This window comes from Triticum aestivum, chromosome 6D (genome assembly GCF_018294505.1).
Source record: "Triticum aestivum cultivar Chinese Spring chromosome 6D, IWGSC CS RefSeq v2.1, whole genome shotgun sequence".
Lineage (NCBI taxonomy): Eukaryota > Viridiplantae > Streptophyta > Magnoliopsida > Poales > Poaceae > Triticum > Triticum aestivum.
In genome coordinates, this window is record NC_057811.1 from 17,582,121 (window position 1) to 17,654,209 (window position 72,089).

General features: G+C 43.2%; 4 protein-coding genes across 6 annotated transcripts; 2 read left to right on the forward strand and 2 right to left on the reverse strand.

Annotated features, from left to right (window-relative positions):
- The first annotated feature begins 25,404 nt into the window (after window positions 1-25,404).
- Window positions 25,405-34,094, forward strand: LOC123143134 (histone H2A.1-like). Of its 3 annotated transcripts, none has more exons than XM_044561969.1 (2): window positions 25,405-25,677; window positions 25,772-26,219. In XM_044561969.1, exons 1-2 carry the CDS (start codon window positions 25,501-25,503, stop codon window positions 26,033-26,035), a joined length of 441 nt encoding a protein of 146 aa, XP_044417904.1. In that variant the 5' UTR covers window positions 25,405-25,500; the 3' UTR covers window positions 26,036-26,219. The 3 variants fall into 3 exon arrangements, with proteins under 3 accessions (XP_044417904.1, XP_044417903.1, XP_044417902.1); XM_044561968.1 differs by lacking the exon at window positions 25,772-26,219 and adding an exon at window positions 33,627-34,094 and having other exon boundaries at window positions 25,406-25,677; XM_044561967.1 differs by lacking the exons at window positions 25,405-25,677; window positions 25,772-26,219 and adding exons at window positions 33,261-33,524; window positions 33,627-34,094.
- Window positions 34,095-37,123: 3,029 nt separating this feature from the next.
- On the forward strand, window positions 37,124-37,792 carry LOC123143136 (histone H2B.2-like). Its single transcript, XM_044561970.1, has one exon. The coding sequence runs from the start codon at window positions 37,210-37,212 to the stop codon at window positions 37,645-37,647; it is 438 nt and encodes a 145-aa protein (XP_044417905.1). The 5' UTR covers window positions 37,124-37,209; the 3' UTR covers window positions 37,648-37,792.
- A 7,326-nt stretch (window positions 37,793-45,118) lies between these two features.
- LOC123143138 (histone H2A.1) lies at window positions 45,119-45,939 on the reverse strand. Its single transcript, XM_044561973.1, has 2 exons — window positions 45,667-45,939; window positions 45,119-45,570 (listed from the first exon to the last, which is right to left on the reverse strand). The coding sequence occupies exons 1-2, from the start codon at window positions 45,841-45,843 to the stop codon at window positions 45,307-45,309; spliced, it is 441 nt and encodes a 146-aa protein (XP_044417908.1). The 5' UTR covers window positions 45,844-45,939; the 3' UTR covers window positions 45,119-45,306.
- A 5,529-nt stretch (window positions 45,940-51,468) lies between these two features.
- Window positions 51,469-52,265, reverse strand: LOC123143137 (histone H2A.1-like). Its single transcript, XM_044561972.1, has 2 exons — window positions 52,004-52,265; window positions 51,469-51,910 (listed from the first exon to the last, which is right to left on the reverse strand). The coding sequence occupies exons 1-2, from the start codon at window positions 52,178-52,180 to the stop codon at window positions 51,644-51,646; spliced, it is 444 nt and encodes a 147-aa protein (XP_044417907.1). The 5' UTR covers window positions 52,181-52,265; the 3' UTR covers window positions 51,469-51,643.
- Between the last annotated feature and the right edge of the window lie 19,824 nt (window positions 52,266-72,089).

A 72,089-nucleotide genomic window follows, 5' to 3' on the forward strand; every position in this document is an offset into this window, starting at 1 on the left:
AGCTGCTATTGGATATACTCTTGATGATTTAAAGGGCATTAGTCCCACTCTATGTCAGCACAAAATTAATATGGAACCTGATGCTAAACCAGTTGTTGATCACCAACGTCGGTTAAATCCAAAAATGAAAGAGGTGGTAAGAACGGAAATATTAGAACTTCTGGAAGCAGGTATAATCTATCCTATAGCTGATAGTAGATGGGTAAGTCCAGTTCGTTGTGTCCCTAAGAAAGGAGGTATTACTGTTGTTCCTAATGATAAGAATGAACTTATTCCACAAAGAATTGTTACAGGCTATAGAATGGTTATTGATTTTAGAAAATTAAATAAAGCTACTAGAAAAGATCATTACCATTTGCCTTTTATTGACCAAATGCTTGAAAGATTATCTAAGCACACACATTTTTGCTTCCTTGATGGATATTCTCGCTTCTCACAAATGCCTGTTTCTCAACCTGATCAAGAAAAGACCACTTTTACTTGTCCTTTTGGAACTTATGCTTATAGACGTATGCCTTTTGGTTTATGTAATGCACCCTCTACCTTTCAAAGATGCATGATGGCTATATTCTCAGACTTTTGTGAAAATATTGTTGAGGTTTTCATGGATGACTTCTTTGTTTATGGGAAGTCTTTTGATGATTGTTTAAGCAATCTTGATCGAGTTTTGCAGAGATGTGAACAAACAAATCTTGTCTTGAATTGGGAGAAGTGCCACTTTATGGTGAATGAAGGCATTGTCTTGGGTCATAAAATCTCTGAAAAAGGTATTGAAGTGGACCAAGATAAGGTTGATGCTATTGAGAAAATGCCATGTCCCAAGGATATAAAAGGTATTCGTAGTTTCCTAGGCCATGCTGGTTTCTATAGGAGATTTATCAAAGATTTTTCTAAAATTTCTAGACCCCTCACTAATCTTTTGCAAAAGGATATCCCTTTTGTCTTTGATGATGATTGTCTTGAAGCCTTTGAAACACTCAAGAAAGCTTTAATCTCTGCACCTATTGTTCAACCACCTGATTAGAACTTGCCTTTTGAAATTATGTGTGATGCTAGTGATTATGCTGTTGGTGATGTTCTAGGGCAAAGAGTTGATAAGAAATTGAATGTTATTCATTATGCTAGTAAAACTCTAGACAGTGCTCAAAGAAATTATGCTACAACTGAAAAAGAATTCTTAGCAGTGGTGTTTGCTTGTGATAAATTTAGACCTTATATTGTTGATTCCAAAGTAACTGTTCACACAGACTATGCTGCTATTAAATATCTTATGGAAAAGAAAGATGCTAAACCTAGACTTATTCGTTGGGTTCTCTTGTTACAAGAATTTGATTTGCATATTATTGATAGAAAGGGAGATGAGAACCCTGTAGCTGATAACTTGTCTAGGCTTGAAAATGTGCTTGATGACCCACTTCCTATTGATGATAGTTTTCCTGATGAGCAGTTAGCTGCAATAAATGTTGCTAATAGCACTCCTTGGTATGCTGACTATGCTAATTACATTGTTGCTAAATATTTACCACCTAGCTTTACATATCAACAAAAGAAAAAAAATCTTATATGATTTAAGACATTACTTTTGGGATGACCCACATCTTTATAAAGAAGGAGTAGATGGTATTATTAGACGTTGTGTACCTGAGCATGAACAGGGACAAATCCTACGGAAATTTCACTCCGAAGCTTATGGAGGGCATCATGCTGGAGATAGAACTGCTCATAAGGTATTGCAGTCTGGATTTTATTGGCCTACTCTCTTCAAGGATGCTCGTAAGTTTGTCTCATCTTGTGATGAATGCTAAAGAATAGGTAATATTGGTAAGCGTCAAGAAATGCCTATGAACTATTCACTTGTTGTTGAACCATTTGATGTATGGGGACTTGATTACATGGGACTTTTTCCTTCCTCTAATGGGTATACACATATTTTGGTTGTTGTTGATTATGTTCCTAAATGGGTAGAAGCTATTCCAACTAGCAGTGCTGATCACAACACCTCTATTAAAATGCTTAAGGAAGTTATTTTCCCAAGGTTTGGAGTCCCTAGATATTTAATGACTGATGGTGGTTCACACTTTATTCATGGTGCTTTCCGTAAAATGCTTGCTAAGTATGATGTTAACCATAGAATTGCATCACCTTATCATCCTCAGTCTAGTGGTCAAGTTGAGCTTAGCAACAGAGAAATAAAATTAATTTTGCAAAAGACTGTCAATAGGTCCAGGAAGAATTGGTCTAAGAAGTTAGATGACGCACTTTGGGCTTATAGAACAGCTTATAAAAATCCTATGGGTATGTCTCCTTATAAAATGGTTTATGGAAAAGCTTGTCATTTACCTCTTGAGTTAGAACATAAAGCATATTGGGCAGTTAAAGAACTCAACTATGATTTCAAACTTGCTGGTGAAAAGAGGTTATTTGATATTAGCTCACTAGATGAATGGAGAACCCAAGCATATGAAATGCAAAGTTATTCAAAGAAAAAGTTAAAAGATGGCATGACAAAATAATCCAAAAGCCCATATGTCATTTTTTGCAGGGAAACTCCTCTCAAAATGGGAAGGCCCATATGTCATTGAGGAGGTTTACCGGTCCGGTGCCATCAAAATAAATAATTCCGATGGTACTAACCCGAAGGTTGTCAATGGACAACGAATAAAGCATTATATCTCAGGTACGCCTATAATGTTGAAAGCAATACTATCCAAACTTTGACACCGGAAGAATACATAAAAGAGTCCTTCCGGAACACTCCAGAATCATCAAAATAAGGAGGTGCGCGGTACGGTAAGCAAACGGACTTCAAAAAATCTGCAAAAATATTTTTTACCAGTTTTGTAATATTTCATTTTTTGGAAATAAAGAAACTTCCAGGGAGTGTCCCCTAGTGGGCACAATACACCAGGGCGCGCCAGGCTTGTCTGGCGCGCCCAGGTGGGTTAAACCCACCTGGGACACCTCCCGTACTCCGTTTTTCTTCTATATGCTTGCCTTGCAATATAAAAATTCTATATATACTTCCCTAACTTGTTAACTACCGTATCGTGGAGAAAATCCTCGCCCAGGTGGCTTGTGCCAACCTAGGACACCTCCTGTACTCTGTTTTTCTTCTATATGCTTTCCTTGCAAGATAGAAATTCTATATATACTTCCCTAACTTGTTAACTATCGTATCGCGGAGAAAATCCTCTGTTCTCTTTTCTTGCTATTCCGGTCAGATTTATCAAGCTAGGCATCATGTCTTCCTGCTCCTCCAACCACATGGAAGAAGATGCTTGGTTAATGAAGATCGAGACGAAGAGGGAGGATCCTATGGACACCACCAGAGGAGAACTGAGTATCGGGTATGGGCATCCCCCTTGGCTTTCGCCAAGCTTGGGGGAGGTGCCCCGGTATCGTATCATCCCACTATCTTTTTGTTGTTACTTACCTTAGTTTGATATTTTGCTTAGATGAATAAAGTTTGGTTCGATATTTTCTTCTTTGAGAGGTTGCTTAGTGATCTATCATTATTATCGTGTGTAAGTTATATAATAACGTTTAGTTGGAGTTTTTGCTTTCTTTACTTTCATGTTGCAAATAACGAAAAGAAATAAGAAAGAAAGAAAAAGAGAAAGGAAAAATGAATCAATAAGATCATATACTAATCCTATGGTAGGTGATAGCACTACATAAGGAAAAGTATAAGTAAGAAAATTTTATTAGAGATTGATAAACATAGCATTGGTCAATGATGCAACTCATGAAAGAATTAATAAGGGAAGAGAAGATTCACATATAAATATACTATCCTAGAAATCTTTTGTGATTGTGAACCCTCACCAAATATTATATGCCAAAATTGTTGACGTTGGACAAGGAAGACAACTTAATGGTTTATGTTTGTTTATATTCACATAGAAGTCATATTGTCATAGATCCTTCAACATGTGGTGCTTGCCCCTATCTTTGCTAGCCAAAAATTCCGCACTAAGTAGAGATACTACTTGTGCATCCAAAAACCCTTAAACCCAAATCTTTTTCAAGTGTCCACCTATGGATTGAGAAAGATCCCTCAAGTAAGTTGTCATCGGTGCAAAAGGGCAATAAAAATTGCTTCTAAAAGTGTGAGATCATTTAGTATTAGAGAAAACTAAGCGTTGTACGAACTTGGATGACAAAGAATAAAAGCGACAGACTGCATAATAAAGGTTGTCATCTTAAGGGGCAATACAACGTGATGTTCTCTTGCACAAAGGGATTGAGCATGCAAACAAATAAGCACATGGCAACCTCTGCTTCCCTCTGCGAAGGGCCTATCTTTTACTTTTATGTATTTACCTTTATGCAAAGAGTCAAAAGTTTTCCTTCTATTCCTTTTTATTTTCGCTTTTGGCAAGCATCATGTGGTGAGGAAAGATCTAGTCACATATGTCCAGTTGAATATAGATAGCATGAGTTATTATTGTTGACATCACCCTTGAGGTGAGTATGTTGGGAGGCGAAACTATAAGCCCCTATCTTTCTATGTGTCCGGTTGAAACGTTTTGCTCATGGATACGAGGTGAGTGTTAGCAATGATAGAAGACTATATGATGGTTGAGTATGTGGACTTGCTTTAAAGGCTCTGATACGTGACTCTTCCTGAAAAGATGATGAATTGTAGTTGCAAAGTTGACTGAGAACATAGTTTGTTGGTTTCTAATAGAGTTTTTGCTTTATACTTTGATTGTATGGTGAACTGTTACTTATTCATGGGAAGTATATGATGTAAGTCTATGATAGAAGTCCTATGTTAAAATTTTGTTGCTGTTATAATAATCAACATGATGCTTCTATGTCTGTATTCTATTTTTATCGAGACCTCTCTCTCAAAGCATGTGGACATGTTTTTCGATTTCGGTTTTCGCTTGAGGACAAGCAAGGCCTAAGCTTGGGGGAGTTGATACGTCCATTTTGCATCATGTTTTCTTGCTGTTATTTATAATGTTTTTATCCATAATAATGTTTTTTAGAGTAATTCTAATGCCTTTCTCTCACAATTTTCAAGGAACACACTAAGAGGGAGAATTCCGGCAGCTGGAAATCTAGACCTGGAAAAGCTACGTCAGGTCACCTATTCTACACAACTCCAAATGAGCTGAAACTCCACGAGGATTTTTTATGGAATATTTAAGAAATAATGGAGCCAATAAACACCAGTGGAGGCCCACCAGGTGGGCACAACCCACCTGGGCGCGCCAGGCCCCCCTTGCGCGCCCTGGTGGGTTGTGGCCTCCTCGGCTCACCTCCGGTGCCCATCTTCTGGTATATAAGTGATTTTGACCTAAAAAATCACGGGAAGGCTTTCGGGACGAATCGCCGCCGTCTCGAGGCGAAACTTGGGCAGGAACACTTTTGCCCTCCGGCAGAGCGATTCTGCCGGGGGAAATCATTTTCATCATCATCAACAACAACTCTCCCATCTTGGGGAGGGCAATATCCATCAACATCTTCACCAGCACCATCTCATCTCAAACCCTAGTTCATCTCTTGTATTCAATCTTGTTACCGGAACTATAGATTGTTGCTAGGGGTGGCTAGTAGTGTTGATTACATCTTGTAGTTGATTACTATATGGTTTATTTGGTGGAAGATTATATGTTCAGATCCATTATGCATATTAATACCCCTCTGATGATGAGCATGTTCGTTGTTTGTGAGTAGTTACCTTTGTTCTTGAGGTCACGGGATAAATCATGTTGCAAGTAATCATCTAAACTCGATATGTGTTCGATATTTTGATAGTATGTGTGTTGTGATTCCCCTAGTGGTGTCATGTGAACGTCGACTACATGACACTTCACCATATTTGGGCCTAAGGGAATGCACTGTGGAGTAGTAAATAGATGGTGGGTTGCGAGAGTGACAGAAATTTAAACCCCAGTTTATGCACTATTTCGTAAGGGACCGATTGGATCCTAGAGTTTAATGCTATGGTTAGGATTTATCCTTAATACTTTTCTCGTATTTGTCGATGCTTGCGGGAGGGTTAATCATAAGTAGGAGGTTTGTTCAAGTAAGAACAACACCTAAGCACCGGTCCACCCACATATCAAATTATCAAAGTAGCGAACACAAATCGAACCAACATGATGAAAGTGACTAGATGAAATTCCCGTGTACCCTCAAGAACGCTTTGCTTATCATAAGAGACCGCTTTGGCCTGTCCTTTGCCTCAAAAAGATTGGGCTACCTTGCTGCATACTTGTTACAATTATCATTACTTGCTCGTTACAAATTATCTTGCTATCAAACTACTCGCTACTTACAGTTTCAGCACTTGCAGACATTACCTTACTGAAAATTGTTGGAAATATGCCCTAGAGGCAATAATAAATAGGTTATTATTATATTTCCTTGTTCATGATAATCGTTTATTATCCATGCTAGAATTGTATTGATAGGAAACTCAGATACATGTGTGGATACATAGACAACACCATGTCCCTAGTAAGCCTCTAGTTGACTAGCTCGTTGATCAATAGATGGTTACGCTTTCCTGACCATGGACATTGGATGTCGTTGATAACAGGATCACATCATTAGGAGAATGATGTGATGGACAAGACCCAATCCTAAGCCTAGCACAAGATCGTGTAGTTCGTTTGCTCAGAGCTTTTCTAATGTCAAGTATCATTTCCTTAGACCATGAGATTGTGCAACTCCCGGATACCGTAGGAATGCTTTGGGTGCACCAAACGTCACAACGTAACTGGGTGGCTATAAAGGTGCACTACAGGTATCTCCGAAAGTGTCTGTTGGGTTGGCACGAATCGAGACTGGGATTTGTCACTCCGTGTAAACGGAGAGGTATCTCTGGGCCCACTCGGTAGAACATCATCATAATGTGCACAATGTGACCAAGGAGTTGATCACGGGATGATGTGAGTTACGTAACGAGTAAAGAGACTTGCCGGTAACGAGATTGAACAAGGTATCGGGATACCGACGATCGAATCTCGGGCAAGTAACATACCAATAGACAAAGGGAATTGTATACGGGATTGATTGAATCCTCAACATCGTGGTTCATCCGATGAGATCATCGAGGAGCATGTGGGAGCCAACATGGGTATCCAGATCCCGCTGTTGGTTATTGACCGGAGAGTCGTCTCGGTCATGTCTGCCTGTCTCCCGAACCCGTAGGGTCTACACACTTAAGGTTTGGTGACGCTAGGGTTATAGAGATATTAGTATGTGGTAACCCGAAAGTTGTTCGGAGTCCCGGATGAGATCCCGGACGTCACGAGGAGTTCCGGAATGGTCCGGAGGTAAAGATTTATATATGGGAAGTCTTATTTTGGTCGCCGGAAAAGTTTCGCGCATTATCGGTATTGTACCGGGAGTGCCGAAAGGGGTCCGGGGGTCCACCAAGGGGGTCCACCAGCCCCGGGGGGCCACATGGGCTGTAGGGGGTGCGCCTTGGCCTATATGGGCCAAGGGCACCAGCCCCAAGAGGCCCATGCGCCAAGAGATAAGAAAACCGGAGAATCCTAAAGGGGGAAGGCACCTCCGAGGTGCCTTGGGGAGGAAGGACTCCTCCCTGGCCGCACCCTTCCTTGGAGGAAGGGCCAAGGCTGCGCCCCCCCCCCTCTCCCTTGGCCCTATATATAGTGGGGGGAAGGGAGGGCAGCAACATCTAAGCCCTGGCGCCTCCCTCTCCCTCCCGTGACACCTCTTCCTCCCCGCTTGCGCTTGGCGAAGCCCTACCGGGATCCCGCTACTTCCACCACCACGCCGTCGTGCTGCTGGATCTCCAGCAACCTCTCCTCCCCCCCTTGCTGGATCAAGAAGGAGGAGACGTCGCTGCTCCGTACGTGTGTTGAACGCGGAGGTGCCGTCTGTTCGGCGCTAGATCATCGGTGATTTGGATCACGACGAGTACGACTCCATCAACCCCGTTCTCTTGAAAGCTTCCGCTCGCGATCTACAAGGGTATGTAGATGCACTCCTTCCCTCTCGTTGCTAGTAAACTCCATAGATTGATCTTGGTGATGCGTAGAAAATTTTGAATTTCTGCTACATAACCCAACAGTGGCATCATGAGCTAGGTCTATGCGTAGTTTCTATGCACGAGTAGAACACAAAGTAGTTGTGGGCGTAGATGTTGCAAATTCTTCTTGCCGCTACTAGTCTTATCTTGTTTCGGCAGCATTGTGGGATGAAGCGGCCCGGACCGACCTTACACGTACTCTTACGTGAGACAGGTTCCACCGACTGACATGCACTAGTTGCATAAGGTGGCTAGCGGGTGTCTGTCTCTCCCACTTTAGTCGGAACGGATTCGATGAAAAGGGTCCTTATGAAGGGTAAATAGAAATTGGCATATCACGTTGTGGTCTTACGTAGGTAAGAAACGTTCTTGCTAGAAACCTATACAAGCCACGTAAAAACTTGCAACAACAATTAGAGGACGTCTAACTTGTTTTTGCAGCATGTGCTATGTGATGTGATATGGCCAGAAGATGTGATGAATGATATATGTGATGTATGAGATTGATCATATTCTTGTAATAGGAATCACGACTTGCATGTCGATGAGTATGACAACCGGCAGGAGCCATAGGAGTTGTCTTTATTTTTTGTATGACCTGCGTGTCATTGAATAACGCCATGTAAATTACTTTACTTTATTGCTAAGCGCGTTAGCCATAGAAGTAGAAGTAATCGTTGGCGTGACAACTTCATGAAGACACAATGATGGAGATCATGGTGTCATGCCGGTGACAAAGATGATCATGGTGCCCCGAAGATGGAGATCAAAGGAGCAAAATGATATTGGCCATATCATGTCACTATTTGATTGCATGTGATGTTTATCATGTTATGCATCTTATTTGCTTAGAACGACGGTAGCATAAATAAGATGATCCCTCACTAAAATTTCAAGAGAAGTGTTCCCCCTAACTGTGCACCGTTGCGAAGGTTCGTTGTTTCGAAGCACCACGTGATGATCGGGTGTGATAGATTCTAACGTTCGAATACAACGGGTGTTGTCGAGCCTAGCATGTACAGACATGGCCTCGGAACACATGTGAAACACTTAGGTTGACTTGACGAGCCTAGCATGTACAGACATGGCCTCGGAACACAAGAGACCAAAAGGTCGAACATGAGTCGTATAGTAGATGCGATCAACATGGAGGTGTTCACCGATGATAACTAGTCCGTCTCACGTGATGATCGGACACGGCCTAGTTTGACTCGGATCATGTATCACTTAGATGACTAGAGGGATGTCTATCTGAGTGGGAGTTCAATAATCAGATGAACTTCATTATCATGAACATAGTCAAAAGGTGTTTGCAAATTATGTCATACGCTTTAGTTCTACTGTTTAAGATATGTTCCTAGAGAAGAATTTAGTTGAAAGTTGGTAGTAGCAATTATGCGGACTGGGTCCGTAAACTGAGGATTGTCCTCATTGCTGCACAGAAGGCTTATGTCCTTAATGCACCGCTCGGTGTGCTGAACCTCAGCGTCGTCTGTAGATGTTGCGGAACATCTGACATACACGTTTTGATAACTACGTGATAGTTCAGTGCGTAATGCTAACGGTTTAGAATTGTGGCACCGAAGACGGTTTTGAAACATCGCAGAACATATGAGATGTTCCGAAGATTGAAATTGGGATTTCAGACTAGTGCCCACGTCAAGAGGTATGAGACCTCTGACAAGTTTCTTAAGCCTGCAAACTAAGGGAGAAAGGCTCAATCGTTGAGCATGTGCTCAGATTGTCTGAGTACCACAATCGCTTGAATCGAGTAGGAGTTAATCTCCCAGATGAGATAGTGATAGTTCTCCATAGTCACTGCCACCAAGCTAGTAGAGCTTCGTGATGAACTATAACATATCAGGGATAGTTATGATGATCCTTGAGCTATTCGCGATGTTTGACACCGCGAGAGTAGAAATCAAGAAGGAGCATCAATTGTTGATGGTTAGTAAAACCACTAGTTTAAGAAGGGCAAGGGAAAAAGGGATACTTCATGAAACAGCAAGTCGTTTGCTGCTCTAGTGAAGAATCCCAAGGTTGAACCCAAACCCGAGACTAAGTGCTTCTGTAATGAGGGGAACGGTCACTGAAGCAGGACTACCCTAGATACTTGGTAGATGAGAAGGCAGGCAAGATCGACAGAAGTATATTGGATATACATTATATGAATGTGTACTTTACTAGTACTCCTAGCAGCACCAGGGTATTGGATACCGGTTCAGTTGCTAAGTGTTAGTAACTCGAAATAAAAGCTGCGGAATAAACGGAGACTAGCTAAAGGCGAGATGACGATATGTGTTGGAAGTGTTTCCAAGGTTGATGTGATCAAGCATCGCATGCTCCCTCTACCATCGAGATTTGGTGTTTGCGTTGAGCATGATTGGATTATGTTTATCGCAATACGGTTATTCATTTAAGGAGAATAATGGTTACTCTTTTATTTGAATAATACCTTCAATGGTCTTGCACCTAAAATGAATCTCGATCACAGTGATACACATGTTCATGCCAAAAGATATAAAATAGTAATGATAGTACCACATACTTGTGGCACTGCAATTTGAGTCATATTGGTATAGAACGCATGAAGAAGCTCCATGTAGATGGATCTTTGGACTCAGTCGTTTTTGAAAAGATTGAGACATGCGAACCATGTCTATTGGTATATATGCATGAAGAAACTCCATGCAGATGGATCGTTTGGACTCACTTGATTTTGAATCACTTGAGACATGCAAATCATACCACATGGGCAAGATGACTGAAAGGCCTCGTTTTCAGTAAGATGGAACAAGAGAGCAACTTATTGGAAGTAATACATTTTGATGTATGCAGTCCAATGAGTGCTGAGGCATGCAGTGGATATCGTTATGTTCTTACTTCACAGATGATTTGAGTAGATGCTGAGTGTATTTACTTGATAAACACAAGTCTGAATTATTGAAAGGTTCAAGTAATTTCAGAGTGAAGTTGAAGATCGTCGTGACAAGAGGATAAAATGTCTGTGATATGATCATAGAGATGAGTATCTGAGTTACGAGTTTGGCACACAATTAAGACATTGTGGAAAGTGTTTCACAATTAATACCGCCTGGAACACCATAGTGTGATGGTGTGTCCGAACATCATAACTTCACCCTATTGGATATGGTGCATACCATGATGTCTCTTATCGAATTACCACTATCGTTTATGGGTTAGGCATTAGAGATAACCGCATTCACTTTTAAAGGGGCACCACGCAATTCCGTTGAGACGACACCGTTTAGAGAAACCTAAGTTGTCGTTTCTTAAAAGTTTGGGGCTGCGAAGCTTATGTGAAGAAGTTTCAGGCTGATAAGCTCGAACCCAAAGCGGATAAATACATCTTCATAAGAATACCCAAAACTGTTGGGTATACCTCCTATTTCAGATCTGGAAGCAAAAGTAATTGCTTCTAGAAACGAGTCCTTTCTCGAGGAAAAGTTTCTCTCGAAAGAATTGAGTGGGAGGATGGTGGAGACTTGATAAGGTTATTGAACCGTCACTTCAACTAGTGTGTAGCAGGGCACAGGAAGTTGTTCCTGTGGCACCTACACCAATTGAAGTGGAAGCTTATGATAGTGATCATGAAACTTCGGATCAAGTCACTACCAAACCTCGTAGGACGACGAGGATGCGTAATACTTCAGAGTAGTACGTGATCCTGTCTTGGAAGTCATGTTGTTGGACAACGATGAACCTATGAGCTATGGAGAAGCGAGGGTGGGCCCATATTCCGACAAATGGTTAGAAGCCATGAAATCCGAGATAGGATCCATGTATCAGAACAAAGCATGGACTTTGGTGAACTTGCCCGATGATCGGCAAGCCATTGAGATAAATGGATCTTTAAGAAGAAGACGGACATGGACGGTAATGTTACCGTCTATGAAGCTCGACTTGTGGCAAAGAGTATTTTCACAAGTTCAAGGAGTTGACTACGATTTTCTCATCCGTAGCGATGCTTAAGTCCGTCAGAATCATGTTAGCATTAGCTGCATTTATGAAATCTGGCAGATGGATGTCAAAACAAGTTTCCTTACCAGTTTTCGTAAGGAAAGGTTGTATGTGATACAATCAGAAAGGTTTTGTCGATCCTAAGGATGCTAAAAGGTATGCTAGCTCCAGTGATCCTTCCATGGACTAGAGCAAGCATCTCGGAGTCAGAATATACGCTTTGATGGAGTGATCAAAGTTTTTGGGTTTATACAAAGTTTGTTAGAAACTTGTATTTACAATAAAGTGAGTGGGAGCGCTACAACATTTTTGATAAGTATATGTGAATGACATATTGTTGATCCGAAATGATGTAAAATTTCTGGAAAGCATAAAGGGTTGTTTGAAAGGAGTTTTTCAAAGGAAGACCTGGACAAAAGCTGCTTACATATTGGGCATCAAGATCTATAGAGATAGATCAAGACGCCCGATGATACTTTCGAAGAACGCACACCTTAACATGATTTTGAAAGAGTTCAAAATAGATCAGCAAAGAAGGAGTTCTTGGCTGTGTTACAAGATGTGAGTATTGAGTAAGACTCAAGGCCTGACCACAGCAGAAGAGAGAGAAAGGATGAAGGTCGTCCCCTATGCTTTAGACGTAGGCTCTACAGTATGCCATGTTGTGTACCGCACATGAAGTGTGCCTTGCCATGAGTTGGTCAAGGGGTACGATAGTGATCCGGGAATGGATCACATGACAGCAATCGAACTTATCCTTAGTATCTAGTGGACTAAGGAATTTTCTCGATTATGGAGGTGAAAAGGAGTTCGTCGTAAAGGGTTACGTCGATGCGAACTTTGACACTAATCCGGATGACTCTGAGTAGTCAACCGGATTCGTATAGTAGAGCAATTATTTGAAATGGCTCCAAGTAGCGCGTGGTAGCATCCACAAGATGACATAGATATTCGTAAAGCACACACGGATCTGAAAGGTTCAGACCCGTTGACTAATAACCTCTCTCACAAGCATAACATGATCAAACCAGAACTCATTGAGTGTTAATCACATAGTGATGTGAACTAGATTGTTGACTCTAGTAAACTCTTTGGATGTTGGTCACATGGTGATGTGACCTGTCAGTGTTAATCACATGGTGATGTGAACTAGATTATTGACTCTAGTGCAATTGGGAGACTGTTGGAAATATGCCCTAGAGGCAATAATAAATAGGTTATTATTATATTTCCTTGTTCATGATAATCGTTTATTATCCATGCTAGAATTGTATTGATAGGAAACTCAGATACATGTGTGGATACATGGACAACACCATGTCCCTAGTAAGCCTCTAGTTGACTAGCTCGTTGATCAATAGATGGTTACGGTTTCCTGACCATGGACATTGGATGTCGTTGATAACAGGACCACATCATTAGGAGAATGATGTGATGGACAAGACCCAATCCTAAGCCTAGCACAAGATCGTGTAGTTCGTTTGCTCAGAGCTTTTCTAATGTCAAGTATCATTTCCTTAGACCATGAGATTGTGCAACTCCCGGATACCGTAGGAATGCTTTGGGTGCACCAAACGTCACAACGTAACTGGGTGGCTATAAAGGTGCACTACAGGTATCTCCGAAAGTGTCTGTTGGGTTGGCACGAATCGAGACTGGGATTTGTCACTCCGTGTAAACGGAGAGGTATCTCTGGGCCCACTCGGTAGGACATCATCATAATGTGCACAATGTGACCAAGGAGTTGATCACGGGATGATGTGAGTTACGGAACGAGTAAAGAGACTTGCCGGTAACGAGATTGAACAAGGTATCGGGATACCGACGATCGAATCTCGGGCAAGTAACATACCGATAGACAAAGGGAATTGTATACGGGATTGATTGAATCCTCAAAATCGTGGTTCATCCGATGAGATCATCGAGGAGCATGTGGGAGCCAACATGGGTATCCAGATCCCGCTGTTGGTTATTGACCGGAGAGTCGTCTCGGTCATGTCTGCCTGTCTCCCGAACCCGTAGGGTCTACACACTTAAGGTTCGGTGACGCTAGGGTTATAGAGATATTAGTATGTGGTAACCCGAAAGTTGTTCGGAGTCCCGGATGAGATCCCGGACGTCACGAGGAGTTCTGGAATGGTCCGAAGGTAAAGATTTATATATGGGAAGTCTTATTTTGGTCGCCGGAAAAGTTTCGCACTTTATCGGTATTGTACCGGGAGTGCCGAAAGGGGTCCGGGGGTCCACCAAGGGGTCCACCAGCCCCGGGGGGCCACATGGGCTGTAGGGGGTGCGCCTTGGCCTATATGGGCCAAGGGCACCAGCCCCAAGAGGCCCATGCGCCAAGAGATAAGAAAACGGAGAGTCCTAAAGGGGGAAGGCACCTCCGAGGTGCCTTGGGGAGGAAGGACTCCTCCCTGGCCGCACCCTTCCTTGGAGGAAGGGCCAAGGCTGCGCCCCCCCCCCTCTCCCTTGGCCCTATATATAGTGGGGGGAAGGGAGGGCAGCAACATCTAAGCCCTGGCGCCTCCCTCTCCCTCCCGTGACACCTCTCCCTCCCCGCTTGCGCTTGGCGAAGCCCTGCCGGGATCCCGCTACTTCCACCACCACGCCGTCGTGCTGCTAGATCTCCATCAACCTCTCCTCCCCCCCTTGCTGGATCAAGAAGGAGGAGACGTCGCTGCTCCGTACGTGTGTTGAACGCGGAGGTGCCGTCTGTTCGGCGCTAGATCATCGGTGATTTGGATCACGACGAGTACGACTCCATCAACCCCGTTCTTTTGAACGCTTCCGCTCGCGATCTACAAGGGTATGTAGATGCACTCCTTCCCTCTCGTTGCTAGTAAACTCCATAGATTGATCTTGGTGATGCGTAGAAAATTTTGAATTTCTGCTACATAACCCAACAAAAACTACCTGTCATTTCCTTCTGCTCCTCGTTGGGTTCGACACTCTTACTTATCGAAAAGAGCTACAATTGATCCCCTATACTTGTGGGTCATCATGCCCCGAGGGGGGCACGACCCACCTGGGCGCGCCTAGGGGCCCAGGCGCACCCTGGTGGGTTGTGCCCACCTCGGTGTCCTCCTGATACGTCTCCAACGTATCTATAATTTTTGATTGTTCCATGTTATTATATTATCTGTTTTGGATGTTTTGGGCTTTAATATGCTCTTTTATATTATTTTGGGACTAACCTATTAACCGGAGGCCCAGTGACAATTTCTGTTTTTTTGCCTATTTTAGAGTTTCGCAGAAAAGGAATACCAAAGAGAGTGCAAACGGAATGAAACCTTCGCGATGATCTTTCTTGGACCGAAAGCAAACCAGAAGACTTGGAGATGAAGTCAGAGACATAACGAGGCGGCCACGAGGCAGGAGGGCGCGCCCCCACCCTCGTGGGCCCCTCGTAGCTCCACCGACGTACTTCTTTCGCCTATATATACTCTTATACCCTAGAAACATCAGGGGGAGACACGAAACCACTTTTCCAAAGCTGCAACCTTCTGTACCCGTCAGATCCCATCTTGGGGCCTTTTCCGGTGATCTGCCGGAGGGGGGATCAATCACGGAGGGCTTCTACATCAACACCATAGCCTCTCCGATGAAGCGTGAGTAGTTTACCACAGACCTTCGGGTCCATAGTTATTAGCTAGATGGCTTCTTCTCTCTCTTTTATTCTCAATACAAAGTTCTCCTCGATGTTCTTGGAGATCTATTTGATGTAATACTCTTTTGCGGTGTGTTTGCCGAGATCCGATGAATTGTGGATTTATGAACTTGATTATCTATGAATATTATTTGGTTCTCTGAATTCTTATATGCATGATTTGATATCTTTGCAAGTCTCTTCGACTTATCAGTTTAGTTTGGCCTACTAGAATGATCTTTCTTGCAATGGGAGAAGTGCTTAGCTTTGGGTTCAATCATGCGGTGTCCTTTCCCAGTGACAGTAGGGGCAGCAAGGCATGTATTGTATTGTTGCCATCGAGGATAAAAAGATGGGGTTTATATCATATTGCTTGAGTTTATCCCTCTACATCATGTCATCTTGCTTAATGCGTTACTCCGTTCTTATGAACTTAATACTCTAGATGCATGCTGGATAGTGGTCGATGTGTGGAATAATAGTAGTAGATGCAGAATCGTTTCGGTCTACTTGACACGGACGTGATGCCTATATTCATGATCATTGCCTTAGATATCTTCATAACTATGCGCTTTTCTATCAATTGCTCGGCAGTAATTTGTTCACCCACCGTAATACATGCTATCTTGAGAGAAGCCACTAGTGAAACCTATGGCCCCCGGGTCTCTTTCTTATTATATTGCATCTCTTTTATTTACATCGCATCTCGTTTACTATTTTATAATCTTTACTTTCCAATCTATACAACAAAAATACAAAAAATATTACTTTACTATCTCTATGAGATCTCACTTTTGCGAGTGACCGTGAAGGGATTGACAACCCCTTTATCACGTTGGTTGCAAGGTTCTTGATTGTTTGTGCAGGTACTAGGTGACTTGTGTGTTGTCTCCTACTGGATTGATACCTTGGTTCTCAAAAACTAAGGGAAATACTTACGCTACTTTGATGCATCACCCTTTCCTCTTCAAGGAAAAACCAACGCATGCTCAAGAGGTAGCACCTCCCGCACCGCCTCTTCGCCCTATAAATTGTCAATATTCCAAAAGCCCTGGGGGTAACCCTAGATCAGAAGTTCCGCCGTCGCAAGCCTCTGTAGCCACGAAAAACCAATCTAGACCCCGTTCCGGCACTCCGCCGGAGGGGGAAATCATCACCGGTGGCCATCTTCATCATCCCGGCGGCCACTGATACGTCTCCAACGTATCTATAAAGAGGACTTGATGCTTTAATGCTATGGTTGGGTTTTACCTTAATGATCTTTAGTAGTTGTGGATGCTTGCTAGAGTTCCAATCATAAGTGCATATGATCCAAGAAGAGAAAGTATGTTAGCTTATGCCTCTCCCTCATATGAAATTGCAATAGTGACTACCGGTCTTGTTAACAATTGCCTAGGACAATTCCGCACACCGATCCACCATTATTCCACACTCGCTATTTATAATATTTAGTAATATATTCCATACGAAGTTATCCTCTTCATACCCACAACGTAGTTTTATTTCTCGTTGCTAATTGGAAGCAAACGTTCGGTGTACGTAGAGTCGTATCAGTGGCAGATAGGGCTTGAGAGAATATTGATCTTACTTTTAGCTCCTTGTGGGTTCGACACTCCATACTTATCACTTCCACCTTTGGAAATTGCTACGATGATTCCCTGCACTTGGGGATTATCAAGCTCTTTTCTGGCGCCGTTGCCGGGGAGCAATAGCGTGGGGTTGATATTCTCGTGTGTGCTTGTTTGCTTTCTTCACTAAGTAGATTTCATTTTCCTTTTTGTTTCTGTTTAGTTGTGGGTGAAACATACAAAAAAAATAAAGAATGAAAATACCAAAAAAATTACTTGCCTCTCATGCCTAAAAAGTTTTTCAAAGAGAGAAGTGATTGGAAAGTTATGCATTGAAGAAGTGAGGGTCGACCTTGAGCACTTGTGTTCATGCTCACGGAAACAATGTAGAATTTTTCATGGAACTTTCTCTGTAAATAATTATCCCCTTGTATATATCCATTGTATTATAAAAATAATGTGCCAAGATTTGGTTTTAGGATGATTAGATTGCTTGTTTACTATGTGCAGAACAAAAACAGAAACTTTGGCTGTAGTGCATGAATTTACATTTTTTACTGGAAGGTCAAATGGGTGTGGAAATTTTTGCACATTACTTCTGTACAAAATTTTCAAATTGTCAAATTTATTTCATAATTTTAGGAGTTACAGAAGTTTACCAAACTTCCAGATTACTTCAGACTGTTCTGTTTTTAACAGATTCTGTTTTGCGTGTGTTGTTTGCTTATTTCGATGAATCTATGGCTAGTATCGGGGGGTATGAACCATAGAGAAGTTGGAATACAGTAGGTTTTAAAACCAATATAAATAAATAATGAGTTCATTACAGTACCTAAAGGTAGTGATTTGCCCTAGAGGCAATAATAAATGGTTATTATTATATTTCTTTGTTCATGATAATTGTCTATTGTTCATGCTATAATTGTGTTATCCGGAAATCGTAATACATGTGTGAATACATAGACCACAACGTGTCCCTAGTAAGCCTCTAGTTGACTAGCTCGTTGATCAACAGATAGTCATGGTTTCCTGACTATGGACATTGGATGTCATTGATAACGGGATCACATCATTAGGAGAATGATGTGATGGACAAGACCCAATCCTAAGCATAGCATAAAAGATCGTGTAGTTTCGTTTGCTAGAGCTTTTCCAATGTCAAGTATCTTTTCCTTAGACCATGAGATCGTGCAACTCCCGGATACCGTAGGAGTGCTTTGGGTGCACCAAACGTCACAACGTAACTGGGTGACTATAAAGGTACACTACGGGTATCTCTGAAAGTGTGTGTTGGGTTGGCACGGATCGAGACTGGGATTTGTCACTCCGTGTGACGGAGAGGTATCTCTGGGCCCACTCGGTAATGCATCATCATAATGAGGTCAATGTGACTAAGGCGTTAGTCACGGGATCATGCATTGCGGTACGAGTAAAGAGACTTGCCGGTAACGAGATTGAACAAGGTATTGGGATACCGACGATCGAATCTCGGGCAAGTAACATACCGATTGACAAAGGGAATTGTATACGGGATTGATTGAATCCTCGACATCGTGGTTCATCCGATGAGATCATCGTGGAACATGTGGGAGCCAACATGGGTATCCAGATCCCGCTGTTGGTTATTGACCGGAGAGGCGTCTCGGTCATGTCTGCATGTCTCCCGAACCCGTAGGGTCTACACACTTAAGGTTCGGTGACGCTAGGGTTGTAGAGATGTGTGTATGCGGAAACCCGAAAGTTGTTCGGAGTCCCGGATGAGATCCCAGACGTCACGAGGAGCTCCGGAATGGTCCGGAGGTGAAGAATTATATATAGGAAGTCATGTTTCGGCCACCGGGAAAGTTTCGGGGGTTACCGGGACCACCGGAAGGGTCCCGGGGGTCCACCGGGTGGGGCCACCTATCCCGGAGGGCCCCGTGGGCTGAAGTGGGAAGGGAACCAGCCCCTAGTGGGCTGGGCGCCCCCCCCCCATGGGCCTCCCCCCTGCGCCTAGGGTTGGAAACCCTAGGGTGGGGGGGCGCCCCACTTGCCTTGGGGGCAAGCCACCCCCCTTGGCCGCCCCCCCCCCTCCAGATGGATCTTGGCCGGCGCCCCCCCCCTCCCAGGGGGCCTGTATAAGGGGGGAGGGAGGGCAGCATTAATACAGCCTTGGGCGCCTCCCTCCTCCCCTGCTACACCTCTCCCTCTCGCAGACGCTCGGCGAAGCCCTGCCGAGATCCCGCTACATCCACCACCACGCCGTCGTGCTGCTGGATCTCCATCAACCTCTCCTTCCCCCTTGCTGGATCAAGAAGGAGGAGACGTCGCTGCACCGTACGTGTGTTGAACGCGGAGGTGCCGTCCGTTCGGCACTCGGTCATCGGTGATTTGAATCACGGCGAGTACGACTCCGTCATCCACGTTCATTGGAACGCTTCCGCTCGCGATCTACAAGGGTATGTAGATGCACTCCTTTCCCCTCGTTGCTAGTATACTCCATAGATGGATCTTGGTGAGTGTAGGAAAATTTTAAAATTACGCTATGATTCCCAATAGTGGCATCATGAGCCAGGCCTATGCGTAGTTACTATGCACGAGTAGAACACAAAGTAGTTGTGGGCGTTGATGTTGCCAATTCTTCTTGCCGCTACTAGTCTTATCTTGTTTCGGCGGTATTGTAGGATGAAGCGGCCCATACCGACCTTACACATACGCTTACGTGAGACAGGTTCCACCGACTGACATGCACTAGTTGCATAAGGTGGCTAGCACGTGTCTGTCTCTCCTACTTTAGTCGGAACGGATTCGATGAAAAGGGTCCTTATGAAGGGTAAATAGAAATTGGCAAATCACGTTGTGGTCATACGTAGGTAAGAAACGTTCTTGCTAGAAACCTACAAACCACGTAAAAACTTGCAACAACAATTAGAGGACGTCTAACTTGTTTTTGCAGCATGTGCTATGTGATGTGATATGGCCAGAAGATGTGATGAATGATATATGTGATGTATGAGACTGATCATATTCTTGTAATAGGAATCACGACTTGCATGTCGATGAGTATGACAACCGGCAGGAGCCATAGGAGTTGTCTTTATTATTTTGTATGACCTGCGTGTCATTGAATAACGCCATGTAAATTACTTTACTTTATTGCTAAACGCGTTAGCCATAGAAGTAGAAGTAACCGTTGGCATGACAACTTCATGAAGACACAATGATGGAGATCATGATGATGGAGATCGTGGTGTCATGCCGGTGACGAAGATGATCATGGTGCCCCGAAGATGGAGATCAAAGGAGCAAAATGATATTGGCCATATCATGTCACTATTTGATTGCATGTGATGTTTATCATGTTTCTGCATCTTATTTGCTTAGAACGACGGTAGTAAGTAAGATGATCCCTTATGATAATTTCAAGAAAGTGTTCCCCCTAACTGTGCACCGTTGCGAAGGTTCGTTGTTTCGAAGCACCACGTGATGATCAGGTGTGATAGATTCTAACGTTCGCATACAACGGGTGTTGACGAGCCTAGCATGTACAGACATGGCCTCAGAACACACGCAATACACTTAGGTTGACTTGACGAGCCTAGCATGTACAGACATGGCCTCGGAACACGGAGGACCGAAAGGTCGAGCATGAGTCGTATAGAAGATACGATCAACATGGAGATGTTCACCGATCTTGACTAGTCCGTCTCACGTGATGATCGGACACGGCCTAGTTAACTCGGATCATGTTTCACTTAGATGACTAGAGGGATGTCTATCTGAGTGGGAGTTCATTAAATAATTTGATTATATGAACTTAATTATCATGAACTTAGTCTAAAATCTTTACACTATGTCTTGTAGATCAAATGGCCCACGTTGTCCTCAATTTCAACGCGTTCCTAGAGAAAACCAAGCTGAAAGATGATGGCAGTAACTATACGGACTGGGTCCGGAACCTGAGGATCATCCTCATAGCTGCCAAGAAAGATTATGTCTTAGAAGCACCGCTAGGTGAAGCACCAATCCCAGAGAACCAAGACGTTATGAACGCTTGGCAATCACGTGCAGATGATTACTCCCTCGTTCAGTGCGGCATGCTTTACAGCTTAGAACCGGGTCTCCAAAAGCGTTTTGAGAAACATGGAGCATATGAGATGTTCGAGGAGCTGAAAATGGTTTTCCAAGCTCATGCCCGGGTCGAGAGATATGAAGTCTCCGACAAGTTCTTCAGCTGTAAAATGGAGGAGAATAGTTCTGTTAGTGAGCACATACTCAGAATGTCTGGCTTGCACAACCGCTTGTCTCAGCTGGGAGTTAATCTCCCGGATGACGCGGTCATTGACAGAATCCTTCAGTCGCTTCCACCAAGCTACAAGAGCTTTGTGATGAACTTCAATATGCAAGGGATGGAAAAGACCATTCCTGAGGTATATTCAATAGGGCTTGAGAGAATATTGATCTTACTTTTAGCTCCTTGTGGGTTCGACACTCCATACTTATCACTTCCACCTTTGGAAATTGCTACGATGATTCCCTGCACTTGGGGATTATCAAGCTCTTTTCTGGCGCCGTTGCCGGGGAGCAATAGCGTGGGGTTGATATTCTCGTGTGTGCTTGTTTGCTTTCTTCACTAAGTAGATTTCATTTTCCTTTTTGTTTCTGTTTAGTTGTGGGTGAAACATAGAAAAAAAATAAAGAATGAAAATACCAAAAAAATTACTTGCCTCTCATGCCTAAAAAGTTTTTCAAAGAGAGAAGTGATTGGAAAGTTATGCATTGAAGAAGTGAGGGTCGACCTTGAGCACTTGTGTTCATGCTCACGGAAACAATGTAGAATTTTTCATGGAACTTTCTCTGTAAATAATTATCCCCTTGTATATATCCATTGTATTATAAAAATAATGTGCCAAGATTTGGTTTTAGGATGATTAGATTGCTTGTTTACTATGTGCAGAACAAAAACAGAAACTTTGGCTGTAGTGCATGAATTTACATTTTTTACTGGAAGGTCAAATGGGTGTGGAAATTTTTGCACATTACTTCTGTACAAAATTTTCAAATTTTCAAATTTATTTCATAATTTTAGGAGTTACAGAAGTTTACCAAACTTCCAGATTACTTCAGACTGTTCTGTTTTTAACAGATTCTGTTTTGCGTGTGTTGTTTGCTTATTTCGATGAATCTATGGCTAGTATCGGGGGGTATGAACCATAGAGAAGTTGGAATACAGTAGGTTTAAAACCAATATAAATAAATAATGAGTTCATTACAGTACCTAAAGGTAGTGATTTGCCCTAGAGGCAATAATAAATGGTTATTATTATATTTCTTTGTTCATGATAATTGTCTATTGTTCATGCTATAATTGTGTTATCCGGAAATCGTAATACATGTGTGAATACATAGACCACAACGTGTCCCTAGTAAGCCTCTAGTTGACTAGCTCGTTGATCAACAGATAGTCATGGTTTCCTGACTATGGACATTGGATGTCATTGATAACGGGATCACATCATTAGGAGAATGATGTGATGGACAAGACCCAATCCTAAGCATAGCATAAAAGATCGTGTAGTTTCGTTTGCTAGAGCTTTTCCAATGTCAAGTATCTTTTCCTTAGACCATGAGATCGTGCAACTCCCGGATACCGTAGGAGTGCTTTGGGTGCACCAAACGTCACAACGTAACTGGGTGACTATAAAGGTACACTACGGGTATCTCTGAAAGTGTCTGTTGGGTTGGCACGGATCGAGACTGGGATTTGTCACTCCGTGTGACGGAGAGGTATCTCTGGGCCCACTCGGTAATGCATCATCATAATGAGGTCAATGTGACTAAGGCGTTAGTCACGGGATCATGCATTGCGGTACGAGTAAAGAGACTTGCCGGTAACGAGATTGAACAAGGTATTGGGATACCGACGATCGAATCTCGGGCAAGTAACATACCGATTGACAAAGGGAATTGTATACGGGATTGATTGAATCCTCGACATCGTGGTTCATCCGATGAGATCATCGTGGAACATGTGGGAGCCAACATGGGTATCCAGATCCCGCTGTTGGTTATTGACCGGAGAGGCGTCTCGGTCATGTCTGCATGTCTCCCGAACCCGTAGGGTCTACACACTTAAGGTTCGGTGATGCTAGGGTTGTAGAGATGTGTGTATGCGGAAACCCGAAAGTTGTTTGGAGTCCCGGATGAGATCCCGGACGTCACGAGGAGTTCCGGAATGGTCCGGAGGTGAAGAATTATATATAGGAAGTCAAGTTTCGGCCACCGGGAAAGTTTCGGGGGTTACCGGTATTGTACCGGTATTCATGCATGCATGGGTTTCATTGTAAGCAGCATAATTTGGAGATTGTAGTCTCCTTATCTATTCTTGATTAAAAAGATCTCCTCTATATGAGGGATACCACAATTTATATTGTAATGGGCATATATTTCACGTGCTTCTTTCATAATATGCCCAAATTCATAAGCTAGAAATATAGTGGTAACACGCTTAACGTAAGGGTCATGAAATATTAGAGAATTCTAGAAGGATCCTTTGTATGGAATGATACATGTGAACAAATTGTCTTTCATGTTCAACTATAAGCAAATATATTACATCTGCAAGACTAGAAGTTTTATTAAGGATTTACCCTCCTAGCATAGGTAACATACTGGAACAAATAAAGAAATCATGAATAACACCTTTTCCAATAATATTACCGCTACCTACAAATAAAGAATGATGATTTTATCTAAATTATACTCCTAAGAGAAGGTCTAAAGTACTCTTATGGTCCCAAGCTCAAATGAGCTCGGGATGAACAGTAGCACGGTCGTACAGGAAAAATCCCCACCCCTGCTAAGGATGCTAGCGAGGGTCGCCTTGATTGAGAAAATCATCTGCAGAAACACCACCATACATCAATATCAGCATACAACAATAACACGGCCATACATCATGTGGAAGTGAAATTACCTTCAGTAGAAAGAGATCAGAGGGAGGGGACACAAGAGATGGAGCCCATCGTCTAGAGATGGACGACGAAGGCTCGATTTATCTAGAGGTGGTTGAAACAGCAAATCCTGGGTCAGCTGTAGGTTGAGTTGTTGATGGCTGGACACTGAGTTAGGAATGGTGGAGCTCGGGACCCGGCGCGCGCGGGGGGGGGGGGGGGGTCGTACACGGACTAGCGAGTTTGGAGGCGGCTGAGGAACCGTGAGGCTCGAGGATCTACGGTGTCTTAGGAGCTCGGGTGTGGCAATGTAACTTGGGGACTATGTCAAAGGATAATGCACAATCTGCTCCATTTTCATCTCACAAAGTCACATGAATCACACTAATCATTAAAAAGATAACAAAATACAAAAGTAACATTAAACACAAAGTTCAACAGATAATAGTAACATGTCATGCGTAAGAGTGAAAAACAGACAAATGGCCAGAGTAATGAAAATAGGCGAAAAACAAACAAATGAACAGAGTAATGAAAAGGCTCGTTAATAACAAGGGTTAACAAAAAATCCACACACAAAAGTGTCATATACATGTTCACACAGCTCTTTTTAAACATACCATTGACATTTTTTAGATGCCATAGAAACATTTCACGCACCCAAGCAAAGAACCTTCTATATTACTCGCATGATTCATGATTGTTTTCCCAATGTGAAACAACTTGCGACGACATTGACAATGGCCATACAGTTCTTATCCTTACCCATCCTTATATTTTTCACTCCACAGGCTGTACAACGCATATACCTTCCATTTCTTAAACTTCAAGTTTCTAATCAAAATTTGCCAAATTGAACATTTTAGTCTATGGAGTGATGAAAATGAATATGGCCAATACCCGATGCTAAATTGTTGATCCACACATGATGAATGGGCTTACAACCAAAAATAAAATGTGATTAACTAGAACAACAAACAATGTTATACATATAAGCAGATTCGTCTCAGTGAAAAATCAATTGGCTGCAAGATAAGAGTGGAATTTTTTGTACAAATGATGCACAAAGACAATCATCAAGTGGTAACAAAAAATCCCTGCTCTCTGATTGGCCGATTAGACCCTCCCACGGATCGTGCCCCCAAACTGATCTCCGCCGCCCGCTCCACACAGATCCAACGGCTGGCGCACCGCATCACGCGGATCGCCCCCCCCGCCAGCGACGCTCCCGCCTCCCAATAAAACCCCCGCCCTCGCCGCCGTCCAAACACACAAGCTCGGAGCATTCCGATCCAGACCAGCCGCCCCCGCATCTCGAGTAGTTTCCAGCTCGCCGGAGAAGCAGCAAGCAGGATGGCCGGAAGGAAGGGCGGCGACAGGAAGAAGTCGGTGACCAGGTCCGTCAAGGCTGGGCTCCAGTTCCCCGTCGGCCGCATCGGGCGCTACCTCAAGAAGGGCCGCTACGCGCAGCGCGTCGGCTCTGGCGCCCCCGTCTACCTCGCCGCCGTCCTCGAGTACCTCGCCGCCGAGGTACGCACAGATCTCTCCCCTCCCCGAGCACCTCTTCTTCTCTGTTCTTCTTGTGTTCGACGGATAACTGACAGATTTCGTTTTTGAATCGCAGGTGTTGGAGCTGGCCGGCAACGCTGCCAAGGACAACAAGAAGACCCGCATCATCCCGCGCCACCTGCTGCTCGCCGTCCGCAACGACCAGGAGCTCGGCAGGCTGCTCGCCGGCGTCACCATCGCCCACGGCGGCGTGATCCCCAACATCAACTCCGTGCTTCTCCCCAAGAAGTCCCCCGCCGCCGCCGAGAAGGAGGCCAAGTCGCCCAAGAAGAAGACCACCACCAAGTCCCCCAAGAAGAAGGTCGCCACCAAGGAGTAGAATTCCGCATAGCATAGCCATTGTTGCTTAGATCCATTTCTCATGGACAAGATGAGCAGTCTTTTGGTTAGTTAGACGAGTAGTGGTTCTGTCCTTAGATTCGCTGAGCAAGGGTGACATTGTGTCTGTGATTTCTGTAGGAATGGCTAAATATGCAATCGTTCAGATCTTGATTCTCTTGTTCTATCAGTGGATGCAATTGATCTTGTTAATCCTCGCTACCTATGCTGTTTTGTACCAAATTCTCACTTCTATCATCTGAAAAATTCCCCAATTCCTTGCTCTCTAAATTATGGCGCTCAATTTCAAACACTGATTGTAAATTCCTTATGAAGATCCACACAATCATATTACTATTGAGCTGCAAAGAAAAATTTGCACCTGATGACCAGCTTTCTGTCAGTCAGCATCACCATCTTAGACTTGCTCAAGCATGTACCAGCGAACCACAAAAGCCATGCCAAGACATTCCGGCAGTTAATTTCAGCTTGATCTTTCCCTCAGTAGTTGAGTTCTTTACATGTTGTATTCACAGCCCAAACAAATTCTTCCGGTTGGAGTTGAGCCGGCCGTATGCAAAGTGAAGTTTGGGGAGTCAGGTGTACGTAACAAACCACAAACCAGATTTATGATTTATGAGCCACTAGCCAGATAAGGTACTAATTTAGATTGACCTAAAGAGAAACAAACATTGAGAAATTAAGATAGCAACCATGCTCATGTAAGAAAACTGATATAGCGATGTTTCACTTCGTTCCATCAACAAAAATATATTTTCTGAAAGTAAAATTGGTAACCACCATGGAAATACAACAGGTACAAATCTCAGTAAAAAACACTTGGAATTGAACACATCGATTCTATTACAACCGATTCTTCGCTAAATCACTTGCAACCAAAACTAGTACCGAGTCCGGGGAAGGTCTTGTGCTAAGGATATAGTTTTTGTGTACGCTTCTCTTGTTTTTCATGCTGTTTTCGTGGATTTATATGGTTTTTCCACTATATTTTTCTGTTTGTTACATTTTTCTTTTGCTGAATTCTTTATTGTTTCATTTTTTATTTTTCCTCTGTTGTCTCTATTTATTTTTCCCATTGTCGTCTTTTGAAGTTTTCCTTTTTACTTTTTCGTCGACTTTCTCATATCTTGTTTTTGTTTTGTCTCAGATTTTTAGTACTTTTTAGAAATATTAAAATGTTTTCCAAACACATAATTTTTTAAAATGGCACATACATGTTTTGTAAAATAGGTGAATACTTCATGACAAAACTTTTCAAATAACCCGTCACTTTTAAAACATAATTATTTTTTCAACACAGCAACACTTTTAATAACTACATGAATAACTTCTAAGAATTATAAGAACATTTATTCAATTTTGTGAACACTTCTAGAAATTAAGAACATTTATTTTAAACATGGAAATCTTTTTAGAATTACATTAGCACATAAAACAACTGAACATAAATCACAAGAACACTTTTTTAATCTATTTGGATATTTTTTAATGTATAAATTTATTTCAACTTTGCAGGAGCACTTTTTAAAAATATGTGAACACTTTCTTGTAACTTCATGAACATATTTCAGAATGGAGCAAATAATTTTTAAAATGATACTATATAAAATACATGAAACGTTTATCTGGTTACTTTAACAATAGTAAGAAATGCATGACTATTAATCAAAAAACTTGATTTTTTAATATCTGCATGATCATTTTTTTAAACATACAAATATGTTTTGAAAGCCATGAACATTATCAGATACATTTTATAAAATTACATAAAAAGTTTATCTGTGTGAAAAAACTTGTAGCACACAGATTTTTATTTTTTACTTATTTAATTTACATTGTACTTATAAAAGCGACAAAAAACATAAAACAATTGAGGTGAAGAGACTCACTCACGCTCGGCCACTCGCATCTGGTACTCAGATTTTTCTCGATGTTTGGACTCAGCTACTCCCTCCATTCCATTTCTTGTCGTAGTTTTAGTTCAAATTTACTGCTTACCAGTTAACTATACCTTTGCGTTGCATACATGGGCTAGTACAAAATAGAACATACGCTCGCGGCGCGTGTTTTGAACACTATACCACCATTGGCGCCTGCTTGTAATTACGATGCTCAGTTGGACGGTGCCCCAATAGGGATTGCTCGCTCGCTCTGCCCAATGTAACAGTGCCATTCGCAAAGGCTATATCTCTGTTACTGTTTCTCGCAAAAAATACATTTCTTTTTTATTGCAATGAAAAGGGAGTTTTATTCCATATTTATTGGGTTACAATCAAAGAGGCAATAATTCCTCAATACATGGAGGTGTGTGACCTAGTCACACCTCGGTGGCATGTTCCGAACGACTATATACAACCAGTCGATCTGTTGCACTATTTTGATCTCGTCTAAGTTTCTGAGGATGTAGCATGTACTCACCTCTGGCGGCGCTTGGGGTGCTCACATCTTAGTGGGCCAGTCCATTGAACCCATTTTGGGGCGGTTCTCAGAATTGGGTTTTAGAACCTTCCTTGCAGTTTTTTATTTTTGTTTTTCTATGTATCAAATACTGTACATGAACAACATTTTTCAAATACATGTTATGAAAACAGGTTAAATATTTTTCAAACACATGTTGACTATTTTTTTGAATGGTATGAAACATTTCTTAAAAAATACATGAAGAATTTTCGTACAATATATAAACATTTTCTGAAATATAGGTTTGAATGTTCTTATGACTACATTAAAACTTTTTGCAAATTCATGGGAATTTTTCCAATGATACGAAACAAAAAATTTAAACTATGTGATCATTTTTATTCATTGTATAACCATTTCTTAAAATTATCATAAACTTATTTCTGAAATATGTGAACAGTTTTTTAAATTTCACAATTTCTTTAGAATGGAACGACTTTTTAAAAGATACACATATATTTTTTCCATTGTTCAAACATTTAAAAAAATGGTAAGTACATTTTTTTGAAACACACAAACAATTTGAAATTGTCACGACCATCTTATTGAATAATATAACATTTTTTAAAAATCATGCAAACAAATGTTTTATATTGTGTTAGCATTTTCTAAATGCTAGAGCGGTATTTAAAAAAATTCAAGTTAGTTAATTGTTGAATATATATATATATATTACTATGTTTTCAAAATCATAAAAAGGTAAAAAAGAAGATGGAAAAAAACAATGAAACAAATGAAACTAACGAACCTAACACTATTGGGTCAGCCCACCATACGTCGTGCTTAAGGCGAGGTGTTGTTGGTCTTGTAGAAGCGAGAGAAAGCATCACACTGCCCAATATAGAGCATCTTCAACTGCTAACAAGGATTATATAGCGCTTATTGCGAGAAGTTCCGAATAAGTAGGGTCAATAGTTCAGCATTTAGGCCGTAACATTTAGCAAAAAAGGAATCTTAGACCCAACAAGTGCTCTCCGAACCTCACCAACCAACCTGGATTTTGATTCTTTCTTGTTATTCTAACCGGATATAAAAACCATAAGGATTGTTTCCAGCCGAGAGTACCCATATGACATAAGCGCTCTTAGGTGGGGTGGGCCCTCATTCTCCAGGTCTTTGAGTGCCCGGCATACCACGTGGTTGGTACACTAGGCGAATAGATACTTACTTTAAGGATTTGGCACCTTCGCTAGATGGAGAGTAAGCGACTTCTATTAGCACAGGACCATCGAGTCAAATTTCTCGTGTCATGTGCTTAGCCTCACCACTAGCGAAGTAGCCGACTCATTAAACCACTTTTAGGGACGGGAATACATAGAAAAGAAAGAAACAAACCAAACCAAACGAATAAACGAACAAACTTACAACTGGGTCAGCCCACTAGGGAGCGAGATATAGCCTTTGTCCCTGACGGGACCTCCTATTTCACCGGAGGCAACACGCACCATGTGTGTGTTGATGGGCCGGCTCATTAGCATTATACTGTAGCAAGCCGGAAAGCAATCGAGTTTTCTTGCTGATGTATTGTAGCGAACCAATGAACTGTAGAAAACCAGTGTACTGTATGTAGCGAGCCAATTTATATCAGCAACAGATGCACTATATCGACCGAGATAATGTAGCAAGCATTTTTAAAATTTTGAGAACATTTTATTGAAACTGTGAACAATTTTTGAAAACACAAACAACTTTTAAAACGCTGAACAATTTTTGAAAGATTTGATAGTTTTCTTTTTTAAAGGATTTTTAGCAATTCCATCCATTAAAAAAATTAATTACAAAACTTTTAAAAGAATATGAACATTTTTCTCAAAATTTGAACATTTTTTAAGTTCCAATTTTTTAACGGTATGATTTTTAAAAGAAATTCTAAACATTGTATTAAATAACAAGGATGGATTGTCATCTAGCTACTGCCATGTACCCATAGTCCAAAGAAAACTACTCATGTGAAATTATGGTAGTAGCAAGGTTTATGTTGATGGCCGCCGTGATGAATTCCCTCATGGAGAGTATGGGAAAATGCATATAGATTGGATCACAGCGGGACATAGAGGTGTGGCTGTGAATTGTTTGCCTCTATATAAAATCGGTGTTTTTTCGCAATTATAAAGGTGGAGGTGCCGAGAGGTGGTGGAGCGGAGTCCCATGGGGCCTACGCAGACACCCCTCGCATCGTGGAGCCCATAGGACTCTCCAAGCGGGGCTAGGTGCCTCTGGAAGCTTCTAGACTTGAATCATTTTTGGGAATTCCCCCCCTTTCTGAGCTTGTGAAAATTGATTTTACTTAAAAGCCCAAAACTACAAAAAACGACATATTGCCCTTGGACCGAATTAATAGGTTAGTTCAAAAAAAAAATTGGTGCTAAAACTATGGAAATAACGTAATTTTATTATGAAACAAGCAAAAATTATGCACACTTCTAAGACATATGAAAAGCACTCGAGTGTAAATACCAAGAATTCGCGACAAAATCAGGGAACCTCGGGATGGCTGTGAGTACAGATGGACTAAATTCGTTTGTGAACTAGCACATCACATACCACATGGCGTGTGTTTGTATGGTTATACAACCCCATGGCTCTATGTAAAGCGGAAGTATATATACACATGGTTATGCTAATTCAAGGGCCGACACAACCGAGGAATAATATTAACTTGTATCTCCAGCTATTGAAGGATGATGTACACATCATGAGCTGCTCGAGGGGTCAATACCTGGGATGCCTACGAAGGGGATCATTTCCCTATAAGAGTTGCATTGATCACGATGGTGCAATGCTATCTTGGTTATGTATATGTCTCCTGCAAGTATGCCATGGACACTGCAAATGTGTTTACGTGCATGGATGATACAACTTTTGACGAGACATCAAAAGCTAGCTCTTGCAAAATTGTTTTCATGGGGCATTGAAGGTGGCTTCAGAAGGATGAAGTGGATAACTCGCAAAGATCTGTTCGACAGTAAAACTCAAGACCGATTAAAGTCACGTACAAGAAGCAGAGAAAAAAATCCGCCACATGTTGAACGACGGAACTAGTGCCTTAAGTTAGGATAGAAGCGAAAGGCCCCAGAGAAGTCATTGTTAACAGTATGAAAAAGGGAGTCTGCTTTTTGGGGCTTGTCGTATTGGATAGTCCTCGATGCACCTCGTTGCCTTGATGTCATGCAGCTCACAATGAATGTCTGCGAGAGTTTGCTCGGCACATAGTTTGACATGTCGAAAAAAGAAAAAAATGGATTGAAGGCAAGATAAGACTTGGAAGACCTCGGTATTAGGGCTGAGTTGCATGCATATCATGAGTAGAGGAAACAGTCACGTGCAAAAATATTTCCAAAATTCAAGGATGACAACTCCCTCCCCCTCCCCCCCCCACACACACTCACTTTACTCTAGATGAGAAGGAGCCCAGTCAAGTTTTCAATTGTCTTCAAGGTATCAAAGTTGGTTCCACTTACTTAGGTAGTATATGCAGATATGTGCGGTTAATGGACAAATGTTCAGCGGGATGAAGTCTCATGATTGTCGCGATCATGACACAAATACTTCCGTTTGCTGTTAGAGGCGTAACAGATAAGCGCGTCCGCAAAACACTTCTTGTCCTATGTAATTTTTTCGATATTATCTCTCCAAAGTCGATCAACTTAGAAGTGCAAGGCTACACGAGGAAAACATTATCATATTACGTGAGCTTGAGAACTACTTCCCACCCGCACTCTTTGATGTTATGGTTATAATCCCCAAGTGCAAAGACTATTGCAACACTTGCCAAAGTGGAGGTGGTACATATGAAGTGTCAATATCACAGAGGAGCTAAAGGTAGGAATCATATTCTCTCAAGTTCTATCTGACACTCACATAATCCTACATGTATTAAATGTTGTTTTACCTGGACTTTCTACTAAAGATACTCCCTCTGTTCCTAAATATAAGTCTTTTTAGAGATTTCAATGCGGACTACATACATAGCAAAATGAGTGAATCTACACTATAAAATATGTCTATATACATCCGCATGTAGTCTTTGTTAAAATATCTAAAAAGACTTATATTTAGAAACGGAGGGAGTAGTTTGCAAGTTTCTGAGAGGGCGAATGTGGGGTAGTGGTGGAAGGTGTTGCAAAATTGTTGCTCACCAATTGTCTATGATACCGGATCGATAATCATACATTTTCCAGTTTCATACGTAGGAGAGGCCTATGCTAACATGCAGTAACATCCATTGACATCATGTTCTTATTGATAAACCTTAGCAAGCATCCGCAAGTACGAAGAATTTATTAAGTTAAAGCCCAACCATAAGATCTATGGGTCCCGTGTATCCCATATGCATGAACTCTTATACTCACGTGAAAGTGATAGCATTGCTTTCTCGATGCTAAAAAAATGTTTAAGTCTTTACCCTAAAAATTTGCAGATAGCATTTTGGTGTGACAATGAACACATCTATTTTTTTTTACATTTGCAAAATACATTTTGTGTGCGCATGAGCGTACGCTCACTAGAGCCAAATTGGATTTCTGTGCAAAAAACATGCATATATATGGCGCAGAAAGTGAATCAAGTGCTAAAACAAAATCTCTGCGCTCTGATTGGTCGGTAGGACCGTCCCACGGATCGCGCCCCCCATACTAATCTCCACCGTCCACTACGCCAAGATCCAACGGCGAGCGCAGCATGTCACGCGGATCGCTCCCACCTCTGCTTCCCGATAAAACCCGCGCCCACGCCGCCGTTCCAACTCACAAACTCAGAGCATTCCGATCCAGCACAACCGCCGCCAACACAACACCTCGAGAGTCCTCGCCGCCGGAGAAGTCGCAAGCAAGATGGCCGGAAGGAAGGGCGGCGACAGGAAGAAGGCGGTGACCCGCTCCGTCAAGGCCGGGCTCCAGTTCCCCGTCGGCCGCATCGGGCGTTACCTCAAGAAGGGCCGCTACGCCCAGCGCGTCGGCTCCGGCGCCCCCGTTTACCTCGCCGCCGTCCTCGAGTACCTCGCCGCGGAGGTATGCACAGATCTTTCCTCTCCCCGAGCACCTGCTCTGCTCTGTTCTTCTCGTTTTCGATGGATTGCTGACTTCGTTTCTGATGGTCTTTTAAAATCTCAGGTCCTGGAGCTTGCCGGCAACGCGGCCAAGGACAACAAGAAGACCCGCATCATCCCGCGCCACCTGCTGCTCGCCGTCCGCAACGACCAGGAGCTCGGTAGGCTGCTCGCCGGCGTCACCATCGCCCACGGCGGCGTGATCCCCAACATCAACTCCGTGCTGCTCCCCAAGAAGTCCCCCGCCGCCGCCGAGAAGGAGGCCAAGTCGCCCAAGAAGAAGACCACCGCCAAGTCCCCCAAGAAGAAGGTCGCCGCCAAGGAGTAGCCGCCCGCACCCATAGCCTAGCCAGTGTTGCTTAGATCCATTTCTCATGGACTAAGATGAGATCCTGTATGTAATGCCTGCTAGTCTGTAGTGCCCGTCAGATTCGTCGAGCATGGGTGACATTGTACCTGTGATTTCTGTGACCATGGCGAAAGATGCAATCATTTCAGTCTGTTGTTCTATCTATGGCTGCAATCATTTCAATCTCTTGTTCTACCTATGGATGCAATTGATCTTGCGAATGCTTGCTCCCTGCCTATACGTCTGAAGGTCACTGCTAAATAGGCTTTACTTGTAAATTCTCTCTTGTGTCATCTGTAAATTTCAGCGATTTATCTTTACCTCCTTGTGAAGTTCACTTAAAGCTTATTCCTATCAAGCTGCGGGAAACTGAATCTATGAAGAACTAGCACCTAGGATTCCCAATCATCCTCCACCTCTCCCTGCGTGGCAGCTTACAAATTGAGCTGCAGAAGTCCTGCAGTGAAACATTTCAGTTTAGAGATTGACCATGCCGAAACATTTTGCAGAAATGTAACCTCGATCTTTCTCTCTGTAGTTGAGCTGGTTCCATGTTGCTTTGTTCACGAGCCAAAAGAATTCTTAAAGTTGGAGTTGAGCCGACAACATACGAACCTGACAACGTTTTGGCTGCTACTAGATGCAAAGTATAATGAGTAGCCAGATGAGGTGCTGATTTTGTAATCAGATATTGAGGAATTTAGATAGGATTAGTCAGGCCCTTGAAAGACTTCAGTACAAAAATGTTCTTCACTGGAGTGCACAAGATTTCCTGGGTAAATAAGCAAGTTAATGTTGCACGGCGGGAACAATAATAAGAAAGAATTTCAGTAAAACCGATGAATAGAAAAAAAGGTTAAATGGAGAGTTGGTATTCGGTATGTTCATCAGTTAATTTTTTTTATCGATAATAGGCCCAGTCGCGGGTTAATTTTTCTCCGTTTTGCTTCCCCGTTGAAAATTTGAATTTGTTAGGGAAAACAGGCATGTGGTATTTTTGAAGTTCGGCGGATGATTGTTTAGATATTTTCCGCTTTAGAAAAACAAGCTAGGAAAAATAATTTAGATGTTTCGTTCTAGCTAAAAGTTTTTTAAAGGAGCTGAAGACTTTTCAATATTTCCGCATATACTAACAGGTATACTTGATGCATGATGTAGACATGTTCAAATGAAACACTTTGTGAACCGGCATGAGTTGTGATTCTGGTTCGATTTGTGGTATGATCGAACATGCTCATACCACTGCTCGTCTTCTGTTTTGTTAAATCTATGGCTTGTGTCCGACTTCTTCTATCTTGTGGTATGAGTGGACAGGTTTGCAGACGGACTCGTATGAGTATGAGTGCTCGTCAATCTTTTTGATAACTTGGTCATGTGTGGTCTCTGGGGATACGAGCTACGCTGCGACCGGGGGCTGTTGTATCACTAGTCAATTGATGGTGTTACGGCCCAGGGGTGCCTCACCTTGTCGATTACCAGTCCAAGTAGGACGGCCCGAGGCCCCCTAGGCCGGTTTCGCTTGGGCCATCTTGTCAGCCCACTGGCCCTCTAGGAGAAAGAATTTGAAGCCTTCTGTTCAAGAGAAAGAAGTCGGGTCCGTGGAGGACTCCTCTCCACCGACGTTGTCAACTATGGCTCTTATAACCCTAGGGCCCCTGATATCTTATATAAACCAGGTTTGGGCTAGTTGACAAAACATCTTAGACATTACAATCCTTCGATATTACATGTACTTTGTACACCCAGGTCGAAATATACACAAAGTATGAGTAGGGTTTTACCTCCATCATGAGGGCATGAACCTTGGTAACTCGCTTCTTCTTTCTCCTCTAACCTAATCACCACACCGGGATACCCTACCGAGGGATCTATCGGAATCATCTCCGACACCATAAAAGGAGCACATCAGCCGCGGAACAACACCACATCAACACTGATACTACAGTACCATTAGAGGGGCCAACTTTCTGATAAGGGATACATATCCCATAAGGATACTCTCAGGTAGCATAGAGGTGGATGGCTGCTCCAGATCCAGACAGAGGCATGGCGGGCGCGACGCGGTCCAGTTCCGGGCGTGGCAAGCAGGCGCATGCATGCAGACTGGGCGCGACGAGAAGGTGTGCATGGTCTAGATCCGCACGGTGCACGACAAGCTGTGACAGGGCGGTGTATTAGGGCATGAGCAGAAGGTATTGCAGCCCAGATCCGTGTGGTGCATGCTCATAGTGGTGTGTTGCTCGTGAGTGTGCACTTTACAACGCGATGGAGGAGCTTGACGCAGGATGCTAAGCGAGTGGTGCAACACGTAGATGGCTTGTTAGGGGGGTTGCCTGGGGCTTGGAGGGTGATGTCGGCGAAAGTTGTACTCTGACGATGGCTCCTTCGAGCCCCTTTTCCTTGTTGGAGGTGTTAAGGTGGCAGTCTTCAGTTTTCCTCCCGACAAGCTACGGTGGAAAACCTAGATTTGGTTTACCGAATTGGGCAATGGCAGCGTTGTTAGCTTTGCTTGCTGTTGTGCGCATTCCCTCTTGATGGCATCTTTTCGGAGGTGCCGGTCGGAGGGACTTGTGGCTTGTGGAGTTGGCAGGTAACGACTAGTGTGTTTTTGCCCGTGTGACGTGGTTAATGAATTGGACAGTGGGTAGTAGGAGCATCCTTCACATGTGACGTGCGTTGGGTGAGGCACATCAGCCAACCACATGGGATCGAAACTGCATATGTTCGATTTAACGGACATATCATGCCTCTCTGGCGTCGTCGTGGTTCGTGGTCAATCTTGTGACAAGCCCAAAGTAATGCAATGGTTTTCGGTGTGCAGTCTGGTAGCGGCGAAGGCGCTGGAGCCGGTTTTCCTCAATAAACTGAGCGTCCCTTTTTTTTCATTCTTCTTCTATAGCACATGCTTATTTTTGCGGGGTTCTAATCAATGTTTTTTTTTTTCATTCTCTTTTCATGCTCTGCAACGTGCGGTATGTACACGGGGGTGTGGAGCGTACGCTCGACGACAGGCCATCGATCCGCGCCGCTCCAGCCCGCGTACGTCCTCGCCACGTCATCGATCCGCGCCCAAACGCATCGGGTCCGTCCGTCCCAAGCATCATCGAGCGGCTGGAATCCCTCCACGCCATCGATCCGAGGCACCAGCCTCCCCGCCAACCGCAGCCCGCCTCCCTCCTCCTCCCGCTCCCTACATAACCTCGCCGCCCCCTCCGTCTCTGCACACCACACCATCTTCATCCCCCCTCACATCCCACACCTCCACACGTTCGAACCACCACCACCAGAAGCAGCACCCATGGCACCCAAGGCGGCAGAGAAGAAGCTGGCGCCGGCCACGGCAGAGAAGACGACGGCGGGGAAGAAGCCCAAGGCGGAGAAGCGGGCGCCGGCGACCAAGGAGGCCGGCGGCGAGGGCAAGACGAGGGGCCGGAAGAAGGGCAGCAAGGCCAAGAAGGGCGTGGAGACGTACAAGATCTACATCTTCAAGGTGCTCAAGCAGGTGCACCCGGACGTCGGCATCTCCTCCAAGGCCATGTCCATCATGAACTCCTTCATCAACGACATCTTCGAGAAGCTCGCCGGGGAGTCCGCCAAGCTGGCGAGGTACAACAAGAAGCCCACCATCACGTCCCGGGAGATCCAGACCTCCGTCCGCCTCGTCCTCCCCGGGGAGCTCGCCAAGCACGCCGTCTCCGAGGGCACCAAGGCCGTCACCAAGTTCACATCATCCTAGGCTGGCTTCGTCGTCGTCGTTTCATGAGTTGATGGCGGCAGGCATCGTGTATGTAGTTGGCAGTAGTATGATGTTACAACCTTTGTAAGAATTGTGCTGCTTGCTTGTGGGACTGAAGAAACAGTGATGTTGCTGTTTAAATCAATGTTCGTGTGTGCTTGCGTGTCGCTTCAGAGTTCAGACTGACTCCTCTTGATGCCATTTGTTTATGTCAGCAAGTTTCTACCGTGATAGTTTATCTAGTAATTTTAATTTGCTGTCATTTTATCTACTGTGATTGTTTCCAAGTCTGCAGATAGAAACCTCTGATTTTAAATCTACAATCTTTGAAGTTTGAAATTCTGCAGATAGAAACCTCTTACTTTTTTCCTCTTTTGGCGCTACGTAAGTTTTCTTAACTTATACTGTTGCTGCCATTTGAGTAAAACTGAAGTTGGTGAGCCTTGTTAATTTCTGACAGATCATTCCAAGTTTTTTCCTCAGTGGACTTGTCATCCATATGGCAAGAGGCCAGCAACAGCTTGACCCGCTAGTGCTCAGAAAGTCACAATGCACTAGATTCAGATCAGCTTCTTGAGATAAATTAGAGGCTTTTCGCAAAAAAGAGAAGCGATAAATTTGAGGCAGCGCACCAATGTTTTTTAGAGTCAAGGAACAAGCTAGATGTAACCATCATCTTTTTAGGATGGCATGCCTGAGTTTTTTTTCTTCTCTGTATATGTTTATACTACAGTAGCTAATTTTTCTTTGATCTACTACTACACTTGCTAATTTGTGCTCACGAAGCCACCAATTTTGCGAAGTTGCAAAGTTTGTTCTATTGATTCATTTCTCTATGTTTATGTACATTTGTATGGATATATGAATTTAAGTTACTTGCATTGGCAAGAACCATTCACCACTCGCCATCTTTGGGTACGGTGCTGTTCCTCATTTGTGTTAGATGATGTTACTATCTTGTAAGAGTTGTGCCGCGTGAGTCTGAAGAAATAGTATTGTTGCTGCTTAAATTAATGTTCAAGGTGTGCTTGCATGTCACATCAGATTCTTTACATAGAAGTTTTTAGTTTGAATTTCTATAGTTAGTTCATGAATCTTGCGTCATATAAAAAATTAACGTCCAGGCTTTGTTAGCTTTCTCATTTTCTCTACTCATTTTGGCGCCATATCAAAAATTCAAACCTCTACCGTTCGTACCATATCAAAGCAGCCGGACATCGTGCTACGAGGCAGCCTGGAGGAATTTGAAAATTTTGGAGGGTGCAACAAGCAGTGCCAGGAACAGAGGCATTTGAGCTGCGACTGTAGTTGACATGCATTCAAACCTTACGTATTTGCCCTTTGACCGACCTTTGACCGCAAGCTCAGATATGCTGCGAATAAATAAAGATTTTTATTATTAACAATTGTTTTTCTATTTATCTTTTAATTTTATAATTTGTCTGTTTCTCAAAAAGAAAACCAGTTGTGTTTAGTTTCTATAATCATTTACGCTTTCTTTCATGCTGATTTTGTTCCTGAAATAACATTCATAGATAGAAGGTTGTTAATGGTTTGTACCCAAGGTTCAGAAATGCTACATCTATAGAGATTAGAAGTTCAAAATAAATACAGTATGTGATTAGAGTGAAATAGAAAACTCTTTCTGAATGGCAACTTTATTGTTCTTAATTTTAAAATTCATAATATGGCAGTTCCTCAAAATAAAACAAAATATCATTGAAACCAATTGTGTTTGGTCTCTAAGATCTTTTGTGTTTTTTTGTTCCGATTTTGTTCCTGAAATAGTACCCATACATAGAACCTTGTTAATGGTTTGCACTTCAGGTCCAAATCGAAAGGCACTAGGCACTAGGCGGGTGTTTTGTGATAATTCCTGATGAATATTATTAATACATGATAAATAATTCCAATAAAGTTTAATTATGTTTAATACCCAAAAATACATTTTCTTAGTACACGAAGAACATTTTTAGTACACGGCCTTTTTTTCAAAACACGTGGATTATTGTTAGCGAAATATAAATATTTTTTACACACTATAAACATTTTTTAAATAAAGTCTTGTCATTTTCAATAAACTGTAAAACATTCTTGATATACATCAAATATTTTTTAACCAATAAACGTTTCCAATAAGTGATTCTTTAATACACAAAGAAAATCTTTTAAATAATTAGGTAATATATTTTTAATACATAATAAAACAATTAATACATGTTGAGCGTTTTTATAATACACATACACATTTTTAATACTCCCTCCATTCCAAAATGTAGTGCGTATAGATTTTTTGAAAAGTCAAACTTTACAAACTTTGACCAAATTTATAGAAAAGAATATCTATATCTAGAATACCAAATACTCCCTCTGTCCAAAATAACTACCGTTCAAACGAATGTATTTAGCACTAAAATACATCTTGATACATCCGTTTGAGCGACAATTATTTCTGGACGGAGGTAGTATGAAACTACATCTTATGATGAGTATAATGATATATATGTTTGGCAATCTAGATGTAAATGTTTTTCTTTAAAAAATTAGGTCTAAGTTGGTGAGGTTTGACTTCTCAAAATATTTATATGAGTAGTATATTATGGAACGGAGGGAGTACACGACGAAACATATCTCGAAACATGGGGACCATTTTTAGAAAGTGGTATCATAAATGGTATGAGAAAAGGAAAAAAGAAATAAACGAAAAAATAGGAAAAAGGGAAACAATAAATGTATAAAAAGAAAAAGGAATAGAAAAGTAAATATGAAAGAAAAATTAAGGTGAAAGAAACAGGAAAACAAGAAAAAAAGAGAGTGGGAAACGAGAGTTAAACAGAAAACATATGCACATAAACCACCCATCCCATAGAAAAGAAGAGACAAAACCAGGGAGGCAAACCCCCATACGTTGCCCGAGCCATGACCCATATCGAGATTGCTAGAGGCGAGTACATGGTATATCTAGCAATAAGCGAGATATTCTTCGCAAAAACAAGCAACCAAATGGGAACCGCTGCCAATACATAAGAGAGCGGCTCCAGGCCTCTTTATGCATTAGATCCACGACGAGTATGGCGTACTTTCGCTATGATGCTACCTACTTTGCATTTGAATTCCAAATGCCATCTTGTTTCCCGATTGATGAAGTCCACTCTCCGGACCAACTCACATCATTGTCTTTTAAGAGCATCTCCAATGGACCCCGAAGACGGGGGGAGAGGGGGAGGGGGTATTGAACGGTTTTTACAAGGCATGATCTGTAAGTGCATCTAGTGCCCCTTAGTGATTTTGGTGTATTGAAGACTTATAGGTTAAGGGACTAATGTGTTTATGAGTGTACACAGGCCTATAAGTCTATGAGGAGTTTGATATTTACAGAGAAAGTCGACCCCTAAAAATGAAGTTCTTCGACTGAGGACTTTGGATTTCTGAAGACTTTCTGAAGACTTTGATAGTGAAGAAATTGGTGTGACTTTGAAGACTAGGTATCCATTTGAGGAACATGAAGCATGAAGACTTTTGTTTTCGTAGTTTCATTTTCTCTTTCTTGAGTCATAGGAAACACCGTACTGTTAAAGGGGGTCGAGGAAATACTAAGGAAAAATTTCCATGTGATGCTCAACTCAAAATCCTACACCTACCAATCCCTTCGAGTGAAGCCATTGGAAATCTCATACAGTTCAGTCAATTTCTTCAGTGACAGAGACGAAGTTCTTCTGGTCTCTGAGGAATTTGTTCTGACTGAGGAGTTAGGAATTCGCCAGTGCGGATTGCCTACACAGTGAGGAACATGATAGCCCTGAGGAATTTGAGCCTCAAATTTCCGACCGTTGCTGTGCTACGCGCCAGCTGTCCCAAAATATCTACCCACATAACGGTCATATCATTGAAGGGCATTTATGTCTTATCATGTCGGGCTGCTCCCTAGGCTATAAATAGACGCCCCCTACAACCACTAGTTGGTTGGCTGCTCCGAGAGAAACTGACACTTGTCATTTAAGAGCATCCCATCCTCCGAGGACTTTGAGCGAAAATCATCGAGTGAGGAAAACCCAAACCCAAACACCTACAAACCCAAAGTGATTGAGCATCACTGAAGAGATTGATCCTGCGTGGATCCGACGATTGTTACCTTTGAAGGCTGTGCTTCTTCCAGACGGTTAGGCATCATGGTCTAGAGCATCCAAGAGGAATTGTGGATCGCCGAGTGGCCGAGTTTGTGAAGGTTCGGAAGTCACCTGAAGACTTACCACGAGTGATTGGGCAAGGTCTGTGTGACCTTAGCTCAGGAGAATACGGTGAGGACTGTGTGTCCTCAGGTTTAAATACCTAGCCGCTCCAACCAGATGTACAACTGAGACAGCAGTTGGAACTGGTCTACCAAATCATTGTCTTCACCAAGCCTACTGGTTCTATTTCCTCAACTCTTTCATTTCCTCATATCTGTGTTTGAAGACTTTGACTAAAGACTTCCTCAATTTCCTCAGTTCAATTTCTTCAGTCTGTTTGTCTTCATCCTGTGTTATCCTGTGATTACGCTTTCTGTACTCTGTGCTTGTCTTCATTTCATCATGATGACCATGCTTGTGTTCTGTTATGTTTACTTTTGAGTACTTATTTCGCTGCTAGTGAAGAATTCATAAAAATCGCCTATTCACCCCCCTCTAGTCGATATAACGCACTTTCATGATCCATCCCCACAATGATGCAACCTCAACCCCTCTTAATAGTGCGACTTTCCTAAGATTTAAATAAACCAGAAAAATACTTCGCGTCCTTCGACAAACCGGCACATTTTGGGGGAGGGGAGAGGGGTGAACCATCTCGTTCCTTTTCGTCAAGGAACCAATATCGTCAAATAAATTTGATAAACGCCTTTAGTCCTACTAAACATATCATCATCACATCAAAATACAATTAGGGTCTATATGCACTCTCAAAACTGTTTACTTTCCTTTTTTTAGTTAGATGCACACAACTAAGAAATATTTTAAGATAAATACAGGTACACATTGATGGGTTTTGTGTACTAATAACAACCACTTGGCTGGTTTTGTGTCTACGAACTCATAGTTTTTTTTCAGTGAACAAATATACATCGCTTTGGCAGCTCAACGTTCTTATGGGCCGACCCAAGTGAGCGCCACAACATTAACACATGCAATAGACATTGCATAGCAGCGTCTGGTTGTGCCTGGGTGAGCTATATCTTGCTTACTGTGAGACAAATCGTTGTGTGTTCAGTGAGTGGGCTGACTCATTTAAGCGGATCTCAGAACCCTACATGGGAGGCCTGGATTAGTTTTAGGAACCTTCCGGTTGGTTTTTTGTCCATTTTTCTCCTTTTCTATGTTTGTTCTCTACTGCTTTTCATCGGTTTTCTTTTTGGGATAATCAATTTTATGCTCCTAGTTGTGTCCCACTCGGTTGTTTTGCCCCTAGTTTCTAAAAATCCTCGGTCCTGCCCAAGTCATTTCGCTCCTCTTATGCATTGGCCTTTTGACCGTTTGACCGCCACTTTAAAAACTTCATAACAAATTCATATTAACTCCAAAAAAATACAAATAAGATATCCAAATGTTCAGGAAAACATCACCTATATGTGCATGTCATTTGCATTCACGACAAAAGTGTTGTTTAAACTACACAATGTATGAACAACACTTTTGTCATGAATGCAAATGACATGCACATATAGGTGATGTTTTTCTGAACATTTGATATCTTATTTGCATTTTCCAAGTTAATACGATTTTTTTATGAAATTTTCAAAGTGATGAGCAAACGGTCAAAGGTCGGTCAAAGGGCAAATACGTAAGAGGAGAGTAGTGCCTTGGGCAAGAAAGATGACTTTTCAAAACTAGGGGCAAAATATATATATATATATATATATATATATATATATATATATATATATATATATATATATGTTGACTTTTCAAAACTAGGTTTTCTTTGTTTTTTCCTTTTTCCAAATATATGTCGACTTTTGGTCAATGTACGTTGAACATTTTCACTACATTGGTTGAACATTCTTCACATACTCCTTGATTTTTTTTAATCTGCATTGAATATTCTTTTCTGTTGATTTGTTTTGTTTTTCTCCTTTTTATTTATATGTATTTATTCTTTATTTTCAAATAAAATTTTAAATATTTGATCGGATTGTTTATCAAAGGTGTCTTGCGTTTTTCCTCGATATATACAAGGTTATATATCATATCAAGAATTATATTCAGATGGCTATGCATATACCAAAGAATTGATCCAATGAAGAAAATATCGAGATAGAATGAAACTTCTAAACTATTCTCTATCTTTTCTTTTCTTGAACGGGAATCTGTAAACTACTATCTGATCTTCGAATCGAACAAAACTTTCAACGGGGAAAAACAAAGGAAGAAAATGAAATGAGAGATGCAGAGAAATGATAATACGATGGAGGGCTTGGACTGGGTCGGCCTGCTACGTGTTGGGTACAGCTACAGGTCCAATACACATAGAGTGAAGGCCCAATGCCCACAAAAATTCATACTAATCAATCTTTAGGCGTCCGCATCGAGACGATGGGGTAAGAGGGGAGCTATGCCTCTTAAGATACAGCCATATAGAAGACATGTCTAAGGTTTAGTTCGCAATTAGTGAATTATAATGTCATGTGCTCATTTTATAATTTGTTTTGAAAAAGTAAACACAAAAGTAAGCAAAAACAGGTCAAACAAACTAAAATATGGACAAAAAAGGGTGGGCAAACAAGAATATGAGAATACACCCTGATTCAATCGCATCATGAAGTACCAAGTTCTATATTACGGACACTACTAGAAGAAAATTCACGAAATATTGAAGAAAACATATTAGCAACTAATGTCCCCTTGTTTGCTTTTTTCTTAATGAATAAGATGCAAGGTTAGAAGTTGATGCGCATTGGGATGCTTAGCTGTATTCTGATGATAGCATTTGATCTTGAGAGCAGAGAGTTACAGTTGGCGCAAAATGTAAAAGAGAAAGGGGCAAGAGGGGTACTTATTAGTTTGTAACATTCTATGTGAAACCTCTGACTGTTATTTTCTATACAGTGGTAACTTTGTTTTCTGAAAATGGTGTTTTTTTATTGATAATACATATGAAGCGCAGCATCGACTTGATTATTTCTCCAGCAATATTTGCCATCCTGTGACAAGCATTCTTCTACAGGAGTTTCTTGATTTCTCAGCAAGTACCTGTTTCACAGCCGAAAACTAATGCTGGTATCTCATTTACCAAAGTTTTGTTCGATTGCCGTGATTTTGTCATTTGGCTTGCCATTTTTGTCTGACAGCAACTCAGGAGTATCTAATTTAGTACTGTCATCGGCTTAAACGGACAAGGTACAAGATGTTAATAACCAAAAAGCTGACTGTCTCTGAAGCAAAGGCAGGTAACCAAACATGCACAAAATGGAACGCAGCCATGGATAAACAAGAGAACATGATTGAAAGGATTGCATCTTTAGCCATTCCAGACATAAATTAGAGATAAATTACAGCCCGTTCATCAAACCAATGAAAAAGCCACTACAGACTAGGCAATTACATACAGAATCCAACCAACCAAAGCTCCTCTTCCTCTCCCTGCTATCGACCTAAGCGGTGTCGCGATAGTAGTCTATGGTGGCGGCTACTCCTTGGCGGCGACCTTCTTCTTGGGGGACTTGGTGGAGGTCTTCTTCTTGGGCGACTTGGCCTCCTTCTCGGCGGCGGCGGGGGACTTCTTGGGGAGCAGCACGGAGTTGATGTTGGGGATCACGCCGCCGTGGGCGATGGTGACGCCGGCGAGCAGCCTGCCGAGCTCCTGGTCGTTGCGGACGGCGAGCAGCAGGTGGCGCGGGATGATGCGGGTCTTCTTGTTGTCCTTGGCCGCGTTGCCGGCGAGCTCCAGGACCTGAGATTCAACCAAGAACCAGATCAGTCAGTTATCTGTCCGGCACGACGAGAACAGAGTAACAGAGGCTCGAGGAGGGGAGAGATCGGTGCATACCTCTGCGGCGAGGTACTCGAGGACGGCGGCGAGGTAGACGGGGGCGCCGGAGCCGACGCGCTGGGCGTAGCGGCCCTTCTTGAGGTAGCGCCCGATGCGGCCGACGGGGAACTGGAGCCCGGCCTTCACGGACCTGGTCACCGCCTTCTTCCTGTCGCCGCCCTTCCTTCCGGCCATCCTGCTTCTACTTCTCCGGCGAGGTGGAAACTACTCGAGATGCGTGGGCGGCGGTGCGGGATCGGAATGCGCTCTGCTCTGTGTTTGTGGGTTGGGACGCCCGCGAGGGCGCGGCTTTTATTGGGGAGATGAAGCTTCGTGGGGACGGCGGCAGGGGGGAGCGATCCGCGTGACGCAGTGTGCCTGCCGTTGGATCTGTGGGGAGTGGACGGTGGGGATTGGTTTGGGGGTGCGATCCGCGAGAGGGTCTTATCGGCCAATCACAGCGCAGGGATTTGCATCACGAAGGGATTTTGCTTTAATTAACAGCTGGTTTTCTTTTTGTGCATCATTTAGGCATTTTTTTCACTTTATCTTGCATCTAGTTGGTTTTTCAGCTGTAGTATTTACTTATATATGTATGTATGTTTTGCTATTACCTAACGTTTCGGTTTGGATGCATGTGCAAAGGCCCCAAATTAGATTTGGTATTCCCCAAATTCCAATCTGGTTGTTTGGGGTGCACATGAAATAGTTGTCCGAAATGGAACGAATACATGCATGAAATCGCTCACACGTGCCCGAGCCCTCCCACATTTTTGAGCTCTTCGGCTTAGATTTGGCTGGGAATTACCCATCGTGCAAAGGGTAACGATTTGTCCCTTCTTTTCCCCATCGACTACGGCACCCAGTAACCTCCCCTCGCCGGCCATCCTCCTCCTCCTCCGGGACCTGAATCCCCGACGTCGCGGCCCGTTCCCCTCCTCCCATGCCCCCCCCCCGTCTCCTCCTCATGTGGCCTCCACGGCCTGGCCCTAGCTGTCTGTCGCCGCTTCTCCTCCAATATTAGAATTACGAAAGGTACATGATGTTGATGAAAGTAATCATCCTCACAATTTGTGCCCACACAAATTGGCAACGATAGAACGGATCCGACAAAATAGAAAGAGGAAAAAGAGCTCCAAGAATAACCTTAAGAAAAATTCTTGGAAGAGCGTAAGGATGGGCCTTACTATCCCAAGAATCTCCATCCTCTCCACTAAGGTAAAATAATTCAATTTCACTAGCTTATTCTAACAAAGTTGTGTTGGCTGCAGGTTTTTGTGAAGGGTACGACTGCTGGTACAAGCGTGACTACTCGTACCTCTGTAAATTTTTACCAATGCCAAGAGACTCGATAGTGCTCGTACCATGGGCCAAATTCTTCTTTGAACAGAGGCAATGTCTTTCACGACATGGTAAGACCTATGTTACAAGCACGAGCACTCGTACCATAGGCCGTCTTCCACTTGGAACCCAAAACCTTAAAAGCATTTCTTTTTCCCATGTGTTGGCACCCTAGTTAGACCACCAGTACGAGCCTGGCCGCTCCGACTAGAGGTCGTCTTTCTCTCTAGAAAATAAGATAGTTTTTGCCAGAACCCAATACGTACACGGGTACGAGCACCAGCGCTCGACCCACCCTGTCTATTTCTTTGGTTCTGTGATAACTTGCAAATTCTCTAGAAATTTGCCTGTTTGTTTCCTAATCTTATTTAGTTATCCTTATCTCATGAAACCGTGTGGTTATGCCCTAAGGGGACCACCGGCAGATTGTTGACCCAAATTGTCATTTCTAGTACCGACCATATTCTCTTTAGGCGGTTATGCCCTAATAAAGAGTCATACGTCTGGTACTAATTGGAAGGATCGATGTGATCGACTAGAGGGGGTGAACTACAAGATTTAGGCTTATCTTCTAATTTTAGGAATTCTGGGTAATGTAGGTTCTCTATTTGTGCAACTATGTGAACACAACCTGTATGGAAAATAAGCTCAAAGCAAAGTATGCTTGGCAACAATCTAATTAGCAAGCCAACAAGCAAGCAAGTGAAGGGAGATAAATGATTAACCACCAATTAGCCAAGGATGCATATATTATCTCAAAGTTCACACACTTCTGGGAGTGCTAATCTCCATTGGAGCAGTGCCAAAACCCAAGTCTAGAACGCCACCATGTGGCTCACTATATTCTACCTTTGAGTCACCCCAGCAGATAAGCCTCGAATCACTCGGGGTTGGTCTCGATGGCAACCACCACACATTTACAAACTTCTCCGTGGCACACCAGATGCAAGGAAACTTCTGGAAGAACCTATACCACCTAGATTAGTGATGGCCGATGCTTCCCTACACACCTTCACTCCCTTAAGCTTCTGTTCTTCCTTGGCTTTATTCAGCAAAGCAGTCAATCCTTCAGTATGTAACATAAGCAAATAAGGTGACAATTGATCACCTTGTCTCAAGCCTCTGGATGGTTTAAAAGTTTCTGTTTCTTTTGAGTTAAAACGTACATGGTATTCCACTGTACTAATACATTGCATAACCAGTTTAACCCACTCTTTAGGAATTTCCTATTTCAGTAGAATACCTTCCAAATACAGCCATTCAACTCGGTCATATGCCTTATACATGCCTAGCTTCACTGCACACCAACCATTATGGCCATCTCTCATGTACTTTATCGCATGAAAACTTTCATAGGTAATCAATCACACTCAAATTAGCTAGAGTATAGAAGCCCTAAGGCTCCCGCTCCTAACCCTACCCTCACTCCCGCTCCTGTGCCGCGCCGCATCGGAGCGCCCCCGCCCCTTCCTCCGGTCCTCTCCAACACCATCTCCCCTACCGCCGCTGTCGGGGGCTCGCGGGCAAAGCTCGTGCGCCGCAGCGGTGGCGGCGACGCTTGTCCTCGGCAAGATCTGGTCAGGGGCGGCGGTTGATTGCATGTATCTGCGTTGGTAATTCCCCGAAGAGTAGAGGAGGATGCAGTACAGCAAAGGTAAGTATTTCCCTCAGTTATGAAACCAAGGTTATTAATCTAGTAGGAGAACCAAGCAACACTGTGTAAACAACACCTGCACACAAACAACAAAAACTTGCAACCCAACGCGTAGAGGGGTTGTCAATCCCTCCTCGGTTTTGAGATAGATTAATTGTATGAGATTTGATAAATAGATCTAACTAAAACACACACAAAAAAGTGCAGCACAGTATTTTTAGATTTAATATGATAGGAAATAGAGCCAGGGTCTGTAAATTTCACTAGAGGATTTTCTCAAGAAAATAGCATACGGTGGGTAAACAAATTACTGTTGGGCACTTGATAGAAAAGCGAATAATCATGATGATATCCAAGGCAATGATCCTGTATATATGCATCACGTCCAAGATTAGTAGACCAACTCCTGCCTGCATCTACTACTATTACTCCACACATCAACCGCTATCCAGCATGCATCTAGTGTATTAAGTTCATGGAAAAACAGAGTAATGAAATAAGAACAATGACATTATATAGACAAGATCTATTCATGTAGGAATAGACTCCATCTTGTTATCCTTAATAGCACGACACATGCGTGTCATGTCTCTTTCTGTCACTAAGATTGAGCACCGCAAGATTGAACCCATCACAAAGCGCCTCTTCCCATGGTAAGAAAAATCAATCTAGTTGGCCAAACCAAACCAAAGTTTCGGAGAAGAAATACGAGGCTATAAAGATCATGCATAAAAGAGTTCAGCAAAGACTCAAATAATATTCATGGATAGAACTGATCATAAACCCATAATTCATTGGATCCCAACAAACACACCGCAAAAAGTCATTACATCAAATAGATCTCGAAGAACATCGAGGAGAACATTGTATTGATGATCAAAAAGAGAGAAGAAGCCATCTAGCTACTACCTACAGACTCATATGTCTGTGGTAAACTACTCACTCATCATCGAAGGGGCAACAAGGATGATGAAGAACCCCTCCGTGATTGTTGGCCCCTCCGGGAGAGTACCGAAAAAGGACTCTAGATTCGATCTAGTGGTTCTGGAACTTGCGGCGGCTGGAAAGGTGTTTCGTCGACTCCCCTAGGGTTTTTGGGATTTTAGAGTATTTATAGAGGTGGATGTCGGTAGAGAAGCTTCCCATGGGCTCCACTACCCACCAGGGCGCGCCTGGGCCTTCTAGCGCGCCCTGGTGCCTAGTGGGCCCCACAGGCCTCCTCCCATGCACTTCTTTGGCTCCCTGGGTGTCTTTTGTCCAGAAAAAATTCTCCAAAAAGTTTCGTGGCATTTAGACTTTGTTTGGTATTGATATTCTGCAAAGTAAAAACAAGCAGAAAACAACAACTGGCATTGGGCACTATGTCAATAGGTTAGTCCCAAAAAATGATATAAAGTTGCTAGTAAATGAGTATAAAACATCAAAGATTGATAATATAACAGCATGAAACAATCAAAAATTGTAGGTACGTTGGAGACGTATCAGCGGTCCACGCCGGCCGGACATACGTCAGTGGCGCAGGGCAGCGACGTACGGCGACGGGTCTGGCACCGGTGGCTTGGGCGCCCGATCTGATCTCAGATGGGTTTTGGTGGGCTGCACGAGCTGTTGTCGTGTACCATCCCTGTTCCGTCAATGGCATGTTGGCACTGGGCTCTACCCGCAACACGAGGACGTTGGGGGCTCCGGCCCTGGGCGTGGCGGTGGTGGCCACCTCCTTCGCCGGAGCTGGTTGGCCCGAGGCTGGGTGGTCAGATCTCAAGATCCGTCATCTAGTCCCGGCTGCTAGTTGGGGAGACATAGTTGCCGATGAAAACCGAGCCGATGGCGGCGTTTTGCGTGTTACCTTGTTGAAGGCATCATCGTGTAGCTGTTGTTGACCCACTCGTGCTACTTCATGGAAAACCCTAAGATCTGGTCTTCCAGATCGGACGATGGCGGTACTGCGGTGCCGTTACTCTCTTGGGAGCATCATTTGTGGAGCAGCACTAGAAGACAGAGGCAGGAGGTGGAGCGGCTTCGTCTTGCACGGAGCTTCAGTGGAGCTGTCAAATCATGCCTGGCCGACGGGTGCTACGCCGAGTCATGCATGGTTGGCAGGTGCTACGCACGACTTATCTTCCAGAGTCTTCGCATCTGGACAGACGAGCGTAGGGCGATGGCGCCGTTGGGCACCGTGGTGGTGTCGACGGATGTCGGATTGGCAAGGATGATGCAGATCTCTCTCCTCAAGATGGGTCAATGGTCGATGAGGATGGCGGCTTCTAAAATGTGTGCATGTGGTGTGCGCTTTAGGTCTGCTGCACTGGTTGTTGGTTCCGATACGTTATGTGAATGGATTGGCAACGACACCAGTTTTAGATATGGGGAGTGAGAGCACTCTACATTACCTGTTACAGTTGGCGCTAAATGTAAAAAAAGAAAAGGCCAAGAACGAAACCTCTGACTATTCACCGTAGATTATTACCTGTTACATTTTGCAGCCTTTTTTTCTATCTGAAAGTAGTGTGTGTTTTATTGATGAACATGAAGCGCAGCATCAACTTAGTTATTTACCCAGCAATCTTGGCCCTCCTAGGACAAACATTCTTGTACTGGATAATTTGTCCTTTGAAGGGCCTGATCTCTGCCCTTATGTTGATGAGTCCCAATATCTGATTCTGTTTTCGGTCAGTCCAAAATTAGCATTCCACAAGTCTAAAGAACGTCTTGTATTAATGTACGGAGAGAGTACCCTGTTTGGTCAGTGGCACATAAATAAGACCCTGTTTGGTCAGTTTTTCAGTTTTGTGGTTTGTTACGTACGTATATCTGACTATCCATGGTTCAGTTTGGAGACCAGCTCTAAATCACATGTAAAATACAGTCCTTACTGGCTTGTTCATCGAACTAATGAAACAGCCACTACAGACTAGCATTTACACACAGGATCCAATAAACCAAAAGTCACATCATCTTCTCCCTGATACGGAACTAAGGGTCAGATAGGCTACGGGGCGGCTACTCCTTGGTGGCGGCCGTCTTCTTCTTGGGAGACTTGGCGGTGGTCTTCTTCTTGGGCGACTTGGCCTCCTTCTCGGCGGCGGCAGGGGACTTCTTGGGGAGCAGCACGGAGTTGATGTTGGGGATCACGCCGCCGTGGGCGATGGTGACGCCGGCGAGCAGCTTGCCGAGCTCCTGGTCGTTGCGGACGGCGAGCAGCAGGTGGCGCGGGATGATGCGGGTCTTCTTGTTGTCCTTGGCCGCGTTGCCGGCAAGCTCCAGGACCTGCGATTCAACCAAGAACCAGATCAGTCAGTCATCCGTCGAACAGGACAAGAACAGGAGCGGGCAAGAACGGACGGGGAGGCCGGTAGTTACCTCGGCGGCGAGGTACTCGAGGACGGCGGCGAGGTAGACGGGGGCGCCGGAGCCGACCCGCTGGGCGTAGCGGCCCTTCTTGAGGTAGCGCCCGATGCGGCCGACGGGGAACTGGAGCCCAGCCTTGACGGACCTGGTCACCGCCTTCTTCCTGTCGCCACCCTTCCTTCCGGCCATCTTGCTTGCTACCTCTCCGTCGACGAGATGCTGTGGTGTTGGCGGCGGCGGTGCTGGATCGGAATGCTCTGAGCTTGTGGGTTGAGAGGCCGGCGAGAGCGCGGCTTTTATTGGAGGCAGGAGCGTCGCGGGAGGGGGATCGATCCGCGTGACAGGGTGTGCGCACCGTTGGATCGGAGGGGAGCGGGCGGCGGGGATTGGTCTGCGGGTGGCGATCCGCGTGAAGGTCGGATCGGCCAATCAGAACGCAGGGATCTGGCCACGCAGCACACTTCGCTGTGATCAGTTCTAAGAAACAAAATTGGGTTTTGTTTTAACACTTGAACATGTGCTTTCATTGTTCCCACCCATATTTTTAGTCCAAAATCGCTTTTTCCACGTACAGGTGTTTGCTCATTGTAGCTAATCCCAATTTAGTTTTGGTAATTGAGTAGCTTAATCATGTAGTATTAACATGCTTTTCTTTAGAATAAAGGGCTCGATCAGTCGTATATGTATCCTAGTGTGCTCATTCATTCTGCATTGATCAACATAGGGGATGGGCTATGTTCATTTACATTGGTATGTATGTTGTACACCTCAATTTGGCAAATTTCGATTTAAACACCGGAAAACGAAGGAATGGAAGGCACATGAATCTCATGCTATGTGATGCCTCTGTTTTTTATTTACTCTGCATATTAGCTTTGACGAAAGTCAAATTTTATAAAGTTTGTAGAAAACAATATGAACATTACAATAACAAATCTATATGATGTGAAAATATATATTCAATGATGAATCCAATGGTATTGATTTGGTGGTGTATATATTAATATGTCCTTTTACAAACTTGTTGAAAGTTCATAAAGTTTGACTTTAGATAAACTATCATATCATTGTGCTACTAATATTTTGCTGCAAGGAAATAACTTCTCAGGTGTGGTTGATTTGACAATTCAATTGCTAAGGCTTATAAATATTCTTTGGCTCTCCTTTTTGTCGAATCAATAAATTGGTTGAAATACTACCCGCGAAGACTGTTGCGATCCCCTACACTTGTGAGTCACCACTGGCGAATGGACGATCCACCAGAGTTTCGGCTCGAATTTCAGCTATGAGTTTGTTAACCTTTGCAGTGGCAACACCACACTGAATATTATTCAGGTTTCTCTTGAGTGAGTGTGTATGTGGTAATACACGAGTACTGGTCGCATGAGCTCGAAAGAGACAACATATTGCTCTGTAGTACTCAAACTTAAGCCACATCGAAACCCCACATATAGCACATTTTGACATAATCTTGAGAACTTTGAAGTACCTATTCTGGATGCAACACAACTGAACTATGTGCCTGAGAGCCTTGACTTGAGAATGTTAGTGGGCATGAATGAAAAACTCCATATCTTGACTTTTTGATAGCTCTCTGTACTCAAGTTTGTTTAAAAAGAAAAACAACCAAAAGAAATGAATAAGCTAATAAGCAAGAGTATCCAAGTATTTGTTTTCATGCTAGATTAAACTTTGACAAGGAGCATAGAATTTTTTACTCAAGCTCTAGGGGTTTGATGATCAAAATAAATGTTACCTAGCTGAGGATGTGATACTTGTACAAATACATTCTATCTTGATTATAGCTTGTAGAGAAGACATGATACGCCTATGAGCAATAATATTATTGATGAGCTAGATGAATCACTTTGGTTTATCTACCTTTTTGCTCGAGGACGAGCAAGGTTTAAGCTTGGGGATATTAATGAGTGGATTTTTCTGTACACTTTTTAAAGTATATTCTAGTGCCAAAATCCTCACGTCATACCCATCTAGCACTTATTTCATGTCCCAAATGCATACTTTATTATTTTCCTTTGTTTTGTGGTTTTTGTAGGTGTGTTGACATGTTCATGGACTTGGGATATCAAAAGAACCAAGTTGGGGTCAAACCGGAGAAGTTCCAGGCACTAGATCAAGGCCCTTTTGAGAGTTTGATGATTTTACATTTATCAGAGTGTCCAAATTGAATATTCAAGGCCTCTGACGTATCTTTTTTTGCTAGCAATCCAACGAGCCCAAGAACGTCAAAATCGGAGTCCGTATGAAGAAACGACGACCAAGATACGAAAGTACTCTCGAGGCTCCAGACCATCTATGTTTGGTCCTTTGAAACCGCGGATCCGACCATGATTGTTCTTATTTGATCTCATTTCTCAGACAAGTTAAAAGCACTTGTCTCCTGCAAAACAATATGCTTGTCCAACCTCTATTCTGATCTCCCTCGTGTATTGCCCTCGGTTATCCCGAGGATATCGTGCCATTGCACTATCTCTTATGAATTATTGTTGAAATGTTACTCTCACCGTTTTAGTCACTCCGCAGGTCTGCATTGTCCGTCACTCGAGAACTTTGACAAGTGACTCGAATCCACACTGTGATTTAGTATTTCTAGTACTTTGTTGCTGGGGAGTTTAATACCCCATCACATCATTCCTAGCCTGATCGGCTATATCATTATCGTGCTAATTTAACTGTGCTACCTGGTCCTTCTTCCCGGTCCACATTTTTGACAATGAGCTAAGCTTGTGTCAAACTTTCATCATCATATCGTTTTGCTTACACCACATGACGGTATCCAAGCTTGCGTCATATCCGTGGTTCCATCTGTTGGAAATATGCCCTAGAGGCAATAATAAAATGGTTATTATTGTATTTCCTTGTTCATGATAATTGTCTATTTTTCATGCTATAATTGTATTAACTGGAAACCGTAATACATGTGTGAATACATAGACCACAACATGTCCCTTGTAAGCCTCTAGTTGACTAGCTCGTTGATCAATAGATGGTTATGGTTTCCTGACCATGGACATTGGATGTCATTGATAACGGGATCACATCATTAGGAGAATGATGTGATGGACAAGATCCAATCCTAAGCATAGCACAAGATCGTGTAGTTTGTTTGCTAAGAGCTTTTCTAATGTCAAGTATCGTTTCCTTAGACCATGAGATTGTGCAACTCCCGGATACTGTAGGAATGCTTTGGGTGTATCAAACGTCACAACGTAACTGGGTGGCTATAAAGGTGCACTACGGGTATCTCCGAAAGTGTCTGTTGGGTTGGCACGAATTGAGACTGGGATTTGTCACTCCGTATGACGGAGAGGTATCTCTGGGCCCACTCGGTAATGCATCATCATAATGAGCTCAATGTGACTAAGGAGTTAGTCACGGGATCATGAGTTACGGAACGAGTAAAGAGACTTGCCGGTAACGAGATTGAACAAGGTATAGGGATACCGACGATCGAATCTCGGGCAAGTAACATACCGATAGACAAAGGGAATTGTATACGGGATTGATTGAATCCCCGACATCGTGGTTCATACGATGAGATCATCGTGGAACATGTGGGAGCCAATATGGGTATCCAGATCCCGCTATTGGTTATTGACCGGAGAGGTGTCTCGGTCATGTCTGCATGGTTCCCGAACCTGTAGGGTCTGCACACTTAAGGTTCGGTGACGCTAGAGTTGTTATGGGAAATAGTATGTGGTTACCGAAGGTTGTTCGGAGTCCTGGATGAGATCCCGGACGTGACGAGGAACTCCGGAGTGGTCCGGAGGTGAAGATCGATATATTGGACGAAGGGTATTGGAGTCCGGAATTGTTCTGGGAGTACCGGGTGACGACCAGCGTGACCGAAAGGTGTTTCGGAGGCCCCGGCAAGCGTTGGGGGGCCTTATGGGCCAAGGGGAGGGGGCACACCAGCCCACTAAGGGGCTGTGCGCCCCTCCCAACCCCTCTCACGTAACGTGGAGAGGTGGGGGTGCCTCCCCTAGGGCAGCCACCCCTCCCAGCTTGGGGGGGGCAAGTTTCCCAGGGGTGGGGGCGCCCAAACCCATCTAGGGTTTCCCCTGTGGCCGCCGCCCCTCCCCTAGGGAACCCTAGGGCGCCTCCTCCACCCCCTCCCCCCTATATATAGTGAGGGAGAGAGAGGGTAGCCGAACCCCTTGCCTGGCGCAACCCTCTCCTCCTCCAACTCCTCCTGCTCCTCCGTAGTGCTTGGCGAAGCCCTGCGGAGAACCACGAGCTCCATTGCCACCACGCCGTCGTGCTGCTGGAGTTCTCCCTCAACTTCTCCTCTCCCCTTGCTGGATCAAGAAGGAGGAGACGTCCCCGGGCTGTACGTGTGTTGAACGCGGAGGCGCCGTCCGTTCGGCACTAGATCGGATCTTCCGCGATTTGAATCGCCGCGAGTACGACTCCATCAACCGCGTTCTTGTAACGCTTCCGCTTAGCGATCTTCAAGGGTATGAAGATTCACCCCCTCTCTCTCATTGCTAGCATCTCCTAGATTGATCTTGGTGACACGTAGGAAAATTTTGAATTATTGCTACGTTCCCCAACAGTGGCATCATGAGCTAGGTCTATGCGTAGATTCTATGCATGAGTAGAACACAAAGTAGTTGTGGGCGATGATTTGTTCAATTTGCTTGCCGTTACTAGTCTTATCTTGATTCGGCGGCATTGTGGGATGAAGCGGCCCGGACCGACCTTACACGTACACTTACGTGAGACAGGTTCCACCGACTGACATGCACTTGATGCATAAGGTGGCTAGCGGGTGTCTGTCTCTCCCACTTTAGTCGGATTGGATTCGATGAAGAGGGTCCTTATGAAGGGTAAATAGCAATTGGCATATCACCGTTGTGGCTTTTGCGTAGGTAAGAAACGTTCTTGCTAGAAACCCATAGCAGCCACGTAAAACATGCAACAACAATTAGAGGACGTCTAACTTTTTTTGCAGGGTATGCTATGTGATGTGATATGGCCAAAAGGATGTGATGAATTATATATATATATATGTGATGTATGAGATTGATCATGTTCTTGTAATAGGAATCACGACTTGTATGTCGATGAATATGACAACCGGCAAGAGCCATAGGAATTGTCTTAATTTATTGTATGACCTGCGTGTCAATGAAAAACGCCATGTAATTACTTTACTTTATTGCTAACCGTTAGCCATAGTAGTAGAAGTAATAGTTGGCGAGACAACTTCATGAAGACACGATGATGGAGATCATGATGATGGAGATCATGGTGTCATGCCGGTGACGAAGGTGATCATGCCGCGCCTCAAAGATGGAGATCAAAAGGCGCAAGATGATACTGGCCATATCATGTCACTTTATGATTTGCATGTGATGTTTGTCATGTTTACATCTTATTTGCTTAGAACGACGGTAGCATAAATAAGATGATCCCTCACTAAAATTTCAAGAGATGTGTTCCCCCTAACTGTGCACCGTTGCGAAGGTTCGTTGTTTCGAAGCACCACGTGATGATCGGGTGTGATAGATTCTAACGTTCGCATACAACGGGTGTAAGCCAGATTTACACATGCGAAACACTTAGGTTGACTTGACGAGCCTAGCATGTACAGACATGGCCTCGGAACAAAAGAGCCCAAAAGGTCAAACATGAGTCGTATAGTAGATACGATCAACATGGAGATGTTCACCGTTGATGACTAGTCCGTCTCACGTGATGATCGGACACGGTCTAGTCGATTCGGATCATGTATCACTTAGATGACTAGAGGGATGTCTATCTAAGTGGGAGTTCATTAAATAATCAAATGAACTTAATTATCATGAACATAGTCAAAAGGTCTTTGCAAATTATGTCGTAGCTTACGCTTTAGTTCTACTGTTTAAGATATGTTCCTAGAGAAAATTTAGTTGAAAGTTGACAGTAGCAATTATGCGGACTGGGTCCGTATATTGAGGATTGTCCTCAATGTTGCGCAGAAGGCTTATGTCCTTAATGCACCGCTCGGTGTGCTGAACCTCGAGCGTCGTCTGTGGATGTTGCGAACATCTGACATACACGTTTTGATGACTATGTGATAGTTCGGTGCGTAATGCTAACGGTTTAGAATTGAGGCGCCAAAGACGTTTTTGAAATGTCGCAGAACATATGAGATGTTCCAAAGACTGAAATTGGGATTTCAGACTAGTGCCCATGTCAAGAGGTATGAGACCTCTGACAAGTTTCTTAAGCCTGCAAACTAAGGGAGAAAAGCTCAATCGTTGAGCATGTGCTCAGATTGTCTGAGTACTACAATCGCTTGAATCGAGTGGGAGTTAATCTTCCAGATGAGATAGTGATGGTTCTCCATAGTCACTGCCACCAAGCTATTAGAGCTTCGTGATGAACTATAACATATCAGGGACAGACATGATGATCCTTGAGCAACTCGCAATGTTTGACACCGCGAAAGTAGAAATCAAGTAGGAGCATCAATTGTTGATGGTTAGTAAAACCACTAGTTTCAAGAAGGGCAAGGGAAAGAAGGGATACTTCATGAAACGGCAAATCAGTTGCTGCTCTGGTGAAGAAACCCAAGGTTGAACCCAAACCCGAGACTAAGTGCTTCTGTAATGAGGGGAACGGTCACTGAAGCGGAAATACCCTAGATGCTTGGTAGATGAGAAGGCAGGCAAGGTCGACAGAAGTATATTGGATATACATTATATGAATGTGTACTTTACTAGTACTCCTAGTAGCACCAGGGTATTAGATACCGGTTCGGTTGCTAAGTGTTGGTAACTCGAAATAAAAGGCTACGGAATAAACGGAGACTAGCTAAAGGTGAGATGACGATATGTGTTGGAAGTGTTTCCAAGGTTGATGTGATCAAACATCGCACGCTCCCTCTACCATCGAGATTGGTGTTAAACCTAAATAATTGTTATTTGGTGTTTGCGTTGAGCATAGACATGATTGGATTATGTTTATCGCAATAGGGTTATTCATTTAAGGAGAATAATGGTTACTCTGTCTATTTGAATAATACCTTCAATGGTCTTGCACCTAAAATGAATGGTTTATTGAATCTCGATCGTAGTGATACACATGTTCATGCCAAAAGATATAAAATAGTAATGATAGTACCACATACTTGTGGCACTGCCATTTGAGTCATATTGGTATAAAACGCATGAAGAAGCTCCATGTTGATGGATCTTTGGACTCACTCGTTTTGAAAAGATTGAGACATGCGAACCATGTCTATTGGTAGATATGCATAAAGAAACTCCATACAGATGGATCGTTTGGACTCACTTGATTTTGAATCACTTAAGACATGCAAATCATAACACATGGGCAAGATGACTGAAAGGCCTCGTTTTCAGTAAGATGGAACAAGAAAGCAACTTGTTGGAAGTAATACATTTTGATGTGCGCAGTCCAATGAGTGCTGAGGCATGCAGTGGATATCGTTATGTTCTTACTTCACAGATGATTTGAGTAGATGCTGAGTGTATTTACTTGATGAAACACAAGTCTGAATTATTGAAAGGTTCAAGTAATTTCAGAGTGAAGTTGAAGATCGTCGTGACAAGAGGATAAAATGTCTGTGATATGATCATAGAGATGAATATCTGAGTTACGAGTTTGGCACACAATTAAGACATTGTGGAAATTGTTTCACAACTAATACCGCCTGGAACACCATAGTGTGATGGTGTGTCCGAACATCATAATTGCACCCTATTGGATATGGTGCATACCATGATGTCTCTTATCGAATTACCACTATCGTTTATGGGCTAGGCATTAGAGACAACCGCATTCACTTTAAATAGGGCACCACGCAATTCCGTTGAGATGACACCGTATGAACTATGGTTTAGAGAAACCTAAGCTGTCGTTTCTTAAAATTTTGGGGCTGCAACGCTTATGTGAAAAAGTTTCAGGCTGATAAGCTCGAACCCAAAGCGGATAAATGCATCTTCATAGAATACCCAAAACAGTTGGGTATACCTTCTATTTCAGATCTGGAAGCAAAAGTGATTGTTTCTAGAAACGGGTCCTTTCTCGAGGAAAAGTTTCTCTCGAAAGAATTGAGTGGGAGGATGGCGGGGACTTGATGAGGTTATTGAACCGTCACTTCAACTAGTGTGTAGCAGGGCACAAGAAGTTGTTCCTGTGGCACCTACACCAATTGAAGTGGAAGCTTATGATAGTGATCATGAAACTTTGGATCAAGTCACTACCAAACCTCGTAGGACGACAAGGATGCGTACTACTTCAGAGTGGTACGTAATCCTATCTTGGACGTCATGTTGCTAGACAACAATGAACCTACGAGCTACGGAGAAGCGATGGTGGGCCCGGATTCCGACGAATGGCTCGAGGCCATAAATTCCGAGAGAGGATCCATGTATAAAAACAAAGTATAGACTTTGGAAGAACTACTTGATGGTCGTAAGGCTGTTGGGTGCAGATGGATTTTAAAAGGAAGACAGACAATGATGGTAAGTGTCACCATTAAGAAAGCTCGACTTGTCGTTAAGATGTTTTCCGACAAGTTCAAGGAGTTGACTGCGATGAGACTTTCTCACTCGTAGCGATGCTAAGAGTCTGTTGGAATTATATTAGCAGTTACTGCATTATTTATGAAATCTTGCAGATAGGATGTCAAAACATTGTTTCCTCGACGATTTTCTTGAGGAAAGGTTGTATGTGATACAACCAGAAGGGTTTGTCAATCCTGAAAGATGCTAACAAGTATGCAAAGCTCCAGCAATCCTTCTAAGGACTGGAGTAAGCATCTCGGAGTTGGAATGTACGCTTTGATGAGATGATCAAAGATTTTTGGGTTTATACAAAGTGTATGAGAAACTTGTATTTCCAAAGAAGTGAGTGGGAGCACTATAGAATTTTTGATGAGTATATGTTGTTAACATATTGTTGATCAGAAATGATGTAGAATTTCTGAAAAGCATACAGGGTTATTTGAAAAGTGTTTTTCAATGGAAAACCTGGATTAAGCTACTTGAACATTGAGCATCAAGATCTATAAGGATAGATCAAAAACGCTTAATAGTACTTTCAAATGAATACATACCGTGCCAAGATTTTGAAGGAGTTCAAAATAGATCAGCAAAGAAGGAGTTCTTGGCTGTGTTACAAGGTGTGAGTATTGAGTAAGACTCAAGACCTGACCATGGCAGAAGAGAGAGAAAGGACGAAGGTCGTCCCCTATGCTTTAGACGTAGGCTCTACAGTATGCTATGCTGTGTACCGCACCTGAAGTGTGCCTTGCCATGAGTTAGTCAAGGGGTACAATAGTGATCCAGGAATGGATCACATGACATTGGTCGAACTTATCCTTAGTAACTAGTGGACTAGGGAATTTTCTCGATTATGGAGGTGGTAAAAGAGTTCGTCGTAAAGGGTTACGTCGATGCAAACTTTGACACTAATCCGGATGACTCTGAGTAGTGAACCGGATTCGTATAGTAGAGCAGTTATTTGGAATAGCTCCAAGTAGCGCGTGGTAGCTGCATCTACAAGATGACATAGAGATTTGTAAAGCACACACGGATCTGAAAGGTTCAGACCCGTTGACTAATAAAGTCTCTCACAAGCGAGATATGAACAAACCCCATGGTTGTTGGATTCATTAAAATCACATAGTGATGTGAACTAGATTATTGACTCTAGTGCAAGTGGGAGACTGTTGGAAATATGCTCTAGAGGCAATAATAAAATGGTTATTATTGTATTTCCTTGTTCATGATAATTGTCTATTGTTCATGCTATAATTGTATTAACTGGAAACCGTAATACATGTGTGAATACATAGACCACAACATGTCCCTAGTAAGCCTCTAGTTGACTAGCTCGTTGATCAATAGATGGTTATGGTTTCCTGACCATGGACATTGGATGTCATTGATAACAGGATCACATCATTAGGAGAATGATGTGATGGACAAGACCCAATCCTAAGCATAGCACAAGATCGTGTAGTTCGTTTGCTAAGAGCTTTTCTAATGTCAAGTATCGTTTCCTTAGACCATGAGATTGTGCAACTCCCGGATACCGTAGGAATGCTTTGGGTGTATCAAACGTCACAACGTAATTGGGTGGCTATAAAGGTGCACTACGGGTATCTCCGAAAGTGTCTGTTGGGTTGGCACGAATCGAGACTGGGATTTGTCACTCCGTATGATGGAGAGGTATCTCTGGGCCCACTCGGTAATGCATCATCATAATGAGCTCAATGTGACTAAGGAGTTAGTCACGGGATCATGCGTTAAGGAATGAGTAAAGAGACTTGCCGGTAACGAGATTGAACAAGGTATAGGGATACCGACGATCGAATCTCGGGCAAGTGACATACCGATAGACAAAGGGAATTGTATACGGGATTGATTGAATCCCCGACATCGTGGTTCATCCGATGAGATCATCGTGGAACATGTGGGAGCCAATATGGGTATCCAGATCCCCCTATTGGTTATTGACCGGAGAGATGTCTCGGTCATGTCTGCATGGTTCCCGAACCCGTAGGGTCTGCACACTTAAGGTTCGGTGACGCTAGAGTTGTTATGGGAAATAGTATGTGGTTACCGAAGGTTGTTCGGAGTCCCAGATGAGATCCCGGACGTGACGACGAACTCTGGAGTGGTCCGGAGGTGAAGATCGATATATTGGACGAAGGGTATTGGAGTCCGGAATTGTTCTGGGAGTACCGGGTGACGACCAGCGTGACCGAAAGGTGTTTCGGAGGCCCCGGCAAGCGTTGGGGGGCCTTATGGGCCAAGGGGAGGGGGCACACCAGCCCACTAAGGGGCTGTGTGCCCCTCCCAACCCCTCTCACGTAACGTGGAGAGGTGGGGGCGCCTCCCCTAGGGCAGCCACCCCTCCCGGCTTGGGGGGCAAGTTTCCCAGGGGTGGGGGCGCCCAAACCCATCTAGGGTTTCCCCTGTGGCCGCCGCCCCTCCCCTAGGGAACCCTAGGGCGCCTCCTCCACCCCCTTCCCCCTATATATAGTGAGGGAGAGAGAGGGCAGCCGAACCCCTTGCCTGGCGTAACCCTCTCCTCCTCCAACTCCTCCTGCTCCTCCGTAGTGCTTGGCGAAGCCCTGCCGGAGAACCACGAGCTCCATTACCACCACGCCGTCGTGCTGCTGGAGCTCTCCCTCAACTTCTCCTCTCCCCTTGCTGGATCAAGAAGGAGGAGACATCCCCGGGCTGTACGTGTGTTGAACGCGGAGGCGCCGTCCGTTCGGCGCTAGATCGGATCTTCCGCGATTTGAATCGCCGCGAGTACGACTCCATCAACCGCGTTCTTGTAATGCTTCCGCTTAGCGATCTTCAAGGGTATGAAGATGCACTCCCTCTCTCTCGTTGCTAGCATCTCCTAGATTGATCTTGGTGACACGTAGGAAAATTTTGAATTATTGCTACGTTCCCCAACACCATTGACCTTTAGCTTCACCATTCCATCTACTTTGATCATCTTACTGATCGATTACATCTCCATGGAACCTCTCGACAAAATGTGTCGTGTTCATCGTTAACATTTTGACTTCCTCCAAAAGGTCAATCGAGTTCATGGTGGGAAATACCATCCTTACCCTTTGATGATTTGTTCCATCATAGATAACATTATTGCCTTCCCTCCAACACAAACTTGTTCATGTTTTGTGTTGCACCTTGAGTTCCTTGCTATCCAGCTTATGTTATGTTCTACCTTGGAGTATTACCATCTTTTATGTCAAGGATGTTGTGAGAACTGCTTCACCTCTTAAGAATTCTTGATACAAGCGATACTTATTGCCATCACCATCCTAACGTTGAACATGCTGCTCAGTCCACATTTCTAGGTACACTTTTTGATTAGTGTTTAATTGTGGATGTTTCCTCGAGCATACGCATTATATCATTTGGTCCAGTCATTGCTATCACCTTTTTCACTTAATTATGGAAATCCATCTTTATGGAAATCTCGATGAATTGTTGCTGAGCCCATCAACCACATCCTTATCTTCTTCGTGGTTCATGATGAGCATTTAAGATAATGTTGGAAACTTATGAAAGCATTGTCATTGAGCCTAGCTCATGAAGGATGCAAGAAGTATCTTCTCTAAGTTCGCGTGCATTGGATGCAAGTTACTGTCGTGAATATGAGAAAAGTTATTTCACTTCCTCTGGAATCGTCCCAATTCATTCATGCATGTGTGAAGTATACTATGGTTTGATAGATTTGCTACCTTCACTCCATATGTATTTCCTAGCACACCAAGCCACTTTATGAATTGTTCGAGGAAAAGGAGTTCATTCGTAAGAGCTAATTGAAGGAAATATGCCCTAGAGGCAATAATAAAGTTATTATTTATTTCCTTATATCATGATAAATGTTTATTATTCATGCTAGAATTGTATTAACCGGAAACATGATACATGTGTGAATACATAGACAAACAGAGTGTCACTAGTATGCCTCTACTTGACTAGCTCGTTAATCAAAGATGGTTATGTTTCCTGGCCATAGACATGAGTTGTCATTTGATTAACGGGATCACATCATTAGGAGAATGATGTGATTGACTTGACCCATTCCGTTAGCTTAGCACTTGATCGTTTAATGTGTTGCTATTGCTTTCTTCATGACTTATACATGTTCCTATGACTATGAGATTATGCAACTCCCGTTTACGGGAGGAACACTTTGTGTGCTACCAAACGTCACAACGTAACTGGGTGATTATAAAGGTGCTCTACAGGTGTCTCCGAAGGTACTTGTTGGGTTGCGTATTTCGATATTAGGATTTGTCACTCCGATTGTCGGAGAGGTATCTCTGGGCCCACTCGGTAATGCACATCACTATAAGCCTTGCAAGCATTGTAACTAATGAGTTGGTTGCGAGATGATGTATTACGGAACGAGTAAAGAGACTTGCCGGTAACGAGATTGAACTAGGTATTGAGATACCGACGATCGAATCTCGGGCAAGTAACATACCGATGACAAAGGGAACAACATATGTTGTTATGCGGTTTGACCGATAAAGATCTTCGTAGAATATGTAGGAGCCAATATGAGCATCCAGGTTCCGCTATTGGTTATTGGCCGGAGACGTGTCTTGGTCATGTCTACATAGTTCTCGAACCCGTAGGGTCCGCACGCTTAAAGTTTCGGTGACGATTGTATTATGAGTTTTTGTGTTTTGATGTACCGAAGGTTGTTCGGAGTCCCGGATGTGATCACGGACATGACGAGGAGTCTCGAAATGGTCGAGACATAAAGATCGATATATTGGACGACTATGTTCGGACACCGGAATGGTTTCGGGGAGTTTCGGACATATACCGGAGTACCGGGGGGTTACCGGAACCCCCGGGGAGTTTAATGGGCCAAGATGGGCCTTAGTGGAGAAGAGGAGGGGCGGCTAGGGCTGGCCGCGCGCCCCCTCCCCCTCTAGTCCGAATTGGACAAGGAGGGGGGGCGCCCCCTTTCCTTCCCCCTCTCTCCTTCCCTTCCTTTCCCCCTCCTACTCCAACTAGGAAAAGAGGGAGTCCTACTCCCGGTGGGAGTAGGACTCCTCCCTGGCGCGCCCTCCCCTGGCCGGCCGCCTCCTCCCCCTGGTCCTTTATATACGGGGGCAGGGGGTCACCTCTAGACACAACAAGATCTCTTGATCTCTTAGCCGTGTGCGGTGCCCCCTCCACCATATTCCACCTCGATCATATCGTAGCGGTGCTAAGGCGAAGCCCTGCGTCGGTAGCATCATCATCACCGTCACCATGCCATCGTGCTGACAGAACTCTCCCATGAAGCTCTGCTGGATCGGAGTTCGCGGGACGTCATCGAGCTGAACGTGTGCTGAACTCGGAGGTGCCGTACGTTCGGTACTTGGATCGGTTGGATCGTGAAGACGTACGACTACATCAACCGCGTTGTGCTAACGCTTCCGCTTTCGGTCTACAAGGGTACGTGGACAACACTCTCCCCTCTCGTTGCTATGCATCACCATGATCCTGTGTGTGCGTAGGAATTTTTTTGAAATTACTACGTTCCCCAACACTAATCTGGACTTACACATGGATTTGATATCCTCGATGATGGTTCCTAACCAGAACTGGGTTGCCTTTTCGTTGTAAGACTTCCATGTGGTCGTGATTGTCTTGGGCAGTGTGCTCATGTGTGTCTTGCAATCCAGCTCATGTTTGGGAACTTGCTTCCATAGTTCATTTCCCGAGAATCTTGCAACGTCATCTTTTCAATTTGTGTTGCACCCTTGTCTTCTCAGGCATCCTCAGTCTGAGGTATCCTAACACCAATCAGATCTGAATCTCGGGCAGATATGATGGTTGGAACTTTTTCCAAGAAGTATAACATTGGTCTTTATGTAACCTGGTAAGGTGATGTCATGTCTAGCACACCTGGCCGGAGGACCTATTGTTGTAGTATCTTCTTTAGCAAGGTTAGTCATTCTCCCATGAGGAAATTGTATGACTTATTTTAGAAGTTGTTCCTGATGGATCCTTTGTGTATCCAAAGTCTGACCTTTACCTGATGACCATGTCAATAATATCCCGATGCATGACTGTGGGACTCCGATTATCAACAAGAACATTGGAAGCACAATGCTAAAATTTTCTTGATCAATTATCCAAACACCTTGTATGGGTAAACCCCATAAATTCCTTGCCCTTTGTCTAAATGGTTACATACTTGGAGCCCTATCATGTATATCATGCTCTTGGGAAAGCTATACTCTTGATGCTCGGGTATAAACACATTTTACTTTCCATTGGTCTGATTAATATACTAATCACATTTTCCTTTCCATTGTTTTACTTAACCTTTCCTGTAATCTGACTTATCTGAATAGTGATAATTCCCTGCTTATGTAAGCACCTCGGTGTACAACTCTGTCAGTAAACCCTGTTACTATTGTTGATGACATTCCGATAACCACCGGTGGACGTGAACTTTGCCTATTGGCCCGCCTCATTCATGCGAGTAGGAAAATGGTTCTCTTCATCCCTCGCCCTTGGTACCAACGTTGTTGCCAACATAGCTGATAGGCTATCCTCTGACATGCCTTGCTATCATGACCGTGCAAGATGTCAACACCCTTTCTACTTTTAACCCATAGTTCCACAGGATCGAAACCTGACTCTCCTATACAACCTCGATTCTGAAGTATCCTTTGCACTTGGCTTCGTATGATTCACGGGACACCGTCCTAGGGATGATCTACTCTAGTATCAGACGCAATTTTTCGTTGCTCTGAACCCCTTTCATGCTCTGTTTCAAGCATCAAACGATTGTCTATCCGCTTGAAACTTCTTATTGTACCTTCTTACTTTGCTCTCGATTTTTTTCTTAAGTTTCAAATTCGAGAGATACCTTCTGCCACATTCCCTAAGTTATATATCTACCAGTTAATCAACCTTGCAAAGGCTCGTTCTTCCAAAATATTTATTCTTTCATAAGTACGATGGAGTTCCCGAAGAAAGGATGACGACATGATGACCTGAAGCAGAGAAATGAAGACATCAATGAAAGGGATCAACTTCTTCAAGAAGAGCAACCAAGAACGAGAAGATCCGTTAGAATTTCGTAACAAGAACTTTTCCCCTTACTCCACCTCTTAAATCTCGGGACGAGATTTCTCGTAGTGGAGGAGATTTGTAACACCCCCAGTGTCATGCTACAGTGACCTCACACTAATGGTGCCATGTCATCAAGTTTAACTAAGCCAAATTACCACTCGATAAAAATCAAAGCCAAATTTAAATTTAAAATACAGTCAAATAAAATATTTCTTCATACAGTAAAAAAAATTGTTCATAATATTGGAAATAATCACTGAGTAATTGTCATGGAGAAACCAACATTTTATAAAGTATTTAAATGCCTTAACCTAATTAAAACAGGGCCAAAACAATATTTTAATTACTTTTCTAAAATTATGAAAATTCCAAAATATTTAAAATAACCCCCAGAACTTTTGTGGCAGTGTATAATATTGCATTATAATTATTGGCCCAAGTTTATATTTTATAAAACTAAAATGGTATAAAAAATTAAGTAAAAAATGAAAAAACAAAAAATATAAAAAAGAACAAGAGCTATAACCCACTCTTGGACTGGATCTTAAGTCTACAGTAAAGGCCTAGCCCAGCAAGGAGTTATCTTCAAGCTCCTGTTCGCGGGAGGCTTGGTTGCCGCCGTGCCGGCGTCCGCACCGCGGATCGGCCACGTGCAGGCCATCCCGCGACTCGCCGATGGGTAATGGCGTCGCCCTTGTTCCCCTAGAGGAACCCTAGCACCATTCCCTCTCTCCCTCGCTCCGCTTCTCTCTCCCGCACACACCCGGACCGTCGCTCATACGTCTCTAACGTATCTATAATTTTTGATTGTTCCATGCTATTATATTATCATTCTTGGATGTTTTACATTCATTTTATAGCAATTTTATATCATTTTTGGGACTAACCTATTAACATAGTGCCCAGTGCCAGTTGATGTTTTTTGGTTGTTTTTTACTTTGCAGAATATCCATATCAAATGGAGTCCAAATGCCATGAAACTTTTTGGAGATTTTTTTGGACCAAAAGACAACTTGGGAGCCAAGGAATCACCAGAGGGGAGGCCCATCGGGCCCACCACCCACCTGGGCGCCAGAGGCCCCTGGCGCGCCCTGATGGGTGGTGGGGCCCATGGAGGTCCCCTCCACCGCCTCTCAACTCTATAAATACTCAGATATTCCAGAAACCCGATCAAAACACAATTCCAGCCGCCGCAAGTTTCAGAACCATGAGATCCAATCTAGAGCCCTATTCGAGCACTCTACGGGAGGGGAACACGATAACGGAGGGGTTCATCATCCTCATTGGTGCTCCTCCGATGATGTGTGAGTAGTTCATCATAGACCTACGGGTCCGTAGGCAGTAGCTAGATGGCCTCTTCTCTCTTTTTGATTCTCAATACAATGTTCTCCTCGATGTTCTTGGAGATATATTTAATGTAATGACTCTTTGCGGTGTGTTGGTTGGGATCCGATGAATTTCAAGTTCATGATCAGATCTATATCCATGAATATTATTTGAGTTTTCTTTGATCTCTTATATGCATGATTTTTTATAGCCTCGTATTTCTTCTCTGAATCTTTGGTTTAGTTAGGCCGGCTAGATCGACTTGCAATGGTAAGAGGTGCTTTGTGATGGGTTCGATCTTGTTGTGTCCTCACCCAGTGACAGAAGGGGTAGCAAGGCACATATGTATCGTTGCTATTCAGGATAAAAAGATGGGGTCTATTCCTACATGAATAGATCTTGTCTACATCATGTCATCGTTTTATTGCATTACTCTGTTTTTCCATGAACTTAATACCCTAGATGCATGCTGGATAGGGGTCGATGTATGGAGTAATAGTAGTAGATGCAGAATCGTTTCGGTCTACTAATCTTGGACGTGATGCCTATATACATGATCATTGCCTTGGATATCGTCACAATTATTTGATCTTCTATCAGTTGCCCAACAGTAATTTGTTTACCCACCGTATGCTATTTTCTCGAGAGAAGCCACTAGTGAAATCTACGGCCCCCGGGTCTATCTTTTATCATATTGTTTTTAGATCTATATTTACAAAAACCCAAAAATACCTTGCTGCACTTTTTCTTTTACTTGTTTTATTGTGTGTTCTTGCTAGATCTATTTATCCAATCTTATACAATTTAATCTATCTTTTTACCGTGGAGGGATTGACAATTGCGCGTCGGGTTGCAAGTATTTGTTTTTTGTGTGCAGGTACCGTTTATATAGTGTTGCTTTGTTCTCCTACTGGATTGATGACCTTGGTTTCATAACTGAGGGAAATACCTACCGTAGATGTATTGCATCATCCCTTCCGCTTTGGGGAAATATCGACGCAGTTTCAAGCCGCATCAATATTCAAGAGGGATATAATAAAAACTTTCATGAAGATCATTGGACAAAATAAACTTGATTCTTTGTAATAGTTTTGAGATATGATGATAGTAATATGTGAGTCATGTTGGTGAGTAATTATGCTTTAGTAAGAATATTGGTGTTAAGGTTTGTGATTCCCTATGCAAGCACGAAAGTCAATAGTCATGCAATGAAATTACATCCTACTTGTGGTGCATTATTCGGTGTTAGTGATGCTTAATGCTCGTTTATGAGAATTTTTGTTTCTTGGTTGGTTGCTTCTCAATCTATCCTCCATTTGTACTAAGTGGGAATACAACTTGTGCATCCAAAATCCTTAAACCCAGTTTTGCCATATGAGTCCACCATACCTACCTATATGTGGTATTTCCGTGCCGTTCTAAGTAAATTTGTATGTGCTAACCCTAATTTTCAAAATGAATTTCCTTTTTGTGTGTTCGTACGCTCATGAAGCGGCAGGGGGTGGCCAATATTTTTCCATGCTAGATGTGTTATTCTCAAGATGAGTGTTTATTCACTTGTCATTGCACGAGAGTGTGGCGGTAATAGGGATGCCCAGTCCCGAAATGAAAAAGAAATTTACTTTGTGTTGTCAAATAATAAATTCCTTGGAAAGTATTGGTATGGAAGGCACCCGTGGATACGGCTAGCCATGGATTGTGAAAGAATGGTGGAAAAAGGAATGAACTTTATTTTATGTTTGGGAACCGCCTATGATGTATCTAGCATGGAAAGTATTGGGAATTACTCGGTTATTTTCGTTGACGGGAAAAGCATGGCTCTCAAAATAAGTTATCTCTCAATTTAAGCTTTGAGCTCTGGCACCTCTACAAATATCTGCTTCCCTCTGCGAAGGGCCTATCTATTTACTTTTATGCAATTATTTTGAGTCTCCATCTTCTCTTATAAAGCACCAACTAGGGAGCACTATGATCATACTTGTGCATTGGATGTAGCTAATATTTGAGTGTGTTTCATGAATGGATCAATGATTGAGCATGATGGGCTAGGGATAACTTTCTTTAGTGTTGATATTTTGAAAGACATGGTTGCTGTTGATATGCTTGAGTATTGAAGTCTTCATGTCAAATATAGACTATTGCTTTGAACCATCTAAAAGTCCAAATGTCCATGCTACAAAAAAAAAGAATATGTGATGAACATGTTAGGCACCATTCCACATCAAAAATTCTGTTTTTGTCATTTAACTACTCGAGGACGAGCAGGAACTAAGCTTGGGGATGCTGATACGTCTCCAATGTATCTACAATTTTTTATTGTTCCGTGCTGTTATATTATCATTCTTGGATGTTTTACATTCATTTTAGCAACTTTATATCATTTTTTGGGACTAACCTATTGACATAGTGCCCGGTGCCAGTTGCTGTTTTTGCTTGTTTTTTACTTTGCAGAATATCCATATCAAACAGAGTCCAAATGCCACGAAACTTTTCAGAGATTTTTTTGGACCAGAAGACAACTTGGGAGCCAAGGAAGCACCAGAGGGGAGTCCCATGGGGCCCACCACCCACCTAGGCGTGCCAGAGGCCCCTGGCGCGCCCTGATGGGTGGTGGGTCCCATGGAGGTCTCCTCCATCGCCTCTCAGCTCTGTAAATACTCAGATATTCTAGAAACCCTAGGAGAGCGATCGAAACACAATTCCAGCCGCCGCGAGTTCCAGAACCACGAGATCCAAACTAGAGCCCTATTTCGACACTGTGCCAGAGGGGAACACGATCATGGAGGGGTTCATCATCCTCATTGGTGCTCCTTCGATGATGCGTGAGTAGTTCACCATAGACCTACGGGTCCGTAGGCAGTAGATAGGTAGATGGCTTCTTCTCTCTTTTTGATTCTAAATACAATGTTCTCCTCGATGTTCTTGGAGGTCTATTTGATGTAATGACTTTTTGCGACGTGTTTGTTGGGATCCGATGAAGTGCGAGTTTATGATCAGATCTATCTATAAATATTATTTGAGTTTTTTATCTCTTATATGCATGATTGTTATAGCCTCATATTTCTTCTCCGTATCTTTGGTTGAGTTAGGCCAACTAGATTGATTTTTCTTGCATTGGGAAGAGGTGCTTTGTGATGGGTTCGATCTTGCGGTGTCTTCACCTAGTGACAGAA

Bases quoted from the DNA above. Each gene is read 5' to 3' on its own strand.
- LOC123143136 (XM_044561970.1), top strand. From the start codon at position 37,210: ATGGCACCCAAGGCGGCAGAGAAGAAGCTGGCGCCGGCCACGGCAGAG.
- LOC123143137 (XM_044561972.1), bottom strand. From the start codon at position 52,180: ATGGCCGGAAGGAAGGGTGGCGACAGGAAGAAGGCGGTGACCAGGTCC. The intron at 51,911-52,003 runs GTAACTACCGGC...GTTGAATCGCAG, and splicing joins TCGAGTACCTCGCCGCCGAG to GTCCTGGAGCTTGCCGGCAA.
- LOC123143134 (XM_044561969.1), top strand. From the start codon at position 25,501: ATGGCCGGAAGGAAGGGCGGCGACAGGAAGAAGTCGGTGACCAGGTCC. The intron at 25,678-25,771 runs GTACGCACAGAT...TTTGAATCGCAG, and splicing joins TCGAGTACCTCGCCGCCGAG to GTGTTGGAGCTGGCCGGCAA.
- LOC123143138 (XM_044561973.1), bottom strand. From the start codon at position 45,843: ATGGCCGGAAGGAAGGGCGGCGACAGGAAGAAGGCGGTGACCAGGTCC. The intron at 45,571-45,666 runs GTATGCACCGAT...GTTGAATCTCAG, and splicing joins TCGAGTACCTCGCCGCAGAG to GTCCTGGAGCTCGCCGGCAA.